Genomic DNA, 71,676 nt, shown 5'->3' on the forward strand with positions numbered 1-71,676 from the left:
CAGCAGGGAGAAACAGTCAGGAAATTCACACAAGGGCTCAACCACTAAAGCCCAATGGTGCAACAATGAGCGGTACATGTATACAAAAATATCTCTAAATCGTTTTTCTTATCAATCTCTTATAGTAGACAGACAAAAAAAGGGGGGGAACACGACTCCTGAGGAAGAGAGTTTGAAACAAGCTCCTTGCTGGCATTTTGTTGAGTTGCGGGGTGTGTGTGTGTGTGTCTTGTGTTCCCCTTTTTTTGCCTGTCTGCACCCTTGTATTTTTCTGTTTGGCTTAGGCTTCCCTCCTTGGCAGCATCCTCTGGTGGTGCACCAGGGTATAAAGTGAGTTGTCTGAAATACGTTTACTCAATTATATAGTAAGATAGAATCATAGGGTTGGAAGGGACCCCCTGCACAATGCAGGAATTTCACAACTACCCTCCCAACTGCCCCAGTGACCCCTGCTCCATGCCCAGAAGATGGTGAAACACCTCCAGGATCCCTAGCCAAACTGGCCTGTGGAAAATTGCTACCTGACCCCAAGGTGGCGGATCGGCATTACTCTGGGCATATAAGAAGGTCCACGAGAACCAAAAGATCAAGTGCTTTGTACTTGGAGCTTGTTGGTTCCTTGTTTCAACCCCCTCCTATCTACATGTAATGAATATGCAGCTGGGTCTCTGCACATGGACAAAGTGTGGTCACAATAATCGAAATCTTGGGGGGAATTCCTTAGTGGAGGGCATTTATCTATAGCCACCATCAAACGTTCAACCATCCTAGCTTTATAATAATTTAAAGCTGGGAGAAAAACCCTGAAAGTGCAATGGCCTATATTTCAGTGACCCATTTTCAAATGGGTTGAGGTCATCAATACCTGGCTGAAAACTTTAGCCAATCATTCCCCTAAGAAGAACTGCACCACTTATTGTTTCCTTTCTCCTAACAGAAACATAAGGACGGGAAGTCAAGACAAGAACTTCCAAAAAAGAAAATCAGCATCACAACCAGCATCCACATGACAACGCAATGGGTGCTTCTCTGGGATATTATAATCACTACCCTAGGATTCCAAATGACAGCATCAATGATGGCCATGTTTCAGAAGACACTTCATCTCATAATACCTCTGATTATGGAAGTGGAAGGACTCATTATAATACATTAGAAAAAAGTGCTCTTATCTCCATATTGGTCATCTGCGTTTTTGGTGCTGTGGGGAATGGAATTGTCATCTGGCTTCTCGGCTTCCGTATTAAGAGGAATCCTTTCATCACATACATCCTGAACTTGGCCGTCGCTGATTTCATGCTCCTCGTGACACCTATGGCTGTTATTGTTATTGTCCTTTCTAACTTAGCTCGTACTGTCTTCCTATTGTCCTCCTTCTTGTTCCTATCAATGTACAGCTGTAGTCAACTTTTACTGACTGCTATCAGCATTGACAGGTGTGTGGCTGCCTTCTTCCCGATTTGGCATCACTGCCTCCAGCCACCACGTTTGTCCACCATCATATGTGAAGTAATATGGATTCTTACTGCCCTGCTTTCTATTATTCGTATCATTATCCGAATTACTGATTCTAAGGTAATGAATATTTTAGCATTTTACCAGTTTCTTGTGAGTGCCGTGTTTTGCCTCCCACTCACAACCGCTGCGACTGTCGCCCTGTTCATTAAAGGCTGCTGCAAAGCACAACAGCAGCAGAGGGGAAAGCTTTTGACTATCATCTTGGTCACTCTCATCTTCTTCCTCTTCTTGGCTTTTCCTTTGAATGTCATAGTCATCTTGAATATATATAGTTATGTGCCATTGTATGTTGAACTGCTTGCAATTGCATTGCTCTGTTTAAAAAGCAGTGTTAACCCCATGATTTATTTCCTGGTTGGGAGACAAAGGAAGGCTCAACACAGGGAGAGCTTGAAGGACATTCTCCAGAGGGTTTTCAAGGAGGAAGGCGGCTGTACTGAGGAACTGCAACCCCCAGTTGAAACCGAGGGCCAAGCTACACATGATGAATGACACTTGAACGGCAAGTGCATTTCTCCCTGTTCACTTGCCCTCCACGCAATCCACTTGCTGTTCAAGTGTCATTCGTCATGTGTAGCTTGGCCCCCAGTAAAGAGCCAAAAAAATCTGCCTCCATCATAAGCTGTTTTCTGTGCTTCTGATGGAGGTACTCCAATACCAGTGAGGACAGAAAACACCTTACAAGATTGTTCTCCCTTCTTTCAATCCATCCTCACAACAACTTTGTATTGTAGATTCTGCTAAGAGAGAATGGTTGTCCCAAGGTCACCCAGCAAGCTTCCATGGTGAAGTGGGGATTTGAACTCAGGTTTTCCCGATTTTATTCAGACACTCTAACTTCTACTCCACACTGGCTATAAGAGAAGCCTGCTTTAGCTGCCGTAAGGTTAGATGCAGCAAGAAAAAAATGGTCACTCTCTTAATTATCCTTTATGCCTAGAATATCCTCAAAAGGATATTCTGCCTCCTCAATCAGGCCCCTGGAGAGGTAGCATAATTTATTCTGCTGCTACCCATGAAACATCACAGCCAAGACATACTTATCCAGATAGTCATTCCTCACAACCACTCCCAGCAATATCCAATGAGCTGATCTTCCTTGGGTTTTACTTCTTTCTTTCTGTCTTTCTGTTTTGTCTTTCTGTCTTTCTGTCTGTCTGTCTGTCTTGCTTTCTTGCTGAGACAACGAGGAAGATGGCTTGGCACCACACAGCAGGGCAGCTGCAGCTCAGCGGGAGAGGATAGAGTTAAACTGGCTTCTACTAGGCAATTTTGAGACCATTCTGCACATGCGGGTTCAGATAGATGGCACCTTTAGGATTTTTTGAGGAAAGCACTATAACTCCCAATTCTATCCATTTGGAAGGCCAGTCCTGCAGCAACCTGTGTCTCATCTGGGCACGGTTCTCCAGTGTGGTTGGCAGGTGATTCTCACTTTGAACAGCCACCCATGAAGCATGGAATGTCTTTCCAGCCATTGCCGGAAGGTCTTTTCTCCCTCTGTAACAGGGAACCTGGCCCCCTTAAATGGAGATATGTTGCACGCTTCTCCACAGCCAGTTTGGGAGCCTTGGAAATCTCACTGTCCCACCTGAGCTGCTGAGGAGACAGCAAGAAGGCAAGTCCTTCACTCCACATGCACAACGGCAGGATAAGACAACTTTACATGCACAAAAGCACTTTGTTTTAATTTTGAAGTGTGATGGTGGAGAGTGCTGTTAAGACATAGCTGACTTATGGTGACTCCTGGTGGGGTTTTCATGGCAAAAGATTAATAGAGATGGTTTGCCATCGCCTGCATCTGCTACCCTGGTCTTTGTTAAAGATCTCCCATCCAATTACTAACCAACGCCAACCCTGCTAAGCATATGAGATCTGATGAGATCACGTTCACCTGGGCCATCCAGTTCAAATCAATTTTGAAGTGTATAGCTATATATTTAATGTTAACAGTTATATCTTATAGTATATTGTATGTCGGTGGACATTCAGTCATCATGAGGATCTTTTGGTTGGTGGTAATGGTGAATGTGGCACTCCACAAGCCATAGAGCGAGTATGGCTGGTTTAAAATGTGCAGCTTGTATATGCCATGAAGGGGTACTAATAATAATAGATTGTTATGGTTGTATATTCCTTGCTTAAGTATGGTACTCCTCGAATGTCAGATCACATTCTGGTTACAGAAAATTTTGTATGGAGTTTGAAGTTTTAAGATAATTAATTGGCCAAGAATGCATGCCCTATGAAGCAGGGCAATTCTGAAAACCTATGAATAAAGGAACTAAACTGATTATCAGCTTGTTCTTGTAGGAGGCTCCATGCTTATTTATTGCTAATTTGGATTAATGTAATTCCAATTGTGTAATTAATGCTGTAGAATTAATGTACGGCATTATCCTATTATCCAATGTATCCTACTCTTTTATTAGTGTTAAAGATTAGAATAAAAGATAAAATGGAGATAAGATTCTCTAAGAAACTTGTGCACTGTATCCACAACAATTCAAAAAAGCATGTCTGGTCATACATGCTGATTTAATGATACCAGAATACAAAGAAACCATTGCACACATCTCTACTTCCATAGACTGGCATGCAAAGTCTATGTTATAGGAAATGGTACCCTTGTGATTTCTCTTGCTACTAGATTTGTTATGTAGAGACGAGTTTCTTTTTCCACAGTTCACTTTTTTAGATATATCAAAAAGAGTCCAGTAGCACCTTTAAGACTAACCAATTTTATTGTAGCATAAGCTTTCGGGAATCAAGTTCTCTTCGTCAGATGCATGACACAAACTGGCCAAATACAGAAGAGGAGGAGGGAGAGGGGAGAGCAGGGGACATATATCAGAAGGGGACAAGATGCAATTAGCGAGGAGGCAACCAACACATTCCTTTGCTAATAAATGTAAACATCTCCTTTTGGTGTGGAGTCAGTTTGCCGTGTTAGTTTGCAGCAGTAAAAGCCTCCAATTCCTATGTAGTATAAGTCTTCGATAACCACAGCTCTCCCTGCCAGATGCATATAGATAGATAGATAGATAGATAGATAGATAGATAGATAGATAGATAGATAGATAGATAGATAGATAGATAGATAGATAGATAGATAGATATAGTCATTGATTCCTCTTATTCTCTTTTAAAAAGAAACTTTCCTTTCTCTTTGATTTCTCTTTGTAGACAAACCGATATATCCTTTTTGTAATGTCAACCCTTGCAGTTGTTTAATATTACACACCACCAGGTGGCGCTCTAGCCGGATGGGTAGGAAGGTTTCGGAAGACATGATCTGAGCACCTATAGAGTGGGATTCTGAAATTTTGCAGACCCTTCCTTTCTGCCCGTCCTCATCGTGAGTTTTACTTTGATGAAATAGCACTGATTAGAAACTGAGTCCAAATACCAAAAAAAGAGGAAAAGAAATGGAAAAAGATTTTATGAAGAAGTTGAGAGAAATGGACCTGTCTTGTAACCATTATGCTACTTACTGCACTGTTTCTGTACTGTCAGGCTCTGAACATCTCAACAAGCTATTTTCTTTTAGGTTGCTATCCAAACAACTACGTGTCTCTCTCTTCTGTCCCTAGGAGATGCCCCTCTGAGCATGTCCAGAGTACAGACTGGCTCCGAAAGAGTTAATATATAAGCTGGGATTTTTCCCTGTCTACACCATGGTCCCATGGGTGGTGCTCATCTTCACTGATTTATTTCCTGGTTGGGAGAGAAAGGAAGGCTGGACACAAGGAGAGCTTGAAGGTCATTCTCCAGAAGGTTTTCAGGGAGGAGGAAGCCTGTGCTGGGGAACTGCAACCACCAGCTGAAACCCAGTTATGATGCCTTGACATGAGCCAAAAACTTCTCCCTCCACCATAAGTAGGTTTCTGTGGTATTATAGACAGACACTCCGATACCAGTGAAGACACAAAACACCTTTCAAGTTTGTTCTCCCTTCTTCGATTTTATCCTCACAACAACCTTGTATGGTAGGTTCAGAGAGAGAATGACTGTCCCAAGGTCACCCAGCAAGTTTCCATAGCAAAGGGGGGATTTGAACTCAGGTTTTCCAGATCTTATTCAGACAGCCCAACCTCTACTCCACACTGGCTATAAAAGACGCTGCTTCAGATACTGTAGAGTTAGATACCACAAGAAAACAGTCTGTACACTCGATAGTTGTTGTGGGTTTTCTGGGCTGTATTGCTGTGGTCTTGGCACGGGCCGTGGTCTTGGCACGGGCAATACAGCCCAGAAAACCCACAACAACAATCGTTCTTCGGCCGTGAAAGCCTTCGACAATACAGTGTGTACACTCTCTTAATTATCGTTTGTGCCTAGAAGGATATGTGGAGGCAACCCCAAAAGGCTCTTCAGCCTCCTCAACCAGGCCTCTGGAGCGGTGGCACAATTTTTAATGTGTCCTTTTATTCTACTGCTATCTATGAAACATCACAGCCAAACATACTTACCCAGATGGTCCGCCCTAACTACCACTCCCAACAATATCCACTGGATTGATCATTCTTAGGTTTTACTTCTGCTTCGTTCTTGATTGCTAGCTTGCTTTCTTTTTCTTGCGGTCTTGCTTTCTTGCTCACTCCCTTGCTTACTTGCTTGCTTGCTTTCCTTTCCTTTCTTTTTCCTGAAGGAACTATGCACACAGGGACCATGAGGAGGATGGCTAGGCACCACAGCAGGAGCTGCAGCTCAACAAGAGAGGACAGAGTTAAACTGGCTGCTACTAGACAATCTTGAGACCATTCTGCACATGCGGCTTCAGTAAGATGGCACCTTTAGGGTTTTTTGAGGAAAGCACTATAACTCCCAATTCTATCCATTTTGAAGGCCAGTCCTGCAGCAACCTATATCTCATCTGGGCACGGTTCTTCTATGTAATCGGCAGGTGATTCCCACCCTGAACCAGCCTCCACCACATTGACTGGCATTAGCATCTCTCTCTTTTTTTTTTTTAGACACTAAGCATCACACCAATGCATGATGCCATTTCTGGTCTTGGCCAGAGTTGAAGTCACACACTGGCAGGAGGGCAGTGCACAAAAACACCCATTTCCCTCTGCCGCCCATGAAGAATAGATGGGCTACAGGGGCGCTATTGCTGGGAGGTTTTGTCTCCCTCTGTAGCAGGAGACCTGTCCCCTTAAGTGGAGGTATGCTGCAGACTTAGCCACAAGGTATAGATGGAACTCTCTCTCTCTAGGGCAGTGATGCTCTGTATCCTTGGTGTTTGTGGGGGGGGGGGCAATCAGTGGGAGAGCTTCTAGTGTCCCTTCCCCACTGGCAGACCTCCTGATGACATCTGGCCTTTTTGGCCACTGTGTGACACAGAGTGTTGGACTGGATGGGCCATTGGCCTGATCCAACATGGCTTCTCTTATGTTCTTAGACTTCATGTTCTTCACAGACAGCTAAGGAGCCTTGACAATCTCAATGTCTCGCCTGAGCTCCTGAGGAGACGGCAAGAAGGTAAGTCCTCCTCCTCATTCCACATGCACAGGCTAAGTCAGCCTTCATGTACAGAAGTACTTTGTTAATTTTAAAGTGTAGTGTTGGAGATTGTCCTCAAGTCTGAGCTGATTTACGGCACCCCCTGCTGGGTATTTCATGGCAAGAGACTAACAGCAGTGGTTTGCCATTGCCTGCCTCTGCAATCTTGGTCTTCCTTGAAGGTCTCCCATCCAATTAGTAACCAAGGCCGACCCTCCTTAGCTTCTGAGATCTGATGAGATCGTGCTTTCCTGGGCTAGCCAGGTCAGGGCAATTTTGAAATTTATAGCTATATATTTAATGTTAACAGTTAAATCTTATGGTATATTGTATGTGGGTGGACATTCAATTGTCACAAGGATCTTTTGGTTGGTAGTAGTTGTGAATGTCACTCTCTACAAGCCAGAGAGTGAGTTCAGCTGGTTTAAAATGTGCAGTATATATATGCCAAGAAGTGGTACTACTACTAATAATAGATTGGCATGGTTGTATATTCCTTACTTCAGTATGGTACTCCTTGAATGTTATATCACATTCTGGTGGCAGATTATTTTGTATGGAGTTTAATTAAGATAATTAATTGTCCAAAAATGCACGCCCTATCAAGCAGGGCAATTGGTTGTTGTTAAGAGATGTTATGAGCCTACAAATAAAGGAACTAAATTGATTATCAGCTTGTTCTTGAGGGAAGATGCTTGCTTGTTTATTCTTAATTTGGATTCATGTAATTGCAATTCTGTAATTATTGGTGTAGAATTCATGTATGGCATTATTCCATTATCCAATGTATCCTACTCTTTTATCAGTGTTAAAGATGAAATAGCTATATCTTAATAAACGCTAAAATGGAGACAAGATTATCTGATAGATTTGTGTAGTGAATCTAAAACAAGCTAAGAAAGCACGGCTGGTTTTACATTTTCCTAGCCGATTAATAGGCTGATATAGGAAAGCTAACTAGAAACAAAACGGTTCTTAGGAATATGCCTCTACCTGGATTCAGCCCAGCAAGAGCCATCCCCAACATATCTCATTCATGTTCTGTAGCTCCTTAACAGGCACTCAGATTGTGGAAGAAGCTCCTTTGCAAACGTCAACTAAAAGACATATCCAGAAAATATTGATATGGTTCAAAAGATAAATCAATCAATCAAAATAATTCTTTGATGGTTAACATATTCAGAATTTAATAGACCAAAATGGAGTTTTTATTTTTTTCTAATGATACCAGAATACAAAGAAGCCATTGCACACATTCCTACTTCCATAGAGTGACATGCAAAGTCTACATTATAGGAAATGGTACCCTTGTGACTTTTCTTGCTCCAAGTATTCCTCTCCTTTCTGCCAGCTGTCCATCAACAGATAAAGTTGGATGTCATCAACATATTTGTGACAACCCAACCCGACGCTCCACACCAACTGGATGAGGGGGCACATATAGAGCAGAACCACAAGTGACGAATGACACAGGTTGGACACTTGTCAGCTTCCCTCAAGTTTTGATGGGAAATGTAGGCAGCTTGGCGGGATGTTGGACAAGTGACAGTTGAAAAGTCCGTTGGACAGCAGTCGGAGAGCCAAACTGCAAGACCAGGACGCCTACATTTCCCATCAAAACTTGAGGGAAGCTGACAAGTGTCCAATCTGTGCCTTTTGTCACTTATGGTTCTGCTCATAGATGTTAAATAACATCAGGGAGAGAATCACCCCTGTGGAAAGCTAGACACTGAAGGGTGGTGAGGCAATAATTGCTCCCCAGTGCCATACTCTATCCCCGACTGTGGAGGAAGGAGACTAGCCCCTTTAAGGCGGGCCCACGTATCCCCATGTTGGTGAGGCAGTGGGTAAACCACATCAAACAGTGAAGACAGATCTAGTAATATCTGCAGCACTGACCTGCCTAGATCCAAGGGCTCCTGTGGACGTGTAACTATAATTGACATTATGATTCTGTTTGTAGAATTGTGTGACTGTTTTGGTGGTACAGAAGTGGCCCCTGATGAAGTGGGTATTTCGTGAAACAAGCTCAAAGAACGAGCCGGCGGCTTGTAGGGCCTGGGGAACCCCCTGCTGGGTTTATCCCTCTCTTTTTCCATCTTGACTTCCATCTGGATTTGGAGACCAAAGAATAAAACATTAACAGTCAGTTCACTTTCAGCTACAACGTCACACTTACCTGTATGTCTTCGGCTACAACGCCGCACTTACCTGGAGTTGTCCACTTGGGAACCCTTTTGGTGCTTTTGGGCTTCCCTTGCTTCATTTGATTTGCATTTTGAACCTACTGCATATCAATTAGAGGGAGTCTAGAGCTCTTCAAGCAAGAATACACGCTAATAGAAGGACCTTGATAGCTCTATGAGACTACCTCGAAGGGACGTTGTGACATTCATGTTTGTATTTGGGACTGTGAATTATGGGTACATGTTTGTACTTTGTAAATAATTGTTTATAGCACATTTTGCCACTGAGCCCTCTAAGGAAAAAGTAACTTTTGTTAATTATAGTATCTTAGTCTGTAATTTATAGCAGCAAGTGCTGTAGTTGGGTGAGCTGTTGTTTTGCACTTGATTTTTGCCTTCTGTGTATTATAGATCCAAGGGTCCACAGAGCTTATCTGTGCGGGTGACCAACACTGTCTCCATCCCATGGACAGGACAGAACTAGGACTGAAAAGGGTCCAGGACAGCAGAGTCGTTCAGGAAAGCCTGCAATTGCTCCGCCACTGATTACTCAATCCAAAGATCCAAAGATGAGTTAAAACTATGGGTTAAAGATTTTGGAACAGTCCACATACCCTCAAAGTAAAATGCATTTCTGTACAAAAGGCTTTGTTTGTGATGCCCAGTATCTCGAACAGAATGACCTGAATCTGTCACCTAGAACCTAGGATTCTAAGGTTGTAATGAAATGGATTTACACTTGGTCAACAATACCTTAAAAAGTGGGGGGTTAAGCTTTGATCAGGCAAACCTCCTCTCGTGGTAGGAAGGTCAAAGTGAGTCCCTCAATCCATCATAACTGAATGGGTGATTTGCCCGTAAAAGGTAAAAAGCTGACCTGGTACATTCATGAAGATCTTAGGATCTGTGCCTATGGCTATTTATTGCCAAAAGAGTTAAAAATGAGAGTAAAGAATATTAGATTACTATGCAGCAAGCCGTCCATTTTACAGCATGGAAAGAAAAGTTCGACTCGGAAGAACTCAGATCTTAGTCAACAGAAGACTGCGAAATACTGACTTTTTTTTTTGTACTTGTATCTTTATTGTAAAAGAGTACAAAAATCAGCTTAGTCAAAAAGACCAAAGCCCATGTCGTCGTCAGATTCTTCAGACTCTTCTTTCTTTTCTTCCTCTTTCTTTTCTTCAGCAGGAGCAGCGCCACCTGCAGGGGCCCCTCCTCCTCCAGCGGGGGCCGCAGCAGCCGGAGCACCACCACCCACTCCAACATTACAGATGAGACTTCCAATGTCAATGTTGGCTAAAGCCTTTGCAAACAGGCCTGGCCAGAAAGGTTCAACATTCACTCCAGCTGCTTTGATAAGTGCATTGATCTTATCCTCCATGACGGTGACTTCGTCATTGTGAAGGATCAGCGCAGAGTAAATGCAAGCGAGCTCGGAAACGGAGGCCATGACGGGTGAGGAGGTGCGCGGTGCTAGTCGCCGGCTGGGACTCGGCCCTAGCTTCAGGTGAAGGACTCAGCACCTTAACGCGCCACCGAAGAAGACGAAAAAGAAGGCCGAAATACTGACTTGAACGAAGCCTTGATACTGTTTACAGATGTAAAGCACAAGTTTTTCTTGAGACATAGCCTCTTAGGAGCAATTTCCTCTCCACTTAAGGGCTACAGAAATTGTACTGGGTGAGGAGCAGAATTTCCCATTTCTAATGGAGCAATTTCCTCCTCACTTAACGGCTTTCCAGAACATCTTAGGAGAGTTGCATAATTTCTCGTTTCTATTGGATGCCAGTTTATGGGTGTGTCATCAGTACATCTTGATGTAGAATCTGTGTCCCACCCTTCTGAAATAAGTCTAGTACTTCTTGGTTAGTCTCTAGCTGGGGTTGGGTCATCAACAATAGATGGATACATTCTCTTTAAACTAGAAAAGCGATCAAGACCAAGATCCTAAAATTCTGAAAAGAACAACTGAAGTCTCCTTTTTATCCAGTTGTGAACTTGTGAGCAGATGTTTGCACTGAAAGGAGGTAGGATATGGTACCTTTTCATTGTGCTGTTTTTTTCCCCATCTTTCTCTTCCTTCACCCTTTCCCTCTAAGTTAATATTTGCTGCTAAGTCATTGAGTTTTGCATTAAACTTGAATAAACTGCTTTAGTTTAGTCCTTTAGTCCTTTAGTCTAGTCCTCATTCTAACTAAAACAAACCATACCCATTTCTAAAAGCACTTACTGCCCTCCTTCCCTTGCATCTTTCTATTCTTTTCAGGCCTGCCTTTCTCTTTCTGTGCTTTTTGTTTTCTCCCTCCACTTTCAAACCTTCAGTTGGAAGTTTCTTGCAAGTTTCATAGCCAGAGACCAATTTGATTTAACTTAGATTCTAGAATAGCTCCCATATAGTGAATGTACCATAGGTCTCTGTCATTTATTGTATGCATGCCATACAATTGCTGCATGAATATATTTTCCCCAGGCAATCTATCTGCCAACTGGGTCATCAAAAGGTGAGGACTCAGAGCACTTACCCCTCTCCTACCCATCGGCTATGGAAACATCGGTTCAATTTAACACCATTGGAAGGAAGGGGGGAAGGTTCTATGCATCTTTGTTGGGGAGGGGATGCTTCCCTAGCAAAAGCTTTGTCCCCTTGCAAATCAGGAGTGGGGCTCAGGCGAGGAAAGATTCACCCCCATCTTGGGAATAAAACTAAGCTCAAGGAAACATGGTGACAACAATATCAGTAGGACACAACGTTGATTTATTGACACTATCATAACGCAGGAATGTTTTTAAAAAAAAATCTGTTCTAGTGGTGGCAAAGGAGCACTTTCCTGCTTGGTTTCTAGCCTCCCACCACGGCTTTGCCAGCCAGTTTCCACCATTGTGTGCACCCATCAGCATTACTTGTTGTTGTGTGTGTTTTGTGCTGGAAGAGAAACTCGTTGGATCAATGGGTTTCTGGATAGGGCGAATTTGTTTTTTTTTTGCTTAATTATTATTATTATTATTAATTAAGTAAGCATGAATAAAATGTCATTTCCACAACATCCCTTGAAAAGAACAGCGTGTGTTAGCACTCGTCATAGATGATCAGGGCAATTAAGGGATATTTAATCTTCTACAGAGGTGGTAAGATTTGGGTGATGAAAATCTCATCTAGTTCCCAGAGGTAGAAGAAAAATCATGCTGATTTAGCAGGGGAAACTCTCCAGGTTTGCATAGAGATATCAAGGATGCTTCTGGAGAAAGTTGGGTGAAGAACAAGATTAAGGAGAGGGCAGAAATCTTCATGTACAGTCCTTAAAGAAAGGGGAGGAATTAGCTGGGATCGGTCTGATGCTTATGTTTGGAGATCAGGGTTGTTCATTAGGGCCAAATTAACCAGAGAGGAGGCTCCCAAATTCTTCAGAAAAATGTCCTATGATGTAATCATTCTTGGGAAGGGCTCTGCATAATGGATGGATGGGCAGCTCTGCATTCCATCAGGCCTGAGGTGTGACTCACTGCCATTTGTTACCTAGTGCAGCGGATAGCCTTTTATGGGTTTACTGCAAGCTCCAATGCCTAGAAACAAACAAAGATTCAACATTTCTCTATCAGTCCCTGGGTTGGCTTCATCAGCCTTGTAGATCTACAGGACATAACAAACATTTCAACCTCTCCTTTCTTTTGGTCATTTCTGTCCATGTCTGTTGTCTGATGCACTTGATCACTGCCAAGCTTTCCTCATTCAGATCTTGTTGTATCTGTAGCCAACTCTTTTTTCTCCTCTTCTTTAGGAAACAGTTGTCGATCTCTCTTGTTTCTAGATCCAGAGAAGTTAGCCATGTTAGTCTGTAGTAGCAAAATCAAAAAGAGTCCAGTAGCACCTTTCTAGATTTCTCCATCATCTCATAAGACTGAGGAGCTATTTCCTGAGTGAACACAGCCTTTTGTTCCCATATTTTGCCATTATTTATATGCACACTGTCTTGTGGTTGCAAAGGTTGAAAAGGTTTATGGTCACATGAACCACTGTCACAATAAAGTTTCTGTCTGGCTTTCCCTGCGTTTTCCCATGCATTTACCAAATCTTTGTGCTTAAAATGTTTGTCCATGTAACCAAGCAATCTGGTTCAGATTGCACAGGGAAGCCATTGAAACTACAAAGCCAAGACCACGGCTATACAGCCCGGAAAATCCACAACAACCAATCTGGTTCTCAGTTTGCCCCCAAACAACAATTCAGCAGGTGATAGCCCTATTTTCAAAGGTACAGCCGTGTAATTTAGCAAAGCTAAATAAGGATCTATATTTGAATCTACCACTTTCTTAATGTGACCATAACAAGTAAAAATGAAATAATTAAAAAAGAGAAAGAATGAAACAGCAATATGATTCTAGACTACTGTGAAGGAACAGGAATTGGAGGAGTGTATGGGGGTTGGTCTGTGGGGTTCACCCTTCCCAAATTTCTGCTTGATAACACTGTCCCTTTTGGGAGGACACCAAAACAACCTTGGTAACTTGTGCTGTCACCAGTCCCTCAAAAGGTATATCCTAAATTGAGTTCCTCCTGCATTGCCATTTGAAGGCTCTGTGAGAGCACTCTACCAGCTAGCATGGCGGCACATTTCAAGCTATCACACTCTAGGGATGGCAAGCTAACATGCAGCCCCTTCTGAAAGCATTACCGTCATTCTTATGGACTTCTCTCCATTCTTCCATGTTGCATGGACAAGATGGAATCCTTAGTTGAAGGTTTATCCCATCATGGCTTCTGCCTCCCTGGTCAGAAGCTGTTAAAGAAGGGATTCTTCCTTGTGTCCAGAAACTTTACCTTGGAGAATCCACCCCACCTATGGGCCATTTGGATTTTCCTGCCCTCCCCACCCCCCCAAAGTAGAGTTTTCTTTCTATACTTTTGGTTCCTCTGTCCTTTTTTAGGTGTAACCTTGAAGTATGTTAGGTACTAAGCTGATGCCTCGCTTCCACCAGACTCCTTAGCCTAACCAAGAAATCAAGTTCTCTGTACCTGTAGCTTGTTAGCTCCTTGTTTCAACCCCCTCCTATCTGCATGCCTTGTATGTGCTGTTGGGTCTCTGCACATGGACATGGTGTAGTCACAATAATTGGAATCTTGGGGGCAATTCCTGGGTGTAGGGTATTTCTCCACAGCCAGCATCAAGCCTTCAACCATCCTAGCTTTATAATAGTTTAACGCTGTAAAAAATACCCTAAAAATGCAATCGCCTTTATTTCAGATTAAGGTCAGTAGTAATCCATTTTCAACTGGGTTGAGGTCAGCAATACCAGGCTGAAATCTTTAGCCAATCATTCCCCTAACAAGTACTGAATCACCCGTTTTTCCTTTCTCCTAACAGAAACATAAGGAAAGAAGTCAAGACTAGAATCTCCAAAAAAGAAATTGAGCATCACAACCAACTTGAAAACGCTATCCGTGATGGATGCTGCTCTGGAATATCACGATAACCTTAATTATAATGACACTTCATTTCCAATTGAAGATATTTCATCTCGTATAACCTCTGATAATGGAAGTGAACAGAGGTTTTTTCATGAATTAGAAACATTTACTATTATGTCCATATTCGTGATCTGCATTTTAGGTGCCGTGGGGAATGGAATCATCATCTGGCTTCTTGGTTTCCGCATTAAGAGGAATCCATTCATCACTTACATCCTGAACTTGGCCGTCGCTGATTTCGGGCTCCTCGTTTCATGGATTATTATTTTGTTTGTTAGTAAGCCTTTTGACAAACGTTATAAATTTCCTACTATTATTTCTGCTCTGTTCTACTTTCTGTTCCTATCAATGTATGGCGCTGGTCAATTTCTCCTGACTGCTATCAGCATTGACCGGTGTGTGGCTATCTTCTTCCCACTTTGGCACCAATGTCGCCGGCCAGCACATTTGTCCACCGTTGTATGTGTAGTGATATGGGTCCTCTCCTCCCTGCTTTCTATGATTACTGTCAGTATCATAATGATTTATTTTAATGGAAATCTTATTCTATTTTCTTACCAGTTTATGGTGAATGCCGTGCTTTGCCTCCCCCTCATGACTTCTGCCACTCTTGCCCTGTTCATTAAAGTCTGCTCTAAAGCACAACAGCAGCGGAGGGGAAAGCTTTTGACTATCATCTTGGTCACTCTTCTCTGCTTCCTCTTCTTAGCTTTTCCATTGAATGTCATAGTCATCTTGCGTTATTATAATTATATCCATTCATATTTTGAAGTTTGTGCATTGGCATTATCTTGTTTAAATAGCAGTGTTAACCCCATGATTTATTTCCTGGTTGGGAGACAAAGGAAGGCTAGGCAAAAGGAGAGCTTGAAGGTCATTCTCCAGAAGGTTTTCAGGGAGGAGGAAGGCTGTGCTGAGGAACTGCAAACCCCAGATGAAACCCAGTTATGAGGCCTTCACATGAGCCAAAAAAAATCGTCCATTTTCATAAGCAGATTTCTGTGGTGTTATACACACACACACTCCAATACCAGTAAGGATACAAAATGGCTAACAAGACTCACTTCTTCAATTTTATCCTCACAACAACCTTGTGTGGTAGGCTAGGCACATAGAGAATGACTGTCCCAAAGGGACCCAGTAAGAGCAAAACCACAAGTGACAAAAGGCACAGGTTGGACACTTGTCAGCTTCCCTCCAGTTTTGATGGGAAATGTAGGCAGCTTGGCGGAATGTTGGACAAGTGACAGTTGAAAAGTCCATTGGACAGCAGACAGAGAGCCAAGCTGCAAGACTAGGATGCCTACATTTCCCATCAAAACTTGAGGGAAGCTGACAAGTGTCCAATCTGTGCTTTTTGTCACTTGTAGTTCCGCTCTAAGTTTCCACGGCAGAGTGGGGGGTTGGACTTGAGAATTCCAGAACTTATTTGGACTTGCTTGAGCGGCTCTAAGGATAGAAGCAACAAGTAAAAAAGGGACACACTTTTAATCATCGTTCATGCCTAGACTGACATGTAGAACCAGTCCTAAAAGGCTATTCAGCCTCCTCAATCAGGCCTCTGAAGAGGTGGTATAATTTTTTTTTAAAGTATCCTTTTATTCAGCTGCTATGCAGGAAACATCACAGCTAAGAAATACTTATCCAGGTGGTCATTGCTCATCACAACTCGCAGCAATATCCACTGGATTGATCTTCTTTAGGTTTTACTTCTGTTTCTTTCTTCTTTTCTTTTCCTGAGGTCACCATGTACATTGGGACAAAAAGGAGGATGGCTACGCACCACACAGCAGGGCAGCTGCAGCTCAGTGTGAGAGGACAGAGTTAAACTGGCTGCTACTAGGCAATTTTGAGACCATTCTGCACATGTGGGTTCAGTAAGATGGCACCTTGAGGATTTTTTGAGGAAAGAACTATAACTCCAAATTCTATCCATTTTGCAGGCCAGTCCTGCAGCAACCTATATCTCATCTGGGCACGGTTCTTCTATGTGATCGGCAGGTGATTCCCACCCTGAACCAGCCGCCACCACATTGACTGGCATTAATATCTCTATTTTTCTTTTGGGCCACTAAGCATCGCACCAATGCACCATGCTATTTCTGGTCTTGTGCTAGAGTTGATGTCACACACTGGAGGGAGGGCAGCGCGCAAAGGCATCCATTTCCCTCTGCTACCCATGAAGAATAGATGGGCTACAGGGGTGCAATTGCTGGGAGGTTTTTTCTCCCTCTGTAACAGGAGACCTGGACCCCTTAAGTGGAGGTATGCTGCAGACTTCATGTTCTCCACAGTCAGCTAGGGAGCCTTGGCAATCGCAATGTCTCGCCTGAGCTGCTGAGGAGATGGCAAGAAGGTAAGTCCTCCTCCTCATTCCACATGCACAGGCTAAGTCAGCCTTCATGTACAGAAGTAGTTTGTTAATTTTAAAGTGTAGTGTTGGAGATTGTCCTCAAGTCTGAGCTGACTTACGGCACCCCCTGCTGGGTATTTCATGGCAAGAGACTAACAGCAGTGGTTTCCCATTGCCTGCCTCTGCAATCTTGGTCTTCCTTGAAGGTCTCCCATCCAATTAGTAACCAAGGCCGACCCTGCTTAGCTTCTCAGATCTGATGAGATTATGCTTTCCTGGGCTAGCCAGGTCAGGGAAACTTTGAAGTGTATAGCTATATATTTAATGTTAACAGTTATATCTTATAGTATATTGTATGTGGGTGGACATTCAATTGTCACGAGGATCTTTTGGTTGGTGGTAGTTGAGAATGTGGCTCTCTACAAGCGAGAGAGTGAGTTCAGCTGGTTTAAAATGTTTATATATGCCAAGAAGTGGTACTACTACTACTAATAAATTGTCATGGTTGTATATTCCTTACTTCAGTATGGTGCTCCTTGAATGTTGTATCACATACTTGTGGCAAGTTATTTTGTATGGAGTTTAATTGAGATAATTAATGGGCCAAGAATGCATGCCCTATCAAGCAGGGCAATTGGTTGTTGTTAGAAGATGGTTATGAGCCTACCAATAAAGGGACTAAATTGATTATCAGCTTGTTCATGGAGGAGGCCCCTTCCTTGTTTTTTTGCTAATTTGGATTCACGTAATTGCAATTCTGTAATTATTGGTTCAGAATTAATGTATGGCATTATCCTAGTATTCAATGTATCCTACTCTTTTGTCGGTGTTAAAGATGTAGAATAAAAAATAAAAAGGAGACAAGATTATTTATTATTATTTATTATTTTATTGTATTTGTATTCCGTCCTCCCCGCGATCAGGCTCAGGACAGATTCTCTAGTCGACTTGTGTACTGTATCCACAATAAGGCAAAAGACCATGGCTGGGTTTACATCTTCCTTGGAGATTAATAGGCTGTTATCGGAAAGCTAACTAGACTCTTAGTGGTTCTTAGGAACATACTTATATCTGGATTAGGTCCTCCAAGAGCCATCCACAAAACATCTCATTCAAGTTCTGTAGCTCCTAAAGAGACACCCAGATTATGGAAGGAGTGCTTTGCAAAGGTAGACTGAAAAATACATGCAGAAATTACTGATATGGCACAAAAGACAAATATATGACCCAAAACAATTATTTGGTGGTTAACATATTCAGATTTAAACAGACTATTAAGTAGTTTTTTAAACTTTTTTTAATGATAGCAGAATACAAAGTCCCTGTTATAGGAAATCGTATCCTTGTGACTATTCTTGCTGCTAGAATTCCTCTCCTTCCCGCTTTCTGCAATCAGGGGCGGTGCTCCTATTGAGGCCAGGTAGGCGGTGGCCGCAGGCGCGGGGTGCCGGAGGGAGCGCTGGAAGAGGCACGGGGGGGCGAGAGCACGCCCCCCCCCAAAGCAGAAGCCTCCTATTCCTCCCACCCCGCGCCGCCGCCGCCGCCAGCACAAGCCCCCGGCCGGGAGCAGCCACCGCGGGCAGGCATCTGCTGCGGCGGAGGCAACCGAACGGGAGAGCTCGGAGGCCACCCGCCGCAGTGATCGGGCCGGCGGCGGCGCGTGCGCTCCCGTGATGACATCGTGCATGACGTCATCACGCAGGGAGGTGAGCGCGTGCTCGTGCGCGGGGGGGGGGGGGGCGCTTGGCTGGCCAGCCACAAGCGCGGCAAACCCTAGCACCACCCCTGTCTGCTTCTCCTTCATATTTTCCCACCTGTGTATCTGCAGTAACAAGGATGTAGCAGTGTTAAACCACTGATTATTATTAATAACAACACCATTCATTTTATATACCACCCTCCAGGACAACTTAATGCCCACTCAGAATGGTTTACAAAGTGTGCTATTATTATCCCCGCAACAAAACACCCTGTGAGGTGGGTGGGGCTGAGAGAGCTAGAAGCTGTGACTGTCCCAAGGTCACCCAGCTGGTTTCAAGTGGAGGAGGGGGAATCAAACCCAGTTCTCCAGATTAGAGTCCTGCACTCTTAACCACTACACCAAACTGGTAGAGATTTCTAGTCACCCCCTCTCTCTTTGTCTCCTTTCAGCTAATTTCCCCCAACTAATTAGGGGGCTGCCTACCGAGGTAACATTAAATCCTGAATCTATCACCTAGGATGTTGTGGGAATGGGTTCACACTTGGTGAGAAATCCCAAAAAGAAGCATGGGGATTTCAACATTGATCAGGCAAATTGCCTGTTGTGGTATGACAGCCATATCCATCATCATTAAACAGGTGTTTGGCACTGTAAAATCCAAAAGAATTGACCAGGTGCATTCATGAGGACCTTAGGATTTGTATCTATGGTTGTTTATTGCCAATAGATTTAAAACTTAAGAGTAAAACTAAAGGATATTAGGTTAGTATGCCACAAACTATCCAATTTAGAGCATGGGAAGAAAAATTCAACTCCAAATAATTCAGTTCTCAGGCAATAAAAGACTGCCAAAAAACCCTTTAAATTCTGACAAATGTAAAACAACTTTTTCTGGAGACACAAAATCGTAGATGCAATTTCCTCTCCACTTAAGGGCTCTTGAGATTATATTGGGAGAGGAGCAGAATTTCCCATTTCTAATGGAGCAATTCCCTCCCCACTTAAAGGCTTTCCAGAGCATCTTGGGAGAGTTGCCGAATTTCCCGTTTCTATTGGATGCCAGTTTATGGGTGTGGTCAGAGCATCTTGAAGTCGAATCCGTGCCCCCACCCTGATGAAATAAGGCTAGCACTTCTTGGTTATTCTTCAGCTGGGGTTCGGTCATCAACACTGGACGGACACATTTTCTTTAATGTAGAAAAGCGATCAAGACCAAGACCCTAAAATATGAAGACTCTTTTGATCCGGTTGTGAGCAAAGGTTTGCACTGAACGGAGGTAGGATATGGCATCTTTTCTTTGTGCTGGATTCTTTTTCTCCATCTTTCTCTTCCTTCAGCCTTTCCCTCAAAGTTAATATTTGTTGCTAACTCCTTGAGTGTTACAGTAAAGTTGGGTAAACTGCTTTAGTCTTCATTCTAACTAAAACAAACCCTACCCATTTCTCAATGCACCAACTGCCCCCTCATTCCCTTGCTTCTTTCTATTGTTTTTCCTCCTGCCTTATCTTTATCTTTTTGTTTTCTCCCTCCACTTTCAAACCTTCCATTGGAAGTTTCTTTCAAGTTCCATAGTCAGAGACTAATTTGGTTTAACTTAAATTCTGGAATAGCTCCCGTCATTGTGAATGTTCCTGAGGATTCTCTCTGTCATTTATTCTATGCGTGTCAGACCATTGCTGCCAACTGAGGGTACAGAAAAGATACCTGAGAAATTAGGCCTACCACCAGAAGTTAGATCTACCTCCAGCCATCAGCCCCCTGGATCCATTTGTGGTTTCTGAAAATCTACATAGGGGTGGTGCTGGTGGCTAGCACAATAGGTATTAAAATAAACAACAGAAAGATTGTTACTAGGGGTGTGCATAACAGAAAAAATGAGCTGAAAATATACACAGAAATTGCTGATTTGGTCTATTAAAGGAGCTTCCAGAATGGCAGAACAAAATTGGGAAACAAGAATCTAAAAATCCTGTCCCCCCCATACATACCCCCCAAACATCATGAGGGTAATTTCAGTTCTTACCTACATGGTTCTAGCACAGCCAGGCAAGGCAGCCTGACAGCATGGGCTGCAACATTAAATCCTGAATCTATCACCTAGGATGTTGTGGGAATGGGTTCACACTTGGTGAGAAATCCCAAAAAGAAGCATGGGGTTTTCAACATTGATCGGGCAAATTGCCTGTTGTGGTATGACAGCCATATCCATCATCATTAAACAGGTGTTTGGCACTGTAAAATGCAAAAGAATTGTCAAGGTGCATTCATGAGGACCTTAGGAGCTGTATCTATGGTTGTTTATTGCCAATAGATTTAAAACTTAGAGTAAAACTAAAGGATATTAGGTTAGTATGCTGCAAACCATCCATTTTAGAGCATAGGAAGAAAAATTCAACTCCAAATAATTCAGTTCTCAGGCAATAAAAGACTGCCAAAAAACCCTTTAAATTCTGACAAATGTAAAACAACTTTTTCTGGAGACACAAAATCGTAGATGCAATTTCCTCTCCACTTAAGGGCTCTTGAGATTATATTGGGAGAGGAGCAGAATTTCCCATTTCTAATGGAGCAATTCCCTCCCCACTTAAAGGCTTTCCAGAGCATCTTGGGAGAGTTGCCGAATTTCCCGTTTCTATTGGATGCCAGTTTATGGGTGTGGTCAGAGCATCTTGAAGTCGAATCCGTGCCCCCACCCTGATGAAATAAGGCTAGCACTTCTTGGTTATTCTTCAGCTGGGGTTGGGTCATCAACACTGGACGGACACATTTTCTTTAAAGTAGAAAAGCGATCAAGACCAAGACCCTAAAATATGAAGACTCTTTTGATCCGGTTGTGAGCAAAGGTTTGCACTGAACAGAGGTAGGATATGGCATCTTTTCTTTGTGCTGGATTCTTTTTCTCCATCTTTCTCTTCCTTCAGCCTTTCCCTCAAAGTTAATATTTGTTGCTAACTCCTTGAGTGTTACAGTAAAGTTGGGTAAACTGCTTTAGTCCTCATTCTAACTAAAACAAACCCTACCCATTTCTCAATGCACCGACTGCCCCCTCATTCCCTTGCTTCTTTCTATCGTTTTTACTCCTGCCTTATCTTTATCTTTTTGTTTTCTCCCTCCACTTCCAAACCTTCCATTAGAAGTTTCTTTCAAGTTCCGTAGTCAGAGACTAATTTGGTTTAACTTAAATTCTGGAATAGCTCCCATCATTGTGAATGTTCCTGAGGATTTTCTCTGTCATTTATTCTATGCGTGTCAGACCATTTCTGCCAACTGAGGGTACAGAAAAGATACCTGAGAAGTTAGGCCTACCACCAGAAGTTAGATCTACCACCAACCATCAGCCCCTGGATCCATTTGTGGTTTCTGAAAATCTACATAGGGGTGGTGCTGGTGGCTAGCACAATAGGTATTAAAATAAACAACAGAAAGATTGTTACTAGGGGTGTGCATAACAGAAAAAATGAGCTGAAAATATACACAGAAATTGCTGATTTGGTCTATTAAAGGAGCTTCCAGAATGGCAGAACAAAATTGGGAAACAAGAATCTAAAAATCCTGTCCCCCCCATACATACCCCCCAAACATCATGAGGGTAATTTCAGTTCTTACCTACATGGTTCTAGCACAGCCAGGCAAGGCAGCCTGACAGCATGGGCTGCAACATTAAATCCTGAATCTATCACCTAGGATGTTGTGGGAATGGGTTCACACTTGGTGAGAAATCCCAAAAAGAAGCATGGGGTTTTCAACATTGATCGGGCAAATTGCCTGTTGTGGTATGACAGCCATATCCATCATCATTAAACAGGTGTTTGGCACTGTAAAATGCAAAAGAATTGTCCAGGTGCATTCATGAGGACCTTAGGAGCTGTATCTATGGTTGTTTATTGCCAATAGATTTAAAACTTAGAGTAAAACTAAAGGATATTAGGTTAGTATGCTGCAAACCATCCATTTTAGAGCATAGGAAGAAAAATTCAACTCCAAATAATTCAGTTCTCAGGCAATAAAAGACTGCCAAAAAACCCTTTAAATTCTGACAAATGTAAAACAACTTTTTCTGGAGACACAAAATCGTAGATGCAATTTCCTCTCCACTTAAGGGCTCTTGAGATTATATTGGGAGAGGAGCAGAATTTCCCATTTCTAATGGAGCAATTCCCTCCCCACTTAAAGGCTTTCCAGAGCATCTTGGGAGAGTTGCCGAATTTCCCGTTTCTATTGGATGCCAGTTTATGGGTGTGGTCAGAGCATCTTGAAGTCGAATCCGTGCCCCCACCCTGATGAAATAAGTCTAGCACTTCTTGGTTATTCTTCAGCTGGGGTTGGGTCATCAACACTGGATGGACACATTTTCTTTAAAGTAGAAAAGCGATCAAGACCAAGACCCTAAAATATGAAGACTCTTTTGATCTGGTTGTGAGCAAAGGTTTGCACTGAACGGAGGTAGGATATGGCACCTTTTCTTTGTGCTGGATTCTTTTTCTCCATCTTTCTCTTCCTTCAGCCTTTCCCTCAAAGTTAATATTTGCTGCTAACTCCTTGAGTGTTACAGTAAAGTTGGGTAAACTGCTTTAGTCCTCATTCTAACTAAAACAAACCCTACCCATTTCTCAATGCACCGACTGCCCCCTCATTCCCTTGCTTCTTTCTATCGTTTTTACTCCTGCCTTATCTTTATCTTTTTGTTTTCTCCCTCCACTTCCAAACCTTCCATTAGAAGTTTCTTTCAAGTTCCGTAGTCAGAGACTAATTTGGTTTAACTTAAATTCTGGAATAGCTCCCATCATTGTGAATGTTCCTGAGGATTTTCTCTGTCATTTATTCTATGCATGTCAGACCATTTCTGCCAACTGAGGGTACAGAAAAGATACCTGAGAAGTTAGGCCTACCACCAGAAGTTAGATCTACCACCAACCATCAGCCCCTGGATCCATTTGTGGTTTCTGAAAATCCACAAAGGGGTGGTGCTGGTGGCTAGCACAATAGGTATTAAAATAAACAACAGAAAGATTGTTACTAGGGGTGTGCATAACAGAAAAAAATGAGCTGAAAATATACACAGAAATTGCTGATTTGGTCTATTAAAGGAGCTTCCAGAATGGCAGAACAAAATTGGGAAACAAGAATCTAAAAATCCTGTCCCCCCCATACATACCCCCCAAACATCATGAGGGTAATTTCAGTTCTTACCTACATGGTTCTAGCACAGCCAGGCAAGGCAGCCAGACAGCATGGGCTGCAACCAACACCGTCTTGTTTTCCTTAACCATGCAAACAATCCATCCCTAGGGGAGAGACTGAGGGCCAAGCTACAAGTGACGAATGACACTTGAAAGGCAAGTGGATTGAGTGGAGGGCAAGTGAACAGGGAGAAATACACTTGCCATTCAAGTGTCATTCGTCACTTGTAGCTTGGCCCTGAGACTCCCATAGCATTAACCTCGTTGATGGGAAGGGGAATGTGTGAAGCATCAACTGGCAGACTGCCTGGGGAAAATATACCCTTCCCCTACCCATCGGCTTTGGAAACATCCATTCAATTTAACTTCCTTGGAGGGAAGGGGAGAAGGTTCTATGCATCTTTGTGGGGAGGGGGAGAAGTTTCCCAGGCAATGACATTGTCTGCTTGCCAGTTGGGAATGGGGCTCAGGAGAGGAAGGATTTACCCCTAATCACAAGAACAAAACTAAGCTTGGGGAAACATGGTAACAAACAACAGTAAGCCACAAAGCTATTTTATTGACATGATAAGGACACAGGTTTTTTAAAAAAAATTCTGTGCTAGTGGTTGGCAATGGAACAATCTACTGCTTAGGTTCTGGCCCACAGCCACCACTTTGCCAGTAATTTTCCCACTATTGTGTGACCCTCTGGTGTCCATTGTTGTGTGTGTCTGGAAGAAAAACTCATTGGATTGACAGGTTTTTGGGCTACGAAGGGTGAATTTGCTGGTTTTGCTTAAGCAAGCATGAGTAGAGCTTCATCTCCCCAACTTCCCTTGAAAAGAACAGTGTACGTTAGCACAGCCCCAAGAGATGATAGGGCAATCATTGAAGATTTAACCTACTCCGGCAGTGGGAAGATCTGGGTAGTAAAAATCCAATCTAGTTCCCGGAGGTGTGTGAATAAGCTTTGCTGATCTTGGTAAGGGAAACTTTTGCAGAGACATATCAAGAATGCTTCTGGAGAAAGCTGGGTGAAGAACAGCTTTCTCCAGAAAGGAGAGGGCAGAAATCTTCATGTACAATCATTAAAGAAAGGGGAGGGATTAGCTGAGATTGGCCCATTGCTTATGTTTGGAAATTAGAGTCGTTCATTAGGGCCAAATTAATCAGGGAGCAGGGAGCAGGCTCCCAAATTCTTCAGAAGAATGCCCTGTGATGTAATCATTCTTGGGAAGGGCTCTGGATAATGGATGGATGTTCTGCTCTGCATTCCATTGGGATTGCGGCATGACTCACTGCCCTTTGTTACCTATATAGATTGGAATCACTTGAAATAAAAAGTTCAATTTGGCTAAGATATTCATTCGGACAGCTGAGATTCTTCCTAAGCCTACGCTTATTCCTTTATTTTATATTTATGTCATTTATAGTTCACCTTCCTCACTGAGACTCAAGGCAGATTACATAGCGTGAGATTAGTACAATCAGAATCAAGGACATTTCCATACAGTGTCAAGTACATTTCCATAAAAAATGCCATAGGGTAAATAAATACAAGTTTACAAAGACATAGTGTTAGCAGGGATCCAATACAGAGTTGAAAAAATGTTGAAATGGAAAATGCAGTTCTAGAAATGACATTAGACAACATGAAACACAAGTGGTACATAGTACATATTTAAAGCAACAGATATGTAAGGCAACAGAGTGGCAAGGCCTTTGGTTCCTAATTCGTTAGCAGATCACCCCCACTGGAGGATCCCAGGTCCTCCAGTGGGGGTGGGAGATCACTTGCTCTCACCCTCTACATTTCCGCCGCCTCTTATATGGCTGACAGGGGGGAAGGCAGGGGAACAGGCCTCCCAGGGCAGTGTGCCAATATAACTCCTGCGAGTGACATCCTCACACAGTCCAGAGCACTCCCACACTACACAGTGGGCAAATTTGGGCCCCAGGTGGGCCTAATTGAAGACAAAGAACAAGGTGAGAACAATGGATCCTCCTGGACCTATGCCGTTTGTGGTTTCTGAAAATCTACAAATGGGTGGTGCTGGTGGCTAGCCCAATTGGTATTCTGAGGGCCTAAAAATAAATAACAGAAAGATAGTTACTAAGGGGTGTGCATAACTAAAGAAATGAGCTGAAAATACACACAGGAATAGTTGATTTGATCCATTAAAGAGGCTTCCAGAATGGCGGAACAAAATTGGGAACCAAGACTGCTTAAGTTTGGAGATCAGAGTTGTTCATTGGGGCCAAATTAACCAGGGAGGGAGGAGGCTCCCAAATCCTTCAGAAGAATGCCTTATGATGTAATCATTCTGGGGAAGGGCTCTGGATAATGGATGGAAGTGCTACTCTGCATTCCATCGGGATTGCGGCATGACTCACTGCACTTAGTTACCTAGTGCAGATAATAGCCACCTTTTATTGGTTTACTGCAAGTTCCATTTTTTGTTTCTAGGCCAATACCGAGATCAAAGTCGGGGATAAAAAATGGTGTTCCTCGTGAGGCAAGGCACCCTGGGCTACACAATGCACTAATAGCAATTTGGCCCCAAGTGGGTCTAATCAAGGCTTTTTTTCTGGGAAAAGGGGTGGTGGAACTCAGTGGGTTGCTCTCAGAGAAAATGGTCACATGGCTGGTGGCCCCACCCCCTGATCTCCAGACAGAGGGGAGTTTAGATTGCAAACCATGCCACTCCAGTGGTGCGGAGGGCACTCTAAACTCCCCTCTGTCTGGAGAGCAGGGGGTGGGGCCACCAGCCATGTGACCATTTTCAAGAGGTTCCGGAACTCCGTTCCCCCGCATTCCCCCTGAAAAAAAGCCCTGGGTCTAATCAAAGTCAAAGTACAAGGTTTGTGCCAGGCTCTCCCCTCCTGCTGGAAGGGCAAGGAGACCAGGCAACCCAAAGGATACAGTACAACATAAGATGAACTTTTATTAAGAATTTACAGAACTTAGAACAAGTAACTGCTCATTTTTCAAAGCTCTCTGGGATGTGTAGGGCCTGTTAAGCACCAGTTAGTTACTTCCCTCATCACCTAGTCAGTGTCTTCACAATCTTCCCTGTGAGCAGTCGACGTCGACCTCCATCATCTTTAATAGCAGCTTATGATATAAAAATCATAAACCCCTTGAATATGATACATATTCATTCGCATCAAAGAACCAGCCATCTGAGCAAAGCATTGACGAGTCCAGCCCAGTGGAATGTGGATGCAAATGTTGAGGACTGGGCATGATTGGCTGCTGCCCCTCTAAGCTATGGAATGTGTTAGTTTGACAAGAAAGGTGCTCGTGCATCATGACTCAAACATTCCAATCTCCCCTCTTTTCCATGTTTGAATCCTAGCCTAAGATCGAGGACTATCAATCAGCTCAGATAAGTTTGTAACTCTATCCTGTGAACATCTAATCAAGCGCTACATTCATCAACCATCTGAAGGCCCCTTCCTACAATAAAAAAGCCTTTTTGAATAATTCGGTTTTGCATCTTGCAGGAAGCTAGGAGAGTGGGGACTCTTCTGAACTCCTCAAGCAGGCTGCTCCACAGGGTAGGGGCAACCACAGAGGAAGCCCATGTATGGGTACTGTTGATTTCGCCCATGTACAGACTGACACCTTCAAGAGACCCTGTTAAGATGAGCACAGTTGCTGTGGAGGAACATAAGGAAGGAGGCGTTCCCATAGGTATGCTGGGCCAAGGCCATGAAGAGCTTTGTATGTGATAACCAATACTTTGAACTGAGCATGGTAAGTAATGGGTAGCCAATGGAGTGACTGCAGGATGGAAGTGATGCTCATGCTCCTGCTCACTCCTGATAGCAGTCATGCCACAGTGTTTTACACCAATTGGAGTCTCCTAGTTAATTTGGATGGGAGACGTATGTATAGTGCATTACAATAGTCAAGTCTTAATGTCACCATTAGAGACAAGCATGAACAGCAATATGAACAAAAAACAAGCTACAAACAGCCCAATCAGCTGTTTGTGAGCAAGCTGTTCATGAGGCCCCATTCCCGACGAACATGTGTTCATTCCAAGCCCTGTTCATGGTGATTATCAGCCGTTCATCAAGCTAGACAGTCTGACACCTTTCAATCAATTCCCTTGGCAACAGTAGGCACGGACTTTCTGTCTGAACTCCTGTTGCCCTGGAAACCCCAATTTAAGCCCAGGGGCAATTCACCCCTGACTCAGCCGCTTGTCAGGGAAAACCCTGACAAGGGCTGAGTGCGGCCTGCCAGGGTTTAAATTTCCCTCTCCCTGTTGCTGCGCAGCACAGGAAGAGGGACATTTAAATCTCCCACTCAGCTGATTGTCAGGGAAACCCCTGACAAGCAGCTGAGTGCAGCTTGCTGGGGTGAAATGCCCTTCTCCCTGCTGCTACACAGCAGCAGGAAGAGGGGCACATCACCTCCAACTCAGCCGTTTGTCAGGAGTTTCTTGACAAAGTCTCCCCCCCTCCCTCCAGCCGGCTGGAAGGAGGGAGACTTTGAAGGGAAGGAAGTTCCCCACGCTGTTTGCAAACAAGATAGGGAACCGTCTTCCCTTCAGAGTCTCCCCTCCCTAACTCACGCCAGCTAGAAAGAGGGAGACTTTGAAGGGAAGGATTTTCCCCATGCCATTTGCAAATGGTGCAGGGAACTTTCTTTCCTTCCAAGTCTCCCTCTCCCTCCCTCCAGCCAGCTGGAAGGAGGGAGACTTTGAAGGGAACGAGGTTCCCCACGCTGTTTGCAAATGGGACGGGGAATCTTCTTCCCTTCAAAGTCTCCCCCCTCCCTCCCACGAACAGCCAACCACAAACATGTTCGTGAACAGGGTCATGTTCATGGTTGTTCATGATTCCCTGTTCGTGGATGACAACGAACATCGTGTTCGTTTTTTTTTCCTGTTCGTGCCAATCTCTAGTTACCATAGCATGGATCCAGGTGGCCAGGTTGGCCATGTCAAGGTAAGAAGCCATCTTCCTGGCTAGAGTAAGATTGTAAAAGGCTTTTTTTGCAGCTGCCTTAACTTTTTTTTCTACAAGTAGTGCTGGATCCAATATAACCCCTAGTCTCTTAACTGCGTCTGCAAGGGTCAGACAAACGCCTTCAAAAGTGGGGAGTACAATGTCTTTCAAGATCTGTGCCTTCCCAACAAGCATCACTTTTGTCTTCTCTGGGTTTAATTTTAATTTGTTCGTTTTTAGCCATTTTCCTACAGCAGTGATCCAAGATTTCTACGGCATCCTGAGGGGACCTGGATAGCGAGATGTGGAGTTGAGTGTCATTTGTATATTGGTGACATCCAACTCTATAGCTGATTTCCAACACCAATCCTTTAGGTCTCTAACCTGAATGGGTCTCCTTGCAAGTAAAAGAGTTGGGTGGAATTAACAGCAAGGAGAAAGGCTATGCAAGAGGGGTAATGGTGAGATAGCTTCACCAATGCCTACGGAGTTCCTTCCCCAAGAAGCAGACGAGAGGTACAATGTATATTTCAAAGAGTAATATTTTATTGAAAAAGGAAACAAACACACTCACATGACTAAATAAAAAATTTGGTTCACACACAGAGTCGTAGGAAGCCAGGCAGAAGTTGGAAGAGAGTGAGGGAGGGGAAGTGTATTTATGGATTCTGGAGAGCAGGGAAGTCGGCAGAGGAAGCCAGTAGCTTCAAACGTCCAGCGTTCTCAGCCCAGAGAGAGAAGGCTTAGGGAAGTAACACTAAGGGAGCAGCGTTTGTGGGTCCTGGAAGCTTGCACAGTTTGAATGGGCTGGAGCCTCAGTTTATATAGGGTAAAATGTGTCCTGAGGCTGGGGAGTTCTTCAGCCATCAAGACAAAGACCGTAAAGGTCAGTCTCTGGGAATTACAAAGGTTTGATTACCTCTTGATCGGTACTGCCAAGGTGTGTGAAAGGAAATGTAAAATCAAATGAACGTAAGAACCCAGAACTGTTGCTACTGCTACTGAACCTTGGAATGGACTGCAGCGGCAAGACTTTTGTATGCGCAGAAATGGAAGACACAAGAAATACCAACTGTAGAAGACTGGATTTATAAACTGTTGTACATGGCGGAAATGGACAAAATGACAAGGAAACTTAAAGATCTTGACCTAGGGCAATACATTGTTGATTGGGGGAAATTGAAACAATTTTTGGAAAAAAAATGGGATGTAAAAGGAGAACTGTGGCAGTTTGAGAATTTTTAAAGAAAAATGAGGATAAGGGAAGAGAGAAGGGATCTTACCATTTAGGGGGAGTATAACTATAATCTAAGCTAGTATTAGGGTTAGGGGAATTTTTTTAGAATTAATAAATATATGACAATGAGAGTAGTTAAATAAGTATATTAATGTGGTATATTATATATAATACATCATGTTAGAGGATCAGATTGTATACTATATTATGTGATTGTGTTGTACTGTGTTGGGTGCTGTGCTACATTGGTGGCATGGCACACAATAGTGGGCTTCGCTGTGTCACCCGATTAGCACATTCCAATGTCTTCCTCCCGTGATTACATTTTCTATCCTAAGATTGAGAGCTATCAAGATGCATTGATAACGGTATCAAATTCTGGGAATGTTAGTTTTTCCCTCCCTAAATTCATCAACTTAGCTCTGGTGGTGTTCATTTGATTTGATTTGATTTTTTTTAAAAAAATTTTATTGGTGAGTAAAAATTCCAAATTTAATACATACATTCCCTTAATATCTAATTAACCCTATCCCCCACCCTTTTCCTCCCCCCTCCCTATCGACTTCCAACAGCTTTCCAACCCCTGACCCTTCTTATTACTTAAATCTGTTTCATTTGTACTTTCCTACCACATGTAATCATAATATCCCTTACTCTAAGCACAATCTAATTCTTTTACACATATTCTATCAAATATACTATCAATATAGTATACATCTTATACCCCTCAATACAGCATAACAGTGTAATGTAGTATAATATGTAACAAGGATGTTATTTTAAACTTATTCTATTTCCTTTAAATATATATCCTGTCAAATATAATGTGTATTATAAAACCCCTATTGTCTAGGCTTCAAGCCAGCTGCTCAGGAGGACTGCAAATCCAATCACCGATGTCCTTTGCGTTTGCATGCTTGGGCTGGGTCCAGCAATATTCTGCCTAGCCAGCTTGGGAATTTCCCTGATGCAGACATGGATGCTTTAATTCAGGGGCTCTGTGATCTTTTATATCACAGGCTTGTATTAACTGTGTATCAAACATGGTGAAGGCCAGGGCCGACTGCTTACAGGTCCATCCCATGAGAAATGATTTAAACCACTCCAATGCACATCCTTTGATGCCCACCTCTGTCTCTAAATGCCTCAATAGGATGGCATGGTTTGTTGTGTCAAAGGTTGCAGGTGGATCAAGGAGGAGCAGTAAGGAGGCATGGTCTTTGTCCCTATTTAGCCGGAGATCATCCTGCTACTAGTGCTGTCTCTGTCCCATGCCCTGGTCTGAATCCAGATTGGAAAGGGACTAGAGCACTAATGTTTTCCAAGAAGATCTGGAGTTGGTCACCTATTGCTCTCTCAATTACTTTTCCCAGAAAGGGCAGATTAGAAACTCGGCGATTATTGGAAACGACATTTTTTTGTCTAGGGATGGTTTTTTTACTTAGAGGACTGATAACCACCTGTTTGAGCGGCTGGGGGAAGATGCCCTGAGTTAGAGATTGATTTATAATTGACCTCAGTGATTCACTTATGTGGTCCTTACTTGATTTTAACAGCCAAGATGGGCAAGGATTGAGCACACAAGTAGTGGCTTGCACAGATGTCAGGATCCTGTTAATATCTGTCATTGTAATTGGTTCAAGGCAGTCCAGCTGCAAGCTAGATGGAGTATTAGGCATTTTTTTCATCTTGTCTGCATTGCAGCTAGCATCTACATCAGAGCGTATTCGTGCTGTTTTATCAGAAAAAAACTTAGCAAAGGACTCACAGTTGATTGTCAGTTCTTGGGACTGTAAAGGTTCAGATTTAGGGGTTAGGAGGTGTCTGGATATCTTAAACAGTTTGGATGGTCATGAACTATCTGATGCAATGGTTGCTGAGAAATAACATTTCTTTGCAGCTTTCATTTCTGCTTCATAGTCCCTCCAGTGGGTTCTGTAGCATACTCTGCTTCCATGCAAATTTTTCGCCAATATCTTTCTATATGTCTTCCAACCCTCTTTAAGGTCGTGGTCTTTTGGTGCTACACCTCTGAAGATGCCAGTCACAGCTGCTGGCGAAACGTCAGGAACTACAATGCCAAGACCACGGCTATATAGATCAGAAAATCCACAACAATCATTGTTCTCCAGCCGCGAAAGCCTTCGATAATACTTCGACAATACACCTCTTTAAGTCAGCCAGCTGCATGGTAACCCATGGGTCTGGCTTCTGTCTGAAGGGCTGGAGGGGTCGACAAGGAGCAATGGTGTCAATAGCTTCAATTAATTAGCAACCAGGGCCCCATTCAAACTGTGCACACTTCTTTGGATCCGAGCACTGTACCCTTAGGGTCTCTGTCCCTAAGCCTCTCCCAGTCAAAAACTCTGGCGGTTTGAAGCCCTCTTTCTTCATAGACTACCCCGCTACTGAATAGGTAATTATCACCCCAAATCCCTCAAATCTATTACAGTTTCACCACTGTTTTTCCTAAGAATCTTTTATGCTTGCAAGTTACTTCTTGTGTGCGTGTGTGAGACAGAGTTTCCCCCTTTAAATAAAAATACTCCTCAACTCAAGAACACCACCAGTCTTGTCAATTTCCTTGGGGAAGGGACCCCGTAAAAATTGGTGGAGATCTCTCTTTTTACACCTGTTACTTAGTCTTCTCCTTGCTGCTAATTCCTCCTACTCATAAGTAGAGATGGGCACGAACAGGAAGAAAACTGAACATGGTGTTCATTGTTCATTGCCATCCACGAACAGGGACTCACGAACATTTATGAACATGACCTGTTCACGAACATGTTCATGGTTGGATGTTTGTGGGGGCCAACAGGCTCTCCTCCAGCCATCATCCAAGTTTGGTCAAGATCCCTACCGCACCACTCCCAGAAACCTGACCTGAGCAGGCACCAGGAAAGGTACCAATAATAAATAATAGTTTGGCCCCAGAGCCTGGCAGCAGCCCTGGGACTTGAAGGGGTAGATCCCTATCCTACCACACACAAAGAAAATTCAAGCTTTAATGCACTCTCCCTGTCTCTCTCTCAAAATGCCAACAGCAACTGTCTCTCCCTCACTGTCTGCAAAACCAGAGCTGGGAGCCCCCCCCCCTCCCTGCTAGTCTTTGCTTCCTTGTAACAAATTTGAAGCTTCACACTTGAAAGGAAGACCTGCCTATCAAGCTAAATTGGGCTTAGATTAGGGTTTCCAGGGCAACAGCAGGAGTTCAGACAGAGTTCAGGCAGTCTCTGCCTAAGTTGCCAAGGGAATTGATTGCAGGTGCCAGACTGTCTGGCTTGACGAACAGCAATGAACGAGGCTTGCAATGACCACCTGTTCATTTAGAATGGGGCCTCATGAACAGCTTGTTCTCGAACAGCAGATTGGGCTGTCCATGGCTTTTTTTTTGTTCGTATTGCTGTTCATGCCCATATCGACTCATAAGGACGCCCGTTCCCGGTAACTTCCCTTCCACAAAAGAAAGTAATACTTCACTCAACAATTCCCTATCAGTTTCTGGGTGGGCTTCCTCAGCCTTGTAGATCTATCTATGGGACACCAAATCCACCTACTTTCGCCAGCCACTCAGAAGGTATCTCCTAATTGGAGTTGCTCCTGAATTGCCATTTAAAGCCTAAACGAGAGCACTCTGCCAGCTAGCATGGGGGCGCAATTCAAGCAATCACACTCTAGGGATGGCAAGCTGACCTGCTGCCCCTTCTGATAGCAAGATTGAATAGGCAAGGTGTGGTTCCAGAGATCAAATTTAAGGAATTCAAATTACGAGAAATATTAAGAAATAAATACAAGAAGACACATGTTCTCTTCAAGCTTTCAGGCTGAGCAAGAGAACAATGAAAAGGCAACTTTTAGTTAACTTCTTGACTGAACAGAAACCGTTAATAGACTTTTTGCATGAAATGGATAACAAGGATTTGATGACATCCGGATTTATGGATTAAGAAACATGAACAATAGGAAAAAGAAGGGTTTTGTGACTAACCTAGAATAAGTGTGACTCTAGAAATGATATATACTTGTGGCAGAGAAAATCGGAACTCAACCTGTAGTGTAATCTAGGGTTGTTGTTGTTTTCTTTTCCCTTTTCCTTTTCATTATATAGATATATGTATTGTTAGTGTGTCATGTTTAGAACTGTGTGTTTTTTCTTATTCTCTATGTTTATTATGTTATGGTGCATAGTTTATAGTTTAATTAAAGGGGAAAAAATTAAAGGCAAAAACATGCAGCTCTCTGTCCCTACGCTATGGACTTGTCCTAAGCAAAAACATTTTAAAGGGCAAGCTAGCCGTACTTGAAGTTGCAGCAGTTTAAAGTCCAGCACTGCCTTCATTCTCATGGACTTCTCTCCATTCTCCCTTGCTACATGGACAAGATGGGGTCCTCAGGTAAAGGATTTTCCATCATGGCTTGTTCCTCCCTGGTCAGAAGCTGTTGAAGAAGAGATTCTTCTTTATGTAAAAGAAATCAACTTTGGAAAATCTGCCCCACCTGTGGGTCGTTTGGATTTTCCTGCCCTCAAAAGAAGAGTTTTCTTTCTAGAAATTTGGTTACTCTGTCCTTTTTGGGTGTGACCTGGGAACATGTTAGATACTAAGCTGTTGTCCTGCTTCCACCAGACTTCTTTGCCTAACCAAGAGATCAAGTGCTGTGTACTTGGAGACTGTTGGCTCCTTGTTTCAACCCCCTTCTATCTGCATGCAATGAATGTGCAGCTGGGTCTCTGCACATGGACAGAGTGTAGTCACAATAACTGAAATCTTGGGGGGAATTGCTGAGTGGAGGGCATTTCTCTGCAGCCACCATCAAACCTTCAACCATCCTAGCTTTTATTACTATTACTATTACTACTATTACTATTACTGTTACTGTTACTGTTACTGTTATTATTGTTATTATTAAGAAACATAACTACAACTACAGAAGAAACAATAATAAGTTGAACAATAACAGTAAAATCATGGAGTAAGAACAGCAAAGATAAGATACACTTAGAACAGTCTTAACTATATATACTAACAGATGGACTTATCTTTACTAGCAATAAATTCAAAGAAGGGCCACCACTTTTCAAAGAAAGACGATTTGAGAGAGAGATTCTTGTTTTTACGTACAAGATACGATAATTTTTCTAATATGAATTGATCTACATTTGGGATACTTCTCTGATTCCATCTTGCTGCTCTTAGTGTTTTAGCCACCACCAGTAAGCTATCAATTAATTCACGCCTGATTGTTAGAACATTTATATTTTGCCAGAAGTCAAGGAAGGTAATTTGGGGATCAAATTGAAGGTCATAACCTGTAATCTCTTTTATTTATTTATTTATTTATTTATTTATTTATTTATTTATTTATTTATTTATTTATTTATATTTTAATTTATATACTGCCCATCCCAAGGGGCTCTGGGCGGTGAACAGTTAAAATCGATAAAAACAAGAAACAACAGTACTAAAATCAACATACAAAACAATAGAAAAATAAATTAACCAGGTGCAATGGTGGGGAAGAACCCTCCCCCACCCCAAAAGTGGGAGGCCGACATGACACCACCCCCTTCAACCACCGAATGCCTGGCAGAACAGCTCTGTCTTACAGACCTGGCGGAATGATAATATGTCCCACCGAGCCCGGGTCTCCATTGACAGAGCGTTCCACCAGGCTGGGGCCAGGACTGAAAAGGCCCTGGCCCTGGTTGAAGCGAGGCGGGCTTCCTTAGGGCTGGGGACCACCAGTAAACATTTATCCGCTGATCGAAGTGGCGAGAACAACCCTCCTAGCTTTATAATAGCTTAAAGCTAGAAAAAAAACCCTGAAAGTGCAACGGCCTTTATTTCAGACCAGAAAGAAGCCTGTTGTGGGAAAAAAATGCAACAAACTCAAGTGGCCCATTTTCAAATTGGTTGAGGTCTGCAATACAAGGCAGAAACATTTATCCAATCATCCTCCTAAGAAAAATGGCATTACTCATTGTTCCCTTTCTCCTAACAGAAACGCAAGTCCAAGAAGTCAATACAAGAATCTCCAAAAAAGAAAATGAGCCTCACAACCAACGTTCACTTGACAACGCTTTCCATGATGGATGCAGAGTGGGAATATAATAATAGCTTCAGTTATAATGCCACTTCATTTCCATATGAAGATATTTCATCTCATAAAACCCCTGATTACAAAAGTGAAGAGAATCTTTTTTTTAATTTAGAAACATTTATTATTATGTCCATATTGGTGATCTGCATTTTAGGTGCCGTGGGGAATGGAATCGTCATCTGGCTTCTTGGCTTCTGCATTAAGAGGAATCCATTCATCACCTACATCCTGAACTTGGCCATCGCTGATTTTGGACTTCTCGTGTCATTGATTATTATTGTTGTTGTTAATGAGTCTTTTGGACAAAGTTATCTTTCTAATATTATTTTTGCTCTGTTCTTCTTTCTCTTCCTATTAATGTCCAGCGCTGGTCAGTTTCTCCTGACTGCTATCAGCATTGACAGGTGTGTGGCTGTCTTCTTCCCACTTTGGTATCGATGCCGTCGGCAACCACATCTGTCTACCGTTGTATGTGTCCTAATATGGGTCCTTTCCACCCTGCTTTCTTTCATTACTATCATTATCCAAATAATTAATTTTCATGGAAATATTATTGTAAAATATTACCAATTGATTGTGAATGCTGTGCTTTGCCTCCCCTTCATGACTTCTGCTGCTGTCGCCCTGTTCATTAAAGCTTGCTGTAAATCACAACATCAGAGGGGAAAGCTTTTGACCGTCATCTTGCTCACTCTTCTCTTCTTCCTCTTCTTAGCTTTTCCATTTAATGTCCTAGCTATCTTGAGTTTTTATAATTATATCCATTTATATTTTGAAGTTTGTGCATTGGCATTATCCTGTTTAAATAGCAGCGCTAACCCTCTGATTTATTTCCTGGTTGGGAGAGAAAGGAAGGCTGGACATAGGGAGAGCTTGAAGCTAATTCTCCAGAGGGTTTTCAAGGAGGAGGAAGGCTGTGCTGAGGAACTGCAACCCCCAGCTGAAACCCAGTTATGAGGCCTTTGGTGGTGGTGGTGGAGAGTGCCCTCAAATCATAGCTGACTTATGGTGACCCCTGGTGGGGTTTTCATGTCAAGAGACTAACAGAGGTGGTTTACCATTGCCTGCCTCTACAACCCTGGTCTTCATTGGAGGTCTCCCATCTAATTACTAACCAAGGCCAACCTTGCTTAGCTTCTGAAATCTGACAGGATCGGTCACATGTGGGCTTTCCAGGTCAAAGCAATTTTGAAGTGTATAGCTATATATTTAATGTTAACAGTTATATCTTATAGTATACTGTATGAGGGATAACATACAGTTGTCATGAGGATCTTTTGGTTGGTGGTAATTGTGAATATAGCTCTCCACAAGCCACAGAGTGAGTATGGCTGCTTTAAAATGTACAGCTTATATATGCCATGAAGGGGTACTAATAATAATAGATTGTCATGGTTGTATATTCCTTGCTTAAGTATGGTACTCCTTGAATGTCATATTAATCACATTCTGATGGCAAATAATTTTGTATGGAATTTGAAGGTTTAAGATAATGAATTGGCCAAGAATGCATGCCCTATCAAGCAGGGCAGTTGGCTGTTGTTAGAAGATGGTTATGACTATGAGCCTACAAATAAAGGGACTAAATTGATTATCAGCTTGTTCGTGGAGGAGGCTCCATGCTTGTTTATTGCTAATCTGGATTCATGTAATTACAATTCTGTAATTATTGGTTTAGGATTAATGTATGGCATTATCCTAGTATTCAATGTATCCTACTGTTTTGTCAGTGTTAAAGATGTAGAATAAAAGATAAAATGAATACAAGATTCTCTAGTCGGCTTGTGTACTGTATCTACAGCAAGGCAAAAGAGCATGGTTGGGTGTACATCTTCATTGGAGATTAATAGGCTGTTATAGGAAAGCTAACTAGACACTTAGTGGTTCTTAGGAACATACCTATATCTGGATTAGGTTCTCCAAGCACCATCCACAAAACATCCACGTTCTATAGCTCCTTTACAGACACCCAGCTAGTGAAAGGAGCTGCTTTGCAAAGGTAGACTGAAAGACACATGAAGAAAATATTGATATGGTACAAAAGACAAATACATGAACAAAAACAATTCTTTAGTGGTTAACATATTCAGAGTTTAAGCAGACTACAGGGTACTTTTTATCTTTTTTTAAAAAATGATACCAGAATACAAAGAAGCCATTGCACACATTTCTATTTCCATAGAGCGGCATGCAAAGCCTATGCTCTAGTTAGAATTGTTATGCAGAGAGGAATTACTTTTTCCATAATTCACTTTCTTATTTATATCCATTGATTCCTCTTATTCTCTTTTAAAAGCAGACTTTCCATTCTCTTTGATTTCTTTTTGTGGACAAACTGATACATCCTTTTGTAATGTGAGCCCTCGCAGTTCTTTAATGTTACACACCACTGGGTGGTGCTCTAGCAGGAAGGGGAGGAAGATTTGGGAAGACATCATCTGCCTCTGAGCCTCTACAGAGTGGAATTCTGAAAATTTGCAAACCCTTCTTTTCTGCCTGTCCTTGTCTTGAGTTTTACTTTGATGAAACAGCACTGATTAGAAACTGAGTCCAAGTTCCTAAAAAAGAGGAAAAGAAATGGAAAAAGATTTTATGAAGAAATTGGGAGAAATGGGCCTTTCTTGTAACCCTGCTACCTGCTGCACTGTTTCTGTACTGTCAGGCTCTGAACATCTCGACAAGCTATTTTCTTTTAGGTTGTTACCTGAATGGCTACCTGAGTCTATCCTCTGTCCCTGGGAGATGCCCCTGTCAGCATGCCCAGATTGCAGACTGGCACGAAAAGAGTTAATGTATAAGCTGGGCTCTTTCCCTATCTACATCATGGTCCCATGGAAAGCGCTAATCTTCACTGTAACCTAATGGCCAGGAGAGTGTAATGAGAGACGGGAGGGGCAGATAAGCGATGAGCTCTTTCCCTACTACTCTAGAGCAACTGCAAGGAATTAAAAGATGAGTTTGATAATGGGGTTTTACTACTATGAAATAAACAAACAATGGAATAGCAATGGGTATGAACTGACATGGGAAGCATTTCCATGAAAGAGTTCGCCCTTCTGTGGAAAGTCAAATGACAGCAGCGGGGAAAATGCCCTTATTTCCAAGCAAAATATAATCCAGTCACTGTTGAGACGAAAAGGAGATTCTGCTTTACATCGCACCATGGACCACTTTCATTGAAGTGTTTAGAGCAGCCATGGTACGCTAAGGAAAATTATCCCTAATGGTTCAAAAAGCCTGATGCAAATATGATTGGGGGTCAAAAAGCACCCCAAATACAAGTCTACCTTTTGGGGACTCTTTTCTGTTTTACAGAAAGAAAACTGCAGAGGAGTTAGCCGTGTTAGTCTGTAGTAGCAAAATCAAAGAGAGTCCAGTAGCACCTTTAAGACTAACCAGCTTTATTGTAGCATAAGCTTTTGAGAATCACAGTGCATATGCCGAAGAGAACTGTGATTCTCAAAAGCTTATGCTACAATAAAGTTGGTTAGTCTTAAAGGTGCTACCGGACTCTTTTTGAGAAAGAAAACTGTAAGTGATAAGTCTGTACTTTGGGGCTATTTAATTTACTAATGCGTAGATGACATAAAGACATTCTACTAATAAAAGTGTAATGGAACAGAGATTCGCCCCAATTTCATTAGCTGGGCTTGTGTGAGAGATTTCAGAATAAAGTAAGTTTTCTGTGTCAATCATTCACCTCACTGCATTACAAACAACATGCTGACATCCCCTCCAATTTATACAAGCACACACATGTTCCAACCTCTGCAATTAATTGAGGATTCCTGGCCACCAGGATATGAAAGGTTCTTTTCCAGATACATAATAACTAAATATACAAGCTGAATTGATTCAAGAAATGCAGTCTATTTTTTTTGGAAATATTTTTCTCTTTTTGAAATACCGTGTTTTTATTACCTTCTTATTATTTTTGTGTGCTAATAGATTAACATACAAATATTGAGGATATATACTTAGTAGATTGCAGTAACCTGAGCAAAGCAGGGAGTAAAATATTTGGAATATTTTCTTCTGATAAAGTTTAGATCTTAAAAATATTCTTCAATATTTTATGATGACCTGACTCATTGTTGATGGAGGGGGAAATATTTATTTAGTAGTTTATATATTTGGTCACTTATAAGCAAATTGATTTTTAAACTAGCTAAAGTAATTAAGTTTCCCTCTTTTCTTCTTTATGAAATAACATTTCTGCCTATTATGTTTTTATTATTTATTCTTTACTTTTGTGAGTTAATGGACTAACATATTATACATATAATAGGTCAATCTACTAATTTAAGACTAGACCAATTATAATCTATTAAATTGGATAAAGGAATTAATATCAAATAGTGTATGATAGAATTTAAAGTGGATATAAAATATAAAAATATCTATAGCTTTTCTGCTGGACCTCTAATAATGGGTGAAAAGTATAATTAATGCTATTTTGGATTATTTGCCTTGGAATTGAGGGAGAGGGGTAAAAATATCTCATTTATTCAATTTATATCTTCATAGATCCAGAGGAGTTAGCCATGTTAGTCTGTAGTAGCAAAATAGAAAAGGGTCCAGTAGCACCTTTAAGACTAACCAACTTTACTGTAGCATAAGCTTTCGAGAATCACAGTTCTTTGTCAGATGCATGGAGGGTAAGAAGAAACTGGTCCCATTGTCAATTAGTCTCATTATCAGAAGCTACTGATTGCATCTACTCCCCTCTCCCCTCTCCACGTATATATCTGACCAGTTTCTTTTGGCCATCCATGCATCTGACAAAGAGAACTGTGATTCTCGAAAGCTTATGCTACAGTAAAGCTGGTTAGTCTTAAAGGTGCTACTGGACTCTTTTCAATTTATGTCTTGTTTGTATTCTACTTTATTATTATTATTCAACCCATCCTACTATATAATTCTCTTAATATCTATCCGACGACTCACATGGATGCCGGTGCGCATGCCCGGGCGCACCAGCATAAAAGGGCGCCGGGGAAGGCCACGGGCAAGCTAGCCTGGCTGGAGGAAGAGGGTGACGCGGGAAGAGCGACGCGCTCAAGCGCCTATCCGGGGCGACGGCGAAATGCCCTCCCCCTTGGAGCCCCGCAGCGCCGCGCCTGGCGGGGCCTGAGCAGGCAAATGCCCTCCCCCTTGGAGCCCCGCCGCGCTGCTCTCACCAGGGGCCGAGCGGAGGCAAAACGCCCCTCGCCCTCTGAGCCCTTCAGAGCCACGGCGTGGGCGGGGATGGGGGAGGTGAAGCGCCCCTCGCCCTCCGAGCCCGGCCGCGCCACGGCTGGGCCGGGCGAGTGAAACGCCCATCCCACCCCACACCCCTCCTGCCTTTCCACCCTCCCCGAACCACCCCTGCCCTTCCTACCTGCCATCCCTCTCCAGACCCCTCCTGCCTTTCCACCCTCCCCGAACCACCCCTGCCCTTGCTACCTGCCATCCCTCTCCAGACCCCTCCTTCTTTTCCATCCTCCCCAAACCACCCCTGCCCTTGCTACCTGCCATCCCTCTCCAGACCCCTCCTGCCTTTCTACCCTCCCCGAACCACCCCTGCCCTTGCTACTTGCCATCCCTCTCCAGACCCCTCCTGCCTTTCCACCCTCCCCGAACCACCCCTGCCCTTGCTACCTGCCATCCCTCTCCAGACCCCTCCTGCCTTTCCACCCTCCCCGAACCACCCCTGCCCTTGCTACATTGAAGCTTGTACTTCAATGGTATTGTTCTTGTACACAGCTAACTCCCAGCATCAACCACCACCCTGTGGCCCAACCAGCTCATAATGTCCCACCTAAACTTGGATAGATCTAGTTGCAAGGGCTGTTTTTCCATTATGGGTCCTCCTCCCAGGTCCTTACCCTGGCCTCTGCATCCCTCCTGCAGGATTAAGCCAGAGAGTAACTCATTTGTCTCGGTCAATTGTGCAAAGTTCTTCTGGGTTGTCCTTGTGGCCAAGAACCAATTTCCAGGGCTTCAGGAGACATGGCGGCTTCCCATCTGCAAAAGCCTCAGAATTGCCTGTGCATGCTCTTTTCCGGCCTTCAGTTATCTGTGCATGCTGTCCCCTCCCAGCTCTTATTTCCCTGATCTTACTCTTGAGCAAGCCCTTCTTCTCAAGGAGGCCTTTACCTCAACAGGAATCCTTTTCTCCCCAGGTGAGCTATTATGGGTGGGCCTTCCTTCTGGTTGCTCTTCAATTGCTGTTGCTGCACCACTTCACTTTCTTCCTAGCCCTTTCACTGGGGGGCTGCCCTCCTCAGTACCATGTCCCTGATCCACCCCCTCTTCCTCTGCAGTAGGATGCCCTGGGCTATGACTTCTAGGTAGGATAGCTTGTTGAGTATACAACTGTAGGTCAGTGGAAGAGTGGAGGGTCACATTTGGCACCTACTGGGCAACTTTTATGCATGCTGGTTGAGCAGGCTTCCACCTATGCTTGTGTAACCATCATGAGCTAATTAGTTTAGCTCAGTAGGGCGGAGTCAGTATCTAGAGTCAAAGCAGCTGAGGAAGTGGCCGGTTGCTGGGGAGCTTGATAACAATTAATGTGCTCTTATCACTTTGAATAAGGTAATCAGAAACATGTTAGATGTGGACAATAGTAACTAGCGGTGTCCGATTTGGTTTTTGGATTCAGGTAAAGTACCCGAATCGGACCCGATTTGCAATGATTTGGGATTTCCAAATCGGCCCTAGCATGCTGGGCCTGATTCGGAAACCCCAAATCAAAGCTTCCCAAAACGATTTGTATTGCTTCAGGAAGCTCCGGGTCAAGCTCCCCAGAGATGTAGTTCCCCAAGGAGAGGACAGAAGCCTCGGTTCTAGTTGCTTCATAATCAGGAGGATTGTAGCAAAAGACTCTTCAATAATTTCTCTTTGTATGGGGCTTAGGAAGCAAACTTTCGCACAATTTTAAGTTAATTTTTTCCCCAAACCTTTTAACAATTAATACAATGGAACTAATTTTTCTTTAATTAAATTAATAAGTGCAACCATACGAAACTTTAAACCAACAATGTCTTTGAAAAGGTAAACAGTTCAACTTAATGGAATTAAACAAGTGATAGAGTCCTTTTTCACTGTCCTTCCAATTTGAAGCAACTGGGACCCAGACTTCTATCCTCTCCTCGGGGAATTACATCCCTGCAAAAAAATAAATAAATACAATCCCAGTAACACCAACCATACACAATACACAAACACCACTTTTAGTTATATTGTTCACATACAACATTTCTGATTACTGTATTCAAGGTGATAAGAGCATATTAATTATTATTAAGCTCCTCAACAACCAGCTTCTTCCTCAGCTGCCTGGCTCTAGCTACTGACTCTGCCCCACTGGGCTCAACCACTTACCTCATAGGGGTTACACCCAGGGCTTTTTTTCTGGGAAAAGAGGTGGTGGAACTCAGTGAGTTGCCCACGGAGAAAGTGGTCACATGGCTGGTGGCCCCACCCCCTGATCTCCAGACAGAGGAGAGTTGAGATTGCCCTCTGCGCCATCGAGCGGCGCGGAGGGCAATCTAAACTCCTCTCTGTCTGGAGATCAGGGGGTGGGGCCACCAGCCATGTGACCATTGTCAAGAGGTTCCAGAACTCCATTTCACTGTGTTCCTGCTGGAAAAAAGCTCTGGTTACACCATGGTGGAATCTGACAAGTCAGGGCGGAGATCCAGGGGTGACCCCCAGGGTCTGACCTGTACTGCTAGTTAGGCCCTTGCCATGTTGACAGTTGTGTTGTTACAATTTAATAAAGTGGCCCTTTAGTTCTCAACTCTTGTATCTGCCTCTTTATTCTGACTTGGGCGGGGGGAGCAAAATGTTACTCATCCCAAAAGCTGAGGGCAACCAGCAAGACATGAGAGGCTAGACAGTAATATCTACAATATGCAGCCCAGCACTCAAAGATAATCTGGGCCAGCAAGTGAGCATCTATCATCATTGCAGAGAAGTTAGCCGTGTTAGTCTGTGGTAGCAAAATCAAAAAGAGTCCAGTAGCCCCTTTAAGACTAACCAATTTTATTTTAGCATAAGCTTTCGAGAATCAAGTTCTCTTCGTCAGATGCCTGATACAGAGACTGCATCTATCTATCATCATTGTAATATTTCCTGGACACGCGATGATGATCTGATGATGTGTTTTCTGTGGGCAGACAATAAGAAGCTCATAAAACAAGTGACACGGTGTGCAGAAAACTAATTCTCCTCCTCCAAAAGCAGGAAAGAAGTCCCAGTTTTGAATCTTTCCATATATGTAAAAAACTGGGATGGGGTTACAAGTCCTCCGGTGGAAGCAGGGGATCCCCCACTCCTACCTTACCCTACCCTGCACCACTTACCTGGCTGGGTAGGGGGAAGGTGCATGAACGTGCCTCCTGGGCTAACTCCAGGCAGGACAATGAACTCACTTTCCAGGAGTGCCTCATTGTCCGTCTTTGAGAGCATTCCCGCTCTTCTCAGTGGGGTAATTTGGACCCCAAGTGCGCCCTCTGTGAAGCGTGCACACATTCCTGTGCCTTCGCAATGATGTTGTCTGGAAGTGACATCACCTGAAGTGACATCATTGTGCAGGCGCAGAAGCTTGCACACACTTCGAGCACTGAGGAGTGACACAGAGAAGGTGAGTGCCTCCCGCCAGGAGTGTAAGGGTACCTGGTAACCCTAGGGGGATGCAGCAAGTAGGCAAAGAAGGAGAAGCAAATGCCTGCACATTCTCCTGTTGTTTAAAATACCCCATTTGCACTAAGAAATCCCACTGGCTCCTTGGTGGATACCGGGAAACGAGGTTAAGTTCAGAATGGACTAGAAAAGAAATGGCTAACTCTTGTTATAATTCTCTCATTACCTAGGCACAGCCCATCTGGCCATGTTGAAGCCTCATAGCTGGATTACTACAACACACTCTATGTGAGACTGCCCTTGAAAGCAGCCCAGAAAGTGGAACTAGTGCAGAATGCGGCAGCCTGACTGTGGGCCAGTCACTGGGAACATTTTAAAACAACTACATTGGTTGCCAGTCTGTTTGCAAGCTCTGTTCAAGGATCTGGTTATTACTTTTAAAGTCCTTCCCATCCAGGGACCCCAGCTATGCTCTTCAGGCAGCCATATATTGACAATCCAGCATCTTAGGGCCAAGCTACACATGACGAATGACACTTGAACAGCAAGTGGATTGAGTGGAGGGCAAGTGAACAGGGAGAAATACACTTGCTGTTCAAGTGTCATTCGTCATGTGTAGCTTGGCCCTTAGAGTAGCTTGTCTGGCATCTACCAGACCTTTTCCATCATGGCTCCTGCTCAGAGCCAAGCTACAAGTGATGCCTGACACATGTTGGACACTTGTCAGCTTCCCTCATGTTTTGATGGGAAATGTAGGCATCCTGGTCTTGCAGCTGTAATGGAGAGCCAAGCAGTAAAACCAGGATGCCTACATTCCCCATCAAAATTTGAGGTAAGCTGACAAGTGTCCAACCTGTGTAAGGCGTCACTTGTAGCTTGGCTCTGTGGAATGGTCTCCCTGAGGCGATGCGGAGAGTCCCTACACTGTACCTTGGAAATCTTCAGGAGGCACTGCAAGCCATCTGTTTGCCAAAGCTTTTGAGGGGTTTTGAAAAGGTGGGCATCTTTTGAGTGGGGAGGGAGCAAGTGAGGGGTTATTTACTTTATTTTGGTTTTAACTATAAATGTTTTAATCTATTATTGTAAGCCACCCTGAGTCACAAAGAAAGGCAATGTAAAAATGTATTAATAAATATAAATAAGCCCAGCAACATTTCCCCCCTCCTCTCTGCATGTTATTTGGCAGAGAAGATTCCTTGGATGAAAGTTACAAACATGAAGAATTTTACTCCACTTGCATGAGGGGTAAAATTAAAATGAGACATTTGTTGTGCTTTCCATTAAATCTAGAATGAGACACCTTTCATCTACCTGCCTAAAATTTAGGAGGGAGTATCAGTTAGCTGAGAATTTCATCCCACTTGCCTGAAAGACAAAACAGTTAAATAAGGGAATGTTCAGGGGCAGCCTGTCCATCTGACAAATCTAGACAACCACCCAGGATGTCAGAGCTGAAGTGGTACCAAAAGAGTCAAAGGGCCACAGGCAACCCCACGAGTCCAGGGTTCAGGGCAAAGAGGGAGCTGAACTAGTGTTCCTCCTTAAGCATGTCTACTACATTTACTCAGAAGTAAGCCCCACTATGTTCAGTGAGATTTACTCCCCTGTAAGCATGCTTAGCATGCCTGTCAAAATCAATAACTACAGCCCTTAACAGATTTCCTTGCCTAGACTGGGATATCTCCTAACACTTTTCCCTCCAAAACCCAACTGTCTTTCTTGTTAAAAGTTAAACTGCCTCAGGTTGTTTTCCCCCTCCACTGCAGAGTTCCTTCACCTTTTAAATGTGATCGGTTCACTGGGGCCAGAGAACATAAAAGGTGGTGTGCCTATGTTGTAATATTCTAAGGGGTTCTCTAGCAATCTGCTACAGGTAAGGAGGAAGCCTCGGGCAATTGTGCAACTCCCAGCTTTTCTCATGTCTTCTTTTCCATTTGATCTTTATTACATTTCCTATCATTTGGTATGCAACTTAATTTTATGTAATCATTGACTTGCCAGCATTGACAATGGAAAGGTAAAAGCACAAAAGGAGACTAAAGAGAAACACATCTCACTGGATCAGGGGGCTGAGCAGCGTGTTGGCTTGGCTTTCTTTGCTGAACATAAACTGGCTTATCTCCCCAGAGCTTTTTTAGGACATGGGCCTCACATGGCAAAAGTCTCCTCCTTCTTTCACTGATGGCGATCTTGACAGCTAAGAAAGGAATATTCTCTCATAAGATGTTGTCAAGCTAAGAACAGTGGGAGGTCTTGTACATTGTGAATTGAGCTTGGTGCGCAACAGACAATTTTTGCCTCATTGCTGGAAATGCAAGTCAGCGGCCGGCCATTCTGGCGCCAGATACAAGTTCATCCACTCACCACATCTGAAGATAACTGATTCTGCCCAGGTACATGTATATTTTGATTCAAACTAGACTGTTCTCAAGTGAGGTGGGGCAAAAAGCACAGTGGCAGAGCTCATGCTTTTCAGATTGAAAGTCATATAATTGTAGGGTTGCCAACTGCCAAGTGGTGGGTGGAGATCTCCTGGAATTACAAAGCGAGAGGGATCAGGCCTTGCAGAGAAAATGGCTGCTTTGGAGGGGGGACTATATGGTATTACACTCAGCTGAGGGCCAAGCTACACATGACGAATGACACTTGAACGGCAAGTGGATTGAGTGGAGGGCAAGTGAACAGGGAGAAATACACTTGCTGTTCAAGTGTCATTCGTCATGTGTAGCTTGGCCCTGAGTCACTACAACCCCCTCATCACCTCTCCCATTGATTAAAACAGGTGGGAAGCTCAAAGCACTTTTCTTGCCATTTGCGAATGTCAAGAAAAGTGCTGTGCCTGCTGTCGCTCTACACAAGGCTTACCGAATAGTTACGAAGCGCTTCGGAAAGTTTTGCTTCAGTATTTCCTAATCAGCTCAGCAACGATGGGCCTGATTCGGAAATAGCGAATTTACCCTTATTGGGCCCGATTCGGGTTAAAAACTTGAATCAGAAACCCGAAGCGCACACTCCTAATTACATTATTTCACCTCATAAATGTGGCAGGCCAGGTAAAAATCTTCAGTCATTTTAAGAGGACAGCTTTGCCAGAGGGTTTCATTTCCCTCTCTGTTTTTTTCTCCAAATAAAATTAGGTATCACGAGTAGCCACCTGAAACACAGTGACATCATTTGGATTATGCTAAATACAAGTATTGTAAGGGAGGAGAACACAACTGAATATGACAGAGATGGTCCCCCCCCCCTCCAAATAGAAGAACTGATCATCTATCCATTAACTATCCTTTGCAGCCTGTGTGGACTGGTGGGGAACGCAAAGGTCATCTGGATTCTCACTTTCTGCAGTAAGAGGAATTCTTTCATGACTTACATCTTGAACTTGGCCATAGCTGACTTTGGCACCCTTTTGAGTCTGTCTGCTAGAGTTATTACTTTGGCCATTCGCTGTCCATACACTCGTGTCTATGAATTAGTTAATGCGCTCACTTTCTTCACTTATAGCACGAGCCTGTATTTCCTGACGGCCATTAGCCTGGAGAGATGCATCTCGGTCCTCTTTCCAATCTGGTACCGATGCCAACGACAAAGGAGAACTTCCGCTGCAGTTTCTTTCCTCCTCTGGATCGTCTCTGGCTTGCTTTCTGGAATGTTGTTGGTATTTGATAATTATAGGTTTCCTATAAATTATTTTGATGTGATTATCACTATTTTTACCATCAACTTTCTAATTTTCACTCCTTTAATGGTTGTTTCTACTCTCATTATGTCCATCAGGATCTGCTGCTCATCCAAGAGACGTTAGCCACCTAGGCTGTACCTTGCCATTTTAGTCACTCTCCTCTTCTTCATTATCTTTGCCATTCCATTAAGTGTTTCATATTTCTTCATTTTCAATGGTTACAATTTTTCTTACCTTGCATATGAAATTTCTTTCGTCCTTGCCACTTTTAACAGCAGCATCAACCCCATAATTTACTATTTTGTAGGGAGAGGCAGGAACCGTCAAGGTAGAGAATCACTGAAGTTTGTGCTCCAAAGAGCATTCAAAGATGAAGCCAATCTTAGAGAAGGGAATTAGTTAGCTGTTGTAGACATGGTGGAGAAAAAACCCTACCATATAACTTAACAGACCATGTGCATAAGGCTTGGCACTTATCCTTCTATATTTTCGGTGCCACTAAAGAAAAAAGTTTCCTGTCTGTTTGCAAAATTCTCTTGCCTTTGCTTTGTAAGCCAAACTATCTTACTTTGTTAATTAGGCAGAGAAGTTGCATTTCATGATTGGCTGTCTGCAGGTTTTGTTTAAAACCAGTACAGTAATTACACCAGTAATTTGAAAAGTTTATCTCCAAAAGCAAAACAAAACTGTGTGTGGATGTTCTCGTGGTATTATTGCATACATTTCCCCATCAGCAATCACCTTCAGATGTCATATTGATTGATTGATTGATTGATTGATTGATTGATTGATTGATTGATTGATTTCATTTGTAGCCCACTCTCCTCGCGAACAGGCTCAGAGTGGGTAACATCAAAAATTACAATTACAATAAAACTGTAAGATTAAAACCCCAATTAATAACAATTTAGTCATAAAAATGATTCTAGATGGGAGCCAGGGTGAAAGGTGAAGAACAGCAGTGGTCCACTGGTGGAAAACCAGGGTGGGGGTTTCACTACCCCCTTAACAGAAGACCAGAAGCAAACTCACCAATGACTCATTCTCAACCCTATGCCTGGCAGAACCTCTCTGTCTTACAGGCCCGATGAAAAGATAGTACAGTTTGTTGGGGCCGACTTTCAGCAGACAGAGAATTCCACCATGTTGGCGCCAGGACCGAGAAGGCCCTAGCTCTGGTCAAGGCCAGGCCAGCCTCCTTGGGGTCAGGTTTTTTATCGGTGGATCGAAGCACCCTCCAGGTGATGAGAGGCAGTCCCTTGGAGCTATGTCAGCAATCCCACTGCTGTTCCAACACTGTCAGGACAGGTTGTCAAGCACAATCCTGAATTGCAAAACTGCCAACTCAAATTTGATGAGACTACTCATGTGAACGGGTTCTCTGTGGAATGAGTCTCAGTACAATAAACAGATTGTGGGAGGAGTGACTGGGATTTGTCCGCAGAATTTAATCTATTCATATTATTCCAACATTCCTGCAGCCTTTGTATATACAGCTAAAACTGGAACAATTACTATTTCGCAGAGTGGAACAATTGCTATTTCTAATTATAAATTGGCTAGTTCCTCCATGGGTAACTAAATTGCACAATCAAGCCATGCTCAGAGGCCACAGGTTCACAGCAATTTTTTTCTATTCTGCCAGGCTTCCTGGACCCTGAGGGAAACTACTAGATATTTGGACTACTTAATAGGGACCATGTGCTTAATGGAAAGAATTGACTAGGGAGATGAGTTAGGTTGAGAACTAGGGGTGGGCTCCACCCAAAAATTTGGGTTTCCCACTTCGGGTTTACCCGAAATGGGGAAAAAGCTGAAATTACCAGAATTCCGAAGTGGCAAGCCCCCCGCCTGCCAGCTGATAGTTTAAAGGGACCTGCCGCTTGCAAGAGGACAGGAAAAAGCCGCTTAAAATTGGCCCCAAAGCTTCCTGAAGCGACACGAATGCTTGGGGAAGCTTTGATTTGGGATTTCTGAATCGGGACCATCTGGACCCAATTTGGGAATCTCGAATCATTACAAATCGGGTCTGATTCGGGTATTTTATATGAATCAGAAACCCGAAGCGCACACTCCTATTGACAACCAGCAGAAAACTTGCCTTCCTGCAGGTGGGAACTTGTTTGCAACATAATGACATCACAGTGATGCACTGACCTCACTACCTGTGCCTCCAGAAATGACATCAACAAATCATCGGGGGACACTAGAGACTCCCTGGTATTTGAGCAAAACTCTATAGTTTAGGCACAGTGTTTGCCCAAATGCCTGAGGACTCCTGGCAATGTGCTGACATCACTTCTGAACACATTGTCAGTGTGTTGGGACCCTGATGACATCCCCCCCAGTTTGTTACCTGAAGGGCTCCTTGCAAATAGGGGGGAATTAGAGGGGTGGAGACAGTTCTCTTCAGTTTGGGACTTGTCCTTATTCAGCCTACACACAGACTTATTCAGTCTACTTCAGCATGGTGAAGTGTGTCTGCATTCTTGAAGAACGGGTATCTGTCTACTTGGCGATGAGGATATTCATGCTAGTGCTGGAACCCTGAAAGCCAAATCATTGGCAGATTATTTGGAGGACACCTACTGATTTCTGATTACAAAAGGATGCACTGGAGTCTTGAGAGGCAACATGCCAGAAATGTTTTCTTGAGAAACTACTGTATATTGATCATGCTTCTTTCTTACTCCTTTACTAATAAAATTAAGTAAATGGATATGTTCCTTTTAGCCCTCTTTATTTTTCCATTTGGAGAACAAATTCTTGTTAGATCCCCCCGCCCCTTTCAGGAGGATAGAAGCCTGGCTAGTCTAGATAACGAAGCAACTAGCCTTATACAATTAGCCTTGCTCTGGAATTGTCAAACCTCCCCAAAAGTAAAGTCTGTGACAAAACATGTATGATATTACACAATGTGAGTAGTCATGTCCGGGGTCCGAGGTGCAGCCCCCGGACTCGCTGTCAGAAGAGGACAGGATGCAGCTGGGAGACAGCAGCATGGCAGACCATGCTGGCATCCCAGCCACAGGCCCAGGGAACTTGAGGGAGACAGTGCAGCCCCAGCCAGCAGGGAGCAAAAGGGAAATGGAGCCGGCTGAGCAGCTGACCAGGCACATGTGGCCAGAACACAGGCGGCCAATCCGGCACCTTGTGAGCAGAGAGGGAGATGGCCAACCCGCATTACTTGGAAGGGCCCTGCTAGCCCCAAGCTGCAAGAAAGGATTAGAGAGCAAAGAGGAACTAGGGGAGGAACACCTGGGAGCTTCCCCAGCTGGACGGCATCCAGCCCCACCTTGCAAGAAAAGACAGAAGAACAGGGAGGGATTGGAATGAGAACACCTGAGGGCATACACAGCTGGAGGGCATCAGGAGCAGTCCTCCCAGGGCTGGGAAGCTGTCCAGGGATAGGAGGAAGCCTGAGAGGAAATGAGGGGGAGGCTGGAGGAAGCCCTACAAAGGGAGGCTCAGTAGAGAGGTAGGGGTGGGTTATGTAGGAGTGGTTGTAGGTGGAGAGGACAAGAATGAATCAGCATAAGCTTGAGAAGGAGGAAGAACGGAGGAGGAAAAGGAGGATGTTCTATAGGGGAAAGGGGGCAAGAGGCTGACCAGACAGAGGAGTGGACAAGAGGGTGGGAGGGTGAAGTATACCCCCCTCAGGCCACAGACACAACACTGGCTCAAGCTCAGAAAGCCACTCCCCGGGAACCCTTGATAGACGCCTGGACGCACAGAGCAGCCGGGCCACAGCCGAGGCGAGGTGAGGGTGTTTACCGCAGACATCTGCCCGGTGCAAGGTCAACTCACGCAGCTACATATCAGCCGAGGGAGGGCAAGGTGGATGCAGAAAGGCCCCCACCGGGCGGTAAGGCATCAGGCACAGCTACACCCAGGCATGAACCTGACAAATCATACACTCCCTCACACTGAAAGAACAGCTTATGAATATGGGCATATCATTAGCCTTTTCCCTCATGTGCTTCAAGCACCAGGCATCCCGTTTGACTAAACAGAACAGTTCCCAACTCTGGCTGGAGATGGAAAATTATTGAAACATGAGTCACGATGCAGGACTGGCTAGCAGCCCCACAGCCTGAAGATGTGCAAATAAGTAAAGACAAAAGTTCTGCCAGGAGCTTCTGAGTTAATCTGATCCGCACCCTGCTGACCTTTCCCCTTCCTAATCAAAGAGAAGCAGAGACCTGATAACTCTTCCCTTTGTCTAATCACAGGTCACCATTCACTATTTTTACCTTTAGTAACACACAGGCAGGTTTAATCAAGCCTTTCCCATTTTATTGTCTCACCTCAGACACAGCCATTAAGCTACTATTTTGGGGCAGAAGATACCATATTGCCCCAAGGTACATTCCACAATATAATTGTAGTGCCATGCCATGTTCTCAGTGTTTGTATGTTCTGGACCCATCCATGCACGCTCAGACTATTCCTGAGCCTTTTCTCCCCTTTCATGAGATGGTGACCATCTTCACTATTGCCTCTGAGGATCCCTCTTTCTTCAAAACCAGTAATTATAGCCCTCCCTGAAACTGCTTTCCCATTTCCTCACTGTTTTCTTAGTTAGCTCTGTGTGTTTTCTGTATGCTTGCCTTTTACTTCTCTGTTAACAAAGTAACCTTTCCTGTTGAACATCTGCCTGTTTATTACAGCCTTATCTAAAGGAACGATCCTAGTATACATTGGTAAAGAAATCTCACAGTTATCCCCTCTCACCGATTCTCCTTGTAGGCTAATTCCCCCAATTCACGATACCACCTATTCAGGTAATAATGTCATCTTTTGTATACAAGAGCCGCACCAAATCTCTTAATTTCTGAGTCAAAAATTCTGGTTTTGATAGTTATTGAAAAGCCCTTAATAGATAAGAATAGTGATTTTTCAATGTGTAGCAGAGGTGCCATGGGTTTCAAGTCATCCAGAAGCCTTTAGATTACATGTGTATCAATAGATTGTGGTGCTTGGTGGATGGGTCAAGCACCTCCAAGGAGCCGGAGGGGAAATGATAGTAACCAAAGAGACCAATCATTTTGCAGTGGATGGATCTAGGGCAAGTGGATGAATGGTGCATGTTAACATCTGCACGTGAATCAGGGCCAAGCTACACATGACGAATGACACTTGAACAGCAAGTGTATTTCTCCCTGTTCACTTGCCCTCCACTCAATCCACTTGCCGTTCAAGTGTCATTCGTCATGTGTAGCTTGGCCCTCAGACCTGCCATGTTCTCACAGTTTGGTGTAGTGATTAAGAGCAGCGGGACTGTAATCTGGAGAACTGGATTGGATTCCCCACTCCTCCCACTTGAAGCCAGCTGGGTGACCTTGGGTCAGTCACAGCTTCTAGGAGCTCTCAGCCCCACCCAGCTCACAGGGTGTTTGTTGTGGGGATAATAATAACATACTGCTCTGAGAAGGTGTTAAATTGTCCTGAAGGGAAGTATATAAATTAAATGATGTTGTTGTTGTTGATGATGATGATGATGGTAAGAAAAAGTCATGCGAAACCAGCATCTGTTTAACTGAGAGCCAAGCTACAAGTGACGCCTGACACAGGTTGGACACTTGTCAGCTTCCCTCAAGTTTTGATGGGAAATGTAGGCATCCTGGTCTTGCAGCTGTAATGGAGAGCCAAGCTGTAAAACCAGGATGCTTACATTTCCCATCAAAACTTGAGGTAAGCTGACAAGCGTCCAACCTGTGTAAGGCGTCACTTGTAGCCTGGCTTTCAGGTAAACCCCGTGATAGTGCTGGGATGACCTCTGAAAGGATTGACTGCTGTGTGTAAATCAGAAAAAAATCCAAAACACTGCAGAGCCAGACAGGGAGTAAATTGTTGGAGAAGCGACAGCCTGCAAAGAGTCTCGTTTTTGTAGATACTGCTGAAAAAATAGTTTAGTCCACTTGTACCCCAGGGGAAGCTGTGGAGCATTCTCTAGTGTTTAGGGTGTATTGAATGTTTTCTCTTGCAGTTCATCCTGCCTCTCGTTTCTCTCTCTCTTTTGTGCATCATTTTGTGTTAGTGTTTGTGCTCTGAAGCTCTGTTGCATTAATGGGCAGCAGTCAGTTATTGTCTTTTTGCAAAATCCTGTTGGAGTAAATTCATTGAAAGCAGACTCCAACGCATGGATTGGATTATTTCCTGAACTCTGCCCTGTGGGTAAATACCCCATGGGTAAAAGTTCTCTTTCAAGACAGGAAAGCTTCTACAGATCAGCATATGAACAACAACAGATGCATTGAAGACTCGGCAATCTTTAGCTCCTAAAATCATGGCTTTAAAGGATCGGGGCACGCCCTCTGTTGGTTGTGGCTCTTTGTCCTGTGAATTCTCCTTTAGCTGAGTTTAAATAAGTAAAAGGAGGAAAGAGATGGCAGGGACGCAAGATCCAGCTGTCGATTATCCCTGGTGATCTCACAGGCTGATACATCTGATTTATCAGCTATAAATGGCCTTCCAAGTGGGTAAACATGAAGAACACTGAGCCTCAGATATTCAATGTCCTCCTCCTAAAATCACTGATGAGCAGAGAGATATCCCACCCACCCAAATTGCCAGTGTCTTGAGGCTATGGTCAAGTGGGCAAAGGTAAAAAGAAGCACCTGGTGGGAACTGGGGGAGCAGGAATATTGGGAGTGGTGAACCCAGAAATGACATCACACTGTGCTCGGGCTCAGAGGAAACTCTGGTTTTATCTTAGGGCAATGGTCATGCCATCAAGCTAGGACTGCCACCCTCCAGGTGGTGGCTGGAGATCTCCTGGAATTACAACTGATCTCCAGACCACAGAGATCAGTTCTCTTGGAGAAAACCACTTCTTTGGAGAGGGGACTCTATAGTATCGCATCGCTGTTGAGCTCCCTCCCCTTCCCAAACCCCACCCTCTCTAGACCTCACCCCCCCAAATCTCCAGGAATTTCCCAACCCAACGATGGCAACCCCCTGCCAACCTGCTGAGCAGCCCAGGAGTTGCGGAATTGCCCTCAGGAGATGCCCTGCTACATCAGGGGCAGTGGCATCCTCAGCCTTCCCTGAGTATCACACCTGAAAGACCCTTATAATTCACCAATCCCTGATAGTCCAAAGAGTGATACAAGAGCTGTGACCACCAGCAGATAAGCTTCACACAGCAAACAACACAATGAATCTCCCTATCAATATCCAATTTCTTGGGCAAAGGGGCATCTTTGATTTTACTGAATCAGAGACGATCCCTGAATTCAAGCTGTGTTCTTCAGTTCCACTTTCAGATAGAGAACCCCAAAACCAACCTATTTTTTGCCTCTGTTGATACTATAAATTTCCTAAAGTGAACAGAACCAGCTGCATGCATTACTGATGCTGCCACGAGATCTCGTCAAGAGCCAAGACACTCCAGGTTTTTTTTTGTCTTCTTTTCCATTTGATCTTTCTTACATTTCGTATACTTTAGTATGCAATTTAATGTTATATGATCTTTGACTTTTCTGCATTGAGAATGGAAGGGAAAGGCAAAATAGGAGGCAAAAAAGAAATACATTTCACTGGGTCAGGGGACTGAGTGGCGCATTGGCTTTGCTTTCTTGGCCGAATGCAAACTGGCTTATCTCCACAGTGCCTTTTTAGGACACGGACCTCACATGGCAAAAGCCCCCTCCTTCTTTCACTGATGGTGATCTTGACAGCCGAGAAAGGAACATTCTCTCATACAATGTTGTCAAGCTAAGAACAGTTTGATGCCTTGTACGTTGTGAATTGAGCTTGGTGCACAAGAGACAATTTTTGCTTCACTGCTGGAAATGCAAGTCAACGGCCATTCCGGCGCCAGATACAAAATCACCCACTCACGATATCTGAAGACAGCTGACTTTTACCAGGTACATTTCGATCTTGATTTGAACTAGACCATTCCCAAGGGATGTGGGGCAAATAGCACTGTGGCAGAGCATGTGCTTTGCAGATTGAAAGACGTCTGATTGTAGGGTTGGTAACCTACAACTGGTGGGTGGCCATCTCCTGGAATTACAATTGATCTCCCGACAAGAGGGATCAGTTCTCACAGAGAAAATGGCTGCTTTGGAGGGTCAACACTATCGCATTATACTCATTTGGGGTCCCTTCCCTCTGCAAACTCTGTTCTCTTCAGGCTTCACCCCCCCAAACCTCCAGGAATTTCCCAGACTGTAGCTGGCAACTCTATCTGATTGGCAGTGGTGCTCTAAGGCTGACCAAAGCATTTTAAAATGGCAATGCCAGAGATTAAGAGCAAGATTTTCTATATTGAAATGGATCTCAGGTAGCCTTGGAAAGCCATTTCTAGTCAGAGGGAAAATATGTTTGACTTGTCATTTATTTATTTATTTATTTACTTTGTCTATAGTCTATAGTTTCTCACTGAGATTCAAGGTGGGTCTGAGAGACAATATTAAAGATGGTTCCACAAAGGCATCTTCATATTATGAAAAATAAACTGCCATTTTCTGGCTTTGGGAGAAAAAAAACTCTCTACTGGTTGGAAAAGTTTGTATTATTATGCAAAGGAATCAATCATATAAGCCTTGGTTATTGGCAGTCTCCAGCATATCACATATATACAACAGCTCAGCTGAGATCCCTGAAATGGTACTTCTTTCTGATTCAGTTCATTGTTTTCTTTATGCTTTATATCTTACTATCTATATTTTTCACTGTTCCATGAAAAATACATCCGTGAATTATGTGAGAAGTGTGTGACTTCCTTCAGTGGGTGATTCCAGATGAGTTTTCTAGGTGAATATATTCTCCCCTTCTCTCTCCCTCTTTCTCTCTCTCTCTCTCACACACACACATTGACCATTACAGAAGATCAATACATTCAGGGGTTAATGAACAATATGTTCTACAGAATTTAAGAAGATCACATGTAACTGCAACTCACCTAGAAAGAAAGTCCTGGCTACGGTTTTATTTGTTATCTACGCATTTTTAATGACTAATTTAAGGCCTGAAAATTGAACATATTATTGGAAAACAAAAAAGGCCCATCTCCTCAGGTGAGCATGTCTAGTCGAGTCTGAAGGGTTAAATCAACTTCATCCATTCTCCACCTCTTAGAATTGAGCTAACTCCCTCCCTTAAAAGTTTTTTCTACCCTGTTTTCCTATCCTAGGTGTAGCTGTATCATATGACTCTAGAAAGCTATAGCTATCAAAGTTAACTTGATCCTTCCCATAGCCCTTTCTCTCACAAATTTGACTAGAAGATTTCTTTTTTCCCTACATCTGCATATGCTACAAACTCTTTTCTCTCTCTCCAGTACATAAAAGGTCACTTTCATACATCCTTTTGAAAGAAAGTTCACAGAAGTAACAGAACATATCGCTTATCATGTGTGTCATATGTCCTCACTTTGATCTTGATTGTAAATTCAGTTTTTACTTGTGCTATCTATGAATGCTTTGGAGATAGAAAGTAATGCACAGATGGGGTGAAAATGCTGTTATTAGTTTTAAGAATATGTTGGATAGTATATAAAAAGTGTATGGCAGAACACACCAACCGATCCGTGAGCGCGCCCCCCCTTTTGCCCTCCAAGGGGGGTCTGCAGTTTACTCGGAACAAAAAAGGAGAAACCTCTGAGTAGGGAAGAAAAGAAATATGCTGAGCAACAGAGGTTATAAATATTTCTAAAGCAATGATCAATTATTGCACATATAGATACAAAACACTGAAAGTATTTCATATAAAAACAGTGAAAGTATTTCACAGAAAAACACTTGTTGGGCAGCACTGATTGAAGTTGTGAACCCTGATACAACTCATCTCTTAAATATCATCTCATTTAATCTTCATACATTTTGCATGTTTCAGTTTTTAAAACCCACAGCAATTAAACTGGTGTTCTTTTATAACTAGTCAGTGTTGCATTATTTCACCTCATAAATGTGGCAAGCCAGGTAAAAATCTTCAGTCATTTTTAAGAGGACAGCTTTGCCAGAGGGTTTCATTTGCCTCTCTGTTTTCTCTCCAAATAAAATTAGGTATCGTGAGCAGCCACCTGAAAAACAGTGACGTCATTTGAACTATGCTGAATGCAAGCATTGTAAGAAAGGACAACACCACTGAATACGACACAGATGGATTTCCCCCCTCTTTCGAAGTGTACAAATGGATCATCTATCCATTAACTGTCTTTTGCAGCCTGTGTGGACTGGTGGGGAATGGAATGGTTATCTGGATTCTCACTTCCTGCACGAAGAGGAATCCTTTCACTACGTACATCTTGAATCTGGCCATAGCTGACTTTGGTACCCTTTTGAGTCTGTCTGCAAGAGTTATTATTTTGGCCATTGACAATCCATACACTCTTGTCTATGAATTAGTTGATTCGCTCACTTTCTTCACCTATAGTACGAGCCTGTATTTCCTGACGGCCATTAGCCTGGAGAGATGCATCTCGGTCCTCTTTCCGATCTGGTTCCGATGTCAACGACAAAGGAGAACTTCCGCTGTGGTTTCCTTACTCCTCTGGATAGTTTCTGGCTTACTTTCTGGAACGTTGTTGGTATTTGATAATTTGTGGTTGATATTTGATAATCTTTCTTATGAAACTTACTTAAATGTGCTGAACACTATTTTTACCATCAACCTTCTAATTTTGACTCCTATAATGGTTGGTTCCACTTTCATTATGTCCATCCGGATCTGCCGCAAGTCCCAGAGACGTCAGCCGCCCAGGCTATACATTGCCATTTTAGTCACTCTCCTCTTCTTCATTATCTTTGCTATTCCATTAAGTGTTACATATTTCATTCTTCTCAATGGTGGCCCTTTTTATGACCTTATATATGAAAGTTCTTTCCTCCTTGCTTCTTTTAACAGCAGCATCAACCCCATAATTTACTATTTTGTAGGGAGATGCAGGAACCGTCAACGTAGAGAGTCATTGAAGTTCGTGCTCCAACAGGTATTCAAGGATGAAGCTGATCTTAGAGAAGGGAATTAGCTAACTCATGTAAATATAATGGAGACAAAACCCTACCACATAGCTCAACAAAGAATGTGCATGAAGCTTGGCATTTATCTTTCTATATTTTTGATGCCACCGAAGAAGTCTCCGTATGTCTGTTTGCAAAATTTTCTTGCCTTTGCTTTGTAAGCCAAATTATCTTATTCTATCTCTGCTTTGTTAATAGGGTAGAGAAGATCCATTTCATGATTGGCTGGCTGCAAGTTTTGTTTGCAATCAGTACAACCGAAGGTTGTCCCAGCAGTTTGAAAAATTTATCCAAAAAAGCAAAACAACGCTGTGTGTGGATGTACTTGTGCTATTATCACAAACATTTCCCCGTCGGCCACTACCTTTAGATGTCATATTTGAGGCTCGTGATTGTGCTGTAACAGGCAATATGGGCAGAGGCTTTTAGGCAAGTACTAGACTCATTTGCTAGAATGGTGCTATTTCAACAATCCCGCTGTTGTTCCAACTGAAAGTACCAGGACAGATTGTTGAGCACAATCCTGAATCGTAAAACTGCCAGCTCAGCTTTAATAATAACAACAGCAACGTTCGAGTTATAGACCGCCCTTCAGGACAACTTAATGCCCACTCAGAGTGGTTTACAAAGTATGTTATTATTATCCCCACAACAAAACACCCTCTTGAGGTGGGTGGGGCTGAGAGAGCTCCGGAGAACTGTGACTAGTCCAAGGTCACCCAACTGGCTTCAAGTAGCTTCAAGTGGAGGAGTGGGGAATCTACACCAAACTGGCTCATTTGAATGGATTTTCCATGGAATGATACTCAATCCAATGAACAGATTCTTGGAGAGGTGACTGGAATTTGTCCGGAGAATCTAATCTAATCATGTTATTCCAACATTCCTGCAGCCTTTTAGATACACCTAAAACTGGAACAATTGCTATTTCTAAAAATAAATTGGCTAGTCCCTCCATGGGTAACTAAACTGCACAATCAAGCTATCTTTGAAGACCACGGGTCTTGGAAGACCACAGGTCTTGTAGAGGCATTTGGAATTAGAAATAGGGATTATAAAAACAACAACAACAACAACAGTGTGCTTATATACCACTCTTCTGGACAAATTAATGTTCTACTCAAGGTGGTGAACAAAGTCAGTATTATTATCCCCACAATAGAGCTGGGGAGCTGGACTGAGAGGAGTGGCTCACCCAAGGCCACCTGCTGAGCTCATGGCAGTAGTCAGAGTCAAACTAGCAGAGTGCTGATTTGCAACCCAACCACTTAACCACTATATCACAGCAGAATTAAGTGATGTGCTTTGCATTGGTATAAATTGTTACTTATGGACAAGACTCAGAGAAATGCTGTTGGAGACCTGTTGGAGAACAGTCATCTTTAGTTTGGGACTTATTCAATCTATACACAGAGTTACTCAGCCTACTTCAGCACCGTGAAGTATGTCTGCATTCTTGAAGAATGGAGATCAGTACCTACTTGGAGGTCAGGATATTCAGACTAGTTCTGGAATCCAGAAAGCCAAAACATTGGCAGACTATCTGGAGAACACTTACTGATTTTTTATCTTAAATGGATGGACTGGAGTTTTGAGAGGCAACATGCCAGAAATGTTTTCTTGAGAAACTGCTCTAGCTTGATCACACTTGTTGCTTACTGTGCCATTCCTTTATTAATAAAATAGAAAGTGGATGTGTTGCTTTTAGCCCTCTTTATTTTTCCAGTTGGACTATTAATTCTGGCTAGTCCAGATAATGCGGCAACCAGTCTTATACAATTGATCTTGCTCTAGAATTGTCATACCTCCCCAAATGTGAAGTCTGGGATAAATCCTAATGATACTACATGTCACCTCTTTTTTTTTTTTTGAAAAATTTTTTATTGGGTTAGAACATTGTTATTTTTACATTACAATCAATTTTCCCCTAATTTTTCGTTTCTAACCCCCTCCCTTTCCCCCCCTTTTGTTGACTTCCAACAGCTTTCCCACCCTCTGTCCCTTTTCCCTTACTTCTATTAAATTCCTCTATCTAAAACAGATATACATTCTCCATTATATTAAGCAGTACATCTTTAACTCCCTTACTTATTATACACCCAAACTATACGTCTTTAGATAAACAATTTATCCCATTTTCCAGTTTTGAATATTTCTATATAAACCTATATATCATAAACCATAAAAATTTCCCACATTTAAATCAAACAATTTGATTTGTTCTCTATGTATTACTCATTTCATCTTTTTATGGTAATTCTATATAACTCCTCAGATAGTCAATCAATTTAACTCTTCTATACATTCAGTTTGGTGCATATAAATCTTGTCAAAGAAAGAAAATATTGTTAGTTAGTCAATCCTCATGTTTAAACCTTATCATTAATTATTCTCTATCAGTTAACCTATACATATCTATATATATCTCAATCAATTAATCTAACTGCTTATAAATTCACATTTCTCTTCCTCCCCCGGTAAAGTCACCCCTCTCTTTTATACTTTTATTATACTTCAGTAGTTCTCAAACTGCCACAGTTTTCCTCCCACCTCCCATTTCTTCTCCAGATATTGTTTCAGCTTCTCCCAGTCTGTGTTAAACTGCCCTGAGTCCAGATCTCTCAGTTTTCTTGTCATCTTGTCCATTTCAGCCATATACAGCAATTTGTAGATCCAATCTTCAATAGTTGGCACTTCTTGTACTTTCCATTTCTGCGCATACAAAAGTCTAGCTGCTGCAATCATATAAAAAATCAACGTCCTATGATGGGCTGGAATTCCCTCCATTCCCAAGTTTAGCAGCAGGAGTTCTGGGTTCTTATTTATTTGAAACTGTAAAATTTCACTCATTTCTCTTATTATTTCCCCCGAGAACTGCCTAGCTACCTCACACGACCACCACATATGGTAGAGGGAGCCCTCATGTTTCTTACATTTCCAGCATTTATTAGAAGTATTCAAGTTCCCTAGCGCAATCTTCTTTGGTGTCATGTACCAACGATAGATCATTTTGAAAATGTTCTCTTTAATATTGATACATGTCGTTGTCTTCATTGTAGTTTTCCACAAGTATTCCCATGCCTCCATTGTTATTTCTTTATTGAAATTTATAGCCCATTTCACCATCTGTGTTTTAACTATCTCATCCTCAGTATACCATTTCAACAGTACTTGGTATACCTTGGATATTCTTTTCTTGTCTTCTTTAAGAAGGGTCTGCTCTAGTTCCGAGTTCTCTGTTCGTATGCCCCCTTTTGCAGAGTCCGAATTGTATAAATCTCTAATCTGTCTGTACTGGAACCAATCGTAATTAGGTGATAGTTCCTCTTGCGTCTTTATTCTAAGTTTAGATACTTCAATTTTAGTTATTTCTTTGTATGTTAAACATTGTTGTTCATTATCAACAGCTCTCGGATCTATCACCTCGTATGGAACCACCCACAAGGGGGTTCCTTCTTGTAAGTAAATTCTGTACTTCTTCCAGATTGTATATAAACTTCTCCTTACAAAATGATGTAGGAACATCGAGTTGACCTTTACTTTGTCGTGCCATAGGTATGCGTGCCATCCAAAAAATTTTTTATATCCCTCTAGGGCTAATAGTTTCTTATTCTTTAACGTCATCCACTCTTTTAACCAAACTAGGCAGATTGCATCATGATAAAGTCTCAAGTTGGGCAGTTGCATTCCGCCTCTTTCCTTTGCATCTTGTAGAACTTTAACTTTCACTCGAGGCTTCTTGCCTGCCCAAACAAAATCTGATATTTTCCTCTGCCATTTTTCAAATTGTTTAGAGTCTCTGATGATTGGTATTGTCTGTAGCAAAAACATTACTCTTGGTAACACATTCATCTTAACTGCTGCAATCCTGCCCAACCATGACAGATTCAGTCTATTCCATTTGATCAAGTCTCTCTCTATCTGAGTCCATAATTTTTCATAATTATTCTTGAACAAATCTATATTTTTTGCAGTCAGCTCAACTCCCAAATATTTCACCTTACTAGTTACTTCACAGTCCGTTGTTTCCATTAACAATTGTTGTTTCTGCTTAGTCATGTTTTTGCATAATATCTTTGACTTCTTTTTGTTAATGAAGAAACCTGCCAAATCACCAAACTCCTTGATCTTATCTATCACTTTTGGCATGTTCTCCAATGGATCTTCTACAATTAACATTATGTCATCAGCAAATGCTCTAACCTTGTATGAATAGTCCTTTATTTTCATTCCTCGTATTTCCTCATCTTGTCGTATTTGTATCATCAGAGTCTCCAATACTAAAATGAACAACAATGGAGATAACGGGCAACCTTGTCTTGTTCCTTTACTAATCGTCAATTTCTTGGTCAATTCATCATTCACTACAATTGCTGCAGTCTGGTCTCTATAGATTTCTTTAATTGCTCTGATGAATCTTTCTCCCAATTGTAGCTTTTCCATAGTGGCAAACAAAAAGTCCCAGTTTAAATTGTCAAACGCTTTTTCAGCGTCTACAAAGAAGAAACCAACCTCTTTATCACAACGCTTATCATAGTATTCAATAGCATTGATCACTGTCCTTAAATTGTCTCTTATTTGTCTGTCTGGCAAAAAGCCTGCTTGTTCTTCCTCTATGACTTCCGAGAGCCACCCCTTCAGTCTCTCCGCCAATATCTTCGCAAAAATTTTATAATCATTATTAAGTAGTGATATAGGTCTGTAATTTTTCACGTTAGTCAAATCTTGGCCCTCTTTAGGGATCAATGATATATTCGCTTCGCTCCAAGTGTCTGGAATTCTTTGATCCCTAAAAACTCCGTTCATCACCTCTTTTAGGAATGGTGCCAGTTCATTAGCCATTGTCTTATAGAATTTAGCCGTAAGTCCATCTGGCCCTGGCGCCTTTCCTAGATTTGCAGATTGTATTGCCTTACTTATTTCCTCATCGGTTACTTCACTGTTCAACTTGTTTCTCCAAGCTTCCGAGATCTCTGGAAGTTTAGTTTTCTCCAAATATGATGCTATTGATTCTTTGGTTACTTCTTTTTTGTTATACAGCTTAGCATAAAATTTATAAAAGGCTCTACTAATGGTAGTCTGTTCCAGATACGTTTTGTTTTCTTCACAGATTTTATTTATTATTTTCTTTTCCCTTTTCTTCTTCAATTGCCATGCCAAATATTTCCCAGGTTTATTAGCACCCTCAAAAGCTTTTTGATTCAGTCTTTTAAGGTTCCACTCCAATTCTTTATTACTCATTGCTGTTAACTGTTCTTGAAGAATTTTGATTTCCTGATATATTTTCTTTTTCCCTGGTCTCTTTTTTAACTGTGCTTCTTTGGCCTTTATTTTCTCCTCAATCTCTTGTCTTTTCTCCTCTTTCTTTTTCCTTGCTCTGCCATTTAAGTCCATTAGTATGCCCCTTACAACCGCCTTGTAAGCATCCCAAACTTTATTGGTTGGTACTTCTTTATTCACGTTGTATTGTATAAAAAACTTTGTCTCTCTTCTCAATATTTCCATATTCTCACTTTCCTGTAACAAGTCCTCATTTATTCTCCAGGCTTTCCTTTTCCTCCTTTTTCCAAATTTCCACATAATTGGATTGTGATCTGAGCCTACCATCGGCATTATTTCTACCTCCTTAGTCCATAACGCTAAGTCCTTTGAGGCCCAGATCATATCAATTCTTGATAATGTAAGATGCCTTGCAGAATAAAAAGTAAACTGTTTGGTTTTAGGATATTCTCTCCTCCATACGTCTTCGAGAATCTCTTGTTGAATCAACTCAAAAAAAAGCTTTGGCAATAGTCCTCTTTTCTTTTGTGCTGTTGTAGTCTTTTTGTCTAGTTCCAACTCTGTCACTCCATTGAAATCTCCAGCAAGAATTATCTGGTCATATACAAGATCATCTAAATGCTTCCTTAAATCCTCAAAGAAGCTTTCCTTTGCACCATTAGGTGCATAAAGTCCGACTACCAACACTCTCTTTAAATTCCAATTACATTCCACTGCTACAAATCTAGCTTCCACATCTCTCATAACAAATTTTGGCTGCAGCTCCTCTTTTATGTACAACACCACTCCTCTTTTTTTCTTGTTAGAGGCCGCTACAAATTCTTTGCCCAATTTTCCAGATTTTAAATATTTTACATCCTGTTTTCTAATATGGGTCTCCTGCAAACAAACAATATCACATTTTTGTTTTAGTAGCCAATGAAAAATATTTTTCCTCTTATTCGGTGAGTTTAGTCCATTTACATTCCAAGATAATACTTTACACTCCATATTCATGGTTTTGTTGGTAAGTCTTTTTCATTGTCCTTGATAAATCTCTCCATCTCCCGCTCAGATCTGATGCGTTTTTTTGCCCCTCCAAACTCAAAGGACACTCCTTCCGGTAACTCCCATCTGTACCTGATATTCATGTCCTTCAAAGTCTGAATTAGCACTCTATATTTTTTCCTGTCCAGTAACACTGATCTGGGCAGTTCCTTCATTATGATAATCGTCTTGCCATCAATCTCCAATGGATCTTGAAATTGTTTTGTCACAATCCTCTCTTTCATGTTTCTAGTTGTAAACTGCACAATCACATCCCTTGGTAGTTTCCTCTGGGTTGCAATTCTCGAGTTCACACGGTACGCCACATCTAGGATAGCCACAATTTCCTCCTCTTCCTTCCCCAGGTAATCAGCCAACACCTCAGTCATCTGTTCTTGCGCTGACTTCCCTTCCACTTCCGGCAGACCACGAAAACGAAGCTGCTTCTCCATGTGTTTAGTTTCTGCAACTGACATCCTCCCCTTCACCAGTCTCATCTCTGTTTGTTGCGTGTCTATTAAATTCTCCATCGCGTCTTCTACTGTTTTAACTCTCTGCTGCGTTCCTTGTAATTCACTACTAATCGTTTCCACGCCTTTTTTCACTTCTGACAGCTCCGACTTTACTGTCTGTGTAACTTCTTTGACCTCTTTAATAAGCTCCAGTTTCGTGTCCTTAAGTTCTTTCATCATGTCTATAAGTTTTTTGTCCAAATTTTCTATCGCCGATTGCCACTCTTTTTTCGACATCGTGGGGCTTGCTTTAGCTCGCTCCCACGAATCTGCTCTCTTCCTTAGCTCCGTGGCGTATATTTAAACGTTTTCCTTTTTTTCAAATGTCCCAATCTTTGCCAAAATTAATTTTTTTGTATCCAAAATGTCGGGCGTCTTTTCTCTATGGTTTCTCTATGTTATTGTAATCCAAGATGGCCTACTTCCTCTTCCGCTGAAGCCGCGACCCTTCCCCTTTCAAAAATGGCGATTCCCTGCTTCCTGTCCGTCGGCAAGGGCCGCTTCCCTCCAGCCACTCTATTGTTGTTACGCACTTCCTGTCTCCCGTCTTCCCACAGCAGGTCTCGCGATGGTGTCTTTTTCCCACAGCTCTGAAACCACAGGTATTCAAAACAATAGTCCAATTTTTGCAATAACTTCTTTAAATTTAGTCTCTTTTAAAATACAACTCCTGCCGAGTCTTCGCCTCCTTTTCACTAGTCTGTTGCAGTTTAAAAATCTACTTTCTTTCTTCTCTGTTTTTATCAATCTGTCCCGTTTCAAGAGATAGCGATCTTTACCTTCTCTTCAGCTTTCTCGGGTTGTAATCGCTGTTTCGATCTTAAATTCTCCTCTCGACTTCCCTCCCCGATCGAAGCTTGGGTATGTAGGTCTTATGCCAGCCGAATTGGCCCCAAAACTGCCGCAGAGATTATAGCCGACCCGTCGCAAGGTGGGACCTCAAGGATCAGGGGGGAGACTCCTTGTGTAGAGCCCCCCCTCGTCCGAGATCTAACTCACCCTAGGGTCTTGAGCGTTCTTTGCCTGCTCCCCGCCTGAGAGCAGTCAGCCGCGGGTTATTTTCACCCCTCCGGCCGGTTAAAACGGCAGTCCGGTCAGCTCCGCAAATGGAGCTGCGTTAGACCTCCATGAATCCCAAACCGGAAGTCACTACATGTCACCTCTTGTGTACAAGAACAGCACCAAATCTCCTCTTAATTTCTGAGTCAAAAATTCTGCTTTCGATATTTATTGAAAAACCCTTAATAGATAAGGTAAGAATATTGATTTACTAGCAGCAGGCCCGGGGAGGGCAAGGGGGGTGGGTATGGCCATCTCCTCTGTGCCTGATCATGGCTGTGTGAAGGGGGGCGGGCATTGCCACCTGCTCCACTTCTGATCTGGGCTGGGTGAAGGGGGTCGGGCATTGCCACCTGCTCCACTTCTGATCTGGGCTGGGTGAAGGGGGGCGGGCATTGCCACCTGCTCCACTTCTGATCAGGGCTGGGTGAAGGGGGGCGGGCATTGCCACCTGCTCCACTTCTGATCAGGGCTGGGTGAAGGGGGGGATCCATTTCTTACTGTTCCATGGCTGATCTCAGCCAGGTGAAGTAGTGTAGGCACTGCCACTTGCTCGGTGCCTGACCCAGCTGGGTGAAGGCAGGGGAGAGCATTACCACCTACTCCACTCTTGATCCCAGTTGAGTGAAGGCAGAGAGCAGGGATGGCCCTCTGCTCCATGCCTGATTCCAGCTGGGTAAAGGGTGAGCAGGCATTGCCACCTGCTCTGCCTCTGATCCCACCTGGGTGAAGAAAGGATGGGCAATGCCTCCAACTCTGCGCCTGATTCCAGCCGGGTGAAGTGGAGAGGGGCATTGGTGCCTGCTCCGCACCTGATCCTGGCTGGGTGAAGGGGTGGGCTTTGCCACCTTCTCCTCACCTGATCCTATGCAGGAGAAGGAGGGTGGGCATTATCACCTGTTCCACTCCAGATCCCTACTGGGTGAATTTGGGAGCAGGCATTACCTTCTGCTCTGTACCTGATCTAGGCTGGGTTAAGGGGGAATGGGCATTGCCTCATGCTCTGCTCCTGATCCGGGCTGGGTGAAGGGAGCAGGCACTGTCACCTGCTCCTCACCTGATCCCAGCTGGGTGAAGGGGGCAGGCATTGTTACCTGCTCTGTGCCTGATCCCAGCTGTGTGAAGGTGGGAGCGGGCATTGCCACCTTCTCCCCTCCTGATCCCACCTGGGTGAAGGCAGGGGTTGGGCATTGTTACCTGCTCTGCTCCTCATCCCAGATGGGTGAAGGCAGGAGAAAAAGCATTGCCACCTGCTTCATTCCTGATGTCAGCTGGGTGAAGGTGGGGGTTGGGCATTGACACCTTCTTTGCTCCTGATCACAGCTGGGTAAAGGCAGGTGATGGGCATTGCCATCTGTGCCCCTCCTGATCCCAGCTAGGTGAAGGCAGAGGGTGGGCATTGCCACATGCTCTGCTGCAGATCCCAGCAGGGGATAGGCATTGCCACCTTCTCCACTCCTGATCCCAGGGGTTCAGGCATTGCTGCCTGCTCCGTGCCTGCTCCTGCCTTCGAGCGTGCAGTGGCACACTCTTTCAAAGTCTGGCTACCTCCTCTGGGCTTCCTTCCACAGCAGCACCCTCTGATGATGCACCAGGGTAGGAAGTGAGTTGTCTCAAATATGCTTAGCCTTTTAGATAGTAGGATAGTTGTGGGCTGTTCATCCTGAATGCATTATATGTGTGTTCCCAGCCAACTGGTTATTCTGTAGCAAATGTGATGATGGCACCCAACGAGGATTGCCAACCTCCAGGTGGGGCCTCTGAATTACAACTGATCAACATCTGGAGATATCAGTTCCCTTGCTGAAAATGGCTGCTATGGAGGGTGAACACTATGGAGTTGTATCCCGCTGCACTCCCCCCCCCCCAACCCTGCCTTACCCAGGATCTACCATCAAATCTCCAGGATTTTCTCATCCTGGAATTGGCAAACCTACAGTCACTACAAAGTCAAGTAGATTTATCAGTGTCTTGATATTGCTTAATGACGCAACTAAAGCCCATTGAAATTTAAGGCTATCCTTCCTGGATAAATCATGTGCGTGATGATCTCATATAGCGAATTAGGTGATGTCACTACCTTACGTAGCCAATCAGATCTGAATGTGTGCTGACTTCCCTGCCTGCCAGTGACTACCAGTACAATCCTAAACAGCTACCCAAGTCTGAGCCCAACAGGTTTGCACTGGAGTAAGACTGCCTGCAAACGATCTGGAAATTGCTGAAGAGGGAAAGGACTTTTAACCACTGGAGGGCATTTTTAAATGGCTGAAACTAGAGCAGATTTTGAAACTGAAATACCTTTGAAAAGCAGTGTGCATGTTCAATTCATTCCCATTAAATACAGAAAACAATAGTAAATGCATTAATGATAATGATAATGATAATGATAATGATAATGATAATGATAATGATAATGATAATGATAATGATAATGATAATGATAATGATAATAGATTTATATACTGCCCTTCAAGATGACTTAACACCCACTCAGAGTGGTTTACAAAGTATGTCATTATTATCTCCACAACAATCACCCTGTGAGGAGGGTGGCGCTGAGAGAGCTCCTAGAAGCTGTGACTGACCCAAGGTCACCCAGCTGACTTCAAGCAGAGGAGTGGGGAATCAAACCCGGCTCTCCAGATTAGAGTCCCACGCTCTTAACCACTACACCAAACTGGCATAGGCACATTCCCGGAGATCAACTGCACTGGGCATTCATCGAAGAGCATTGAGCAGCATGGTTGTCCTTTCTTTACCAATTGTGCCACGTTTTAATTGCTGCTTTGCAAGCCCTTTCATTGTTGATATTTACAAGAGTGTCCCATTAGGAAGATGGTAGACTATTGCTAGGTGGACTCGTTCCCCCTATGTTGAAAGAGAAAGTAGAGTCAGGAGAAAAGGGAAAGATGGAGGAGACAGTAGAGAAGAATAAAACTTGGGCTTAAGAATCCAACCTTGTGTTATCTCCTGAACTGCATATAAGATACAGAAAAATCACTAATCCACTCTTGTCTAGGATAACTTTTAAGGAGACATAAAAGAGTCTCAGATGTCAAGAGACTCCTTCTAAGTTCACTGATCTTGATAACCAATGAAGCAACATTTTTTATCTTATCAAGTGATGCTGCCAAAGTGATTACGCAGTAAAGAAGAACCAATCTGATCTCCTATACATTGGGCAATGCTGGTCTCTCATTTTTCTCAGAACTCAAGAGTTAAAGTCTTCTCCGTTATTCCTGCATGCTGTCCCGCCATTGCCTGATTGCCATGTTACTGATCTGCTGTGATTTATAGGTATGTGAAAACCTCCCTGAAGTTTTCTGGTCTTGCGCTATTCTCAGTTTAATATATCTTCATAAATGAAGACGAGACGACTGAGAGCGAGGTGATATGATAACCATCTTCAAGTACTTGAAGGGGTGCCATATAGAGGACCTCACAATAGTTGTTTTCTATTGCCCCAGAAGGTCAGACCAGAACCAATGGGTTGAAATTAAATCAAAAGAATTTCAGCTAAACATTAGGAAGAACTTCTTGACAGTTAGAGCAGTCCCTGTTAGACAGTTAGAGCAGTCCCTGACAGTTAGAGCAGTGGAACAGGCTTCCTCGGGAGGTGGTGGGGTCTCCTTCTTTGAAGGTTTATAAGCATAGGCCAGATGGCCATCTGACAGCAATGCTGATTCTGTGAACCTGGGCAGATCATGAGAGGGAGGGCAGGAAGGGCTACATCGGTGCTTAGTTCTCATGGCCCCTTCTTACATGCTTAGAGTAATGCCATTCACTACCTTGGGGACAGGTAGCAATTTCCCCCAGGCTGGTTTAGCTAGAGATCCTGCAGGATTTTGCCATGAAGCAGAGGTCACTGGGTATTGGGGGGGGGGGGGAGAGAAGGTAGTTGTGAATTCCCTGCATTGTACAGGGGGTTGGACTAGATGACCCTGGAAGTATCTTCCAACCCTATGATTATATTATTCTGTGAAATCCCATCCTCTGCATCTTATGTTAGCTACACTCCTTTTCATTGGTCATGTAAGTGATTATCTGCTTCATGCTTCCATCAGTATACCTAAGAAATATAAAATATATTTGTTCTGTCTAGCTTTTCTTGCACAACTGTTTTCTTTTGTCTTCTTCGTCAGCATTTAGCATGTCGCCCCCTTTCCATCCAAATCACCTTCCTCGAGTGTTTGTCTTCTGAACTTGTGAGCAGTGTTGTTATAGTGGGGGTTTCTTTTCCCAAATTTCACTTCTTGAAATGTACCCATCGATCCCTCTTCTTCTCTTTTCCCTCTTTTAAAAGAGGAGGTTCTCT

The 71,676-nt window shown here is 43.1% G+C and overlaps 5 protein-coding genes across 5 annotated transcripts; 4 read left to right on the forward strand and 1 right to left on the reverse strand.

Moving 5' to 3' along the window:
* Positions 1–1,017: 1,017 nt before the first annotated feature.
* Positions 1,018–9,048, forward strand: LOC129334006 (mas-related G-protein coupled receptor member H-like). The gene is made up of 3 exons (XM_054985929.1): positions 1,018–1,964; positions 6,944–7,005; positions 8,990–9,048. Exons 1-3 carry the CDS (start codon positions 1,018–1,020, stop codon positions 9,046–9,048), a joined length of 1,068 nt encoding a protein of 355 aa, XP_054841904.1.
* Positions 9,049–10,271: 1,223 nt separating this feature from the next.
* LOC129333599 (60S acidic ribosomal protein P1-like) lies at positions 10,272–10,765 on the reverse strand. The gene has a single exon (XM_054985374.1). The coding sequence runs from the start codon at positions 10,663–10,665 to the stop codon at positions 10,321–10,323; it is 345 nt and encodes a 114-aa protein (XP_054841349.1). The 5' UTR covers positions 10,666–10,765; the 3' UTR covers positions 10,272–10,320.
* A 3,890-nt stretch (positions 10,766–14,655) lies between these two features.
* Positions 14,656–15,630, forward strand: LOC129334007 (mas-related G-protein coupled receptor member H-like). Its single transcript, XM_054985930.1, has one exon. The coding sequence runs from the start codon at positions 14,656–14,658 to the stop codon at positions 15,628–15,630; it is 975 nt and encodes a 324-aa protein (XP_054841905.1).
* A 20,511-nt stretch (positions 15,631–36,141) lies between these two features.
* Positions 36,142–37,152, forward strand: LOC129334008 (mas-related G-protein coupled receptor member H-like). The gene has a single exon (XM_054985931.1). It carries the CDS (start codon positions 36,142–36,144, stop codon positions 37,150–37,152), a length of 1,011 nt encoding a protein of 336 aa, XP_054841906.1.
* A 21,416-nt stretch (positions 37,153–58,568) lies between these two features.
* LOC129334010 (mas-related G-protein coupled receptor member H-like) lies at positions 58,569–59,489 on the forward strand. The gene has a single exon (XM_054985932.1). The coding sequence runs from the start codon at positions 58,569–58,571 to the stop codon at positions 59,487–59,489; it is 921 nt and encodes a 306-aa protein (XP_054841907.1).
* The last annotated feature ends 12,187 nt before the right edge of the window (positions 59,490–71,676 follow it).

The sequence above is a fragment of the Eublepharis macularius genome, chromosome 7, assembly GCF_028583425.1.
Source record: "Eublepharis macularius isolate TG4126 chromosome 7, MPM_Emac_v1.0, whole genome shotgun sequence".
Lineage (NCBI taxonomy): Eukaryota > Metazoa > Chordata > Lepidosauria > Squamata > Eublepharidae > Eublepharis > Eublepharis macularius.

Excerpts from the sequence above, each read along its gene's own strand:
- LOC129334006 (XM_054985929.1), top strand. The coding sequence starts at position 1,018 with ATGGGTGCTTCTCTGGGATATTATAATCACTACCCTAGGATTCCAAAT. Across the intron at positions 1,965-6,943 it reads GGCGGCTGTACTGAGGAACT|ACAGCTAAGGAGCCTTGACA; the intron begins GCAACCCCCAGT and ends TGTTCTTCACAG. Across the intron at positions 7,006-8,989 it reads CCTGAGGAGACGGCAAGAAG|AATTGTGTGACTGTTTTGGT; the intron begins GTAAGTCCTCCT and ends TTCTGTTTGTAG.
- LOC129333599 (XM_054985374.1), bottom strand. The coding sequence starts at position 10,665 with ATGGCCTCCGTTTCCGAGCTCGCTTGCATTTACTCTGCGCTGATCCTT.
- LOC129334007 (XM_054985930.1), top strand. The coding sequence starts at position 14,656 with ATGGATGCTGCTCTGGAATATCACGATAACCTTAATTATAATGACACT.
- LOC129334008 (XM_054985931.1), top strand. The coding sequence starts at position 36,142 with ATGAGCCTCACAACCAACGTTCACTTGACAACGCTTTCCATGATGGAT.
- LOC129334010 (XM_054985932.1), top strand. The coding sequence starts at position 58,569 with ATGCTGAATGCAAGCATTGTAAGAAAGGACAACACCACTGAATACGAC.